This window comes from Spinacia oleracea, chromosome 4 (genome assembly GCF_020520425.1).
Source record: "Spinacia oleracea cultivar Varoflay chromosome 4, BTI_SOV_V1, whole genome shotgun sequence".
NCBI lineage: Eukaryota > Viridiplantae > Streptophyta > Magnoliopsida > Caryophyllales > Amaranthaceae > Spinacia > Spinacia oleracea.
In genome coordinates this window covers 62,440,785-62,512,873 of record NC_079490.1, presented here as the reverse complement: position 1 = coordinate 62,512,873, position 72,089 = coordinate 62,440,785, and the positions used below count along the sequence as shown (strand labels likewise).

The 72,089-nt window shown below is 37.9% G+C and overlaps 1 protein-coding gene and 1 long non-coding RNA gene across 2 annotated transcripts; both read left to right on the top strand.

Annotated features, from left to right (window-relative positions):
* Positions 1-38,584: 38,584 nt before the first annotated feature.
* LOC110793840 (uncharacterized) lies at positions 38,585-42,049 on the top strand. Its single transcript, XR_008933134.1, has 4 exons — positions 38,585-38,776; positions 40,732-40,833; positions 41,098-41,798; positions 41,881-42,049. It is a non-coding gene; the product is annotated as an uncharacterized lncRNA (long non-coding RNA).
* Positions 42,050-44,715: 2,666 nt separating this feature from the next.
* On the top strand, positions 44,716-45,504 carry LOC110793843 (uncharacterized). Its single transcript, XM_021998774.2, has one exon. It carries the CDS (start codon positions 44,716-44,718, stop codon positions 45,502-45,504), a length of 789 nt encoding a protein of 262 aa, XP_021854466.2.
* Positions 45,505-72,089: the final 26,585 nt, after the last annotated feature.

The window sequence follows — 72,089 nt, the reverse complement described above, 5'->3', positions numbered from 1 at the left end:
CCTCCAAAAGTGTCTTTTCTTAAGATTTGGGGATGTGAAGTATACGTCAAACGATTAATTTTAGACAAACTTCATCCAAAATCTGACAAATGTATCCTTGTGGGCTATCCAAAGGAAACAAAGGGGTATTACTTCTACAATACATCTGAGAACAAGGTGTTTGTTGCTCGAGATGGTATCTTTTTGGAAAAGGATCACATTTCCAAAATGACAAGTGGGAGATAAGTAGACCTCGAAGAAATTCGAGTCGAACAACAAACTCTAGAGAATGCTCAAGATGACATTCAAGATGAAACTCAGAGATATTTAGAAGTATCTGGTGAGAATCATGGTCAATCTAGAGATGTAACCCCGCGTAGATCGCAGAGATATAGATCTCAACCGGAAAGGTACTTAGGTATTTTGACGAACGAGAGCTATGATGTTCTATTACTTGAAAGTGATGAACCTGCTACTTACAAACAAGCTATGACGAGCCCTAGCTCCAAGCAATGGCATGAAGCCATGCAATATGAATTAGACTCCATGTCTGAAAACCAAGTATGGGATTTGGTCGATTTGCCAGATGGCTACCAAGCCATTGGAAGCAAATGGGTTTTCAAACTGAAAAAGGACAAGGATGGGAAACTTGAAGTTTTCAAAGCTAGATTGGTTGCAAAAGGTTACAGGCAAGTCCACGGTGTGGATTACGATGAAACCTTTTCACCAGTTGTAATGCTAAAGTCTATTCGGATAATGTTAGCAATCGCTGCATATTACGATTACGAAATATGGCAGATGGATGTCAAAACCGCTTTCTTAAACGGCGTTTTAACAGAAACTGTGTTTATGACACAGCCTGAAGGTTTTGAGGATCCAAAGAATGCTAAAAAGGTATGGAAGCTAAAGAAATCAATCTACGGATTGAAGCAGGCATCCAGGAGCTAGAATATATGTTTTGATGAAGCAGTCAATGACTTTGGTTTCATCAAGAACGCAGACGAATCTTGTGTATACAAGAAGGTCAGTGGGAGAAAAATTGCTTTCCTAGTATTATATGTCGACGACATATTACTTATTGGAAATGACATTCCTATGTTAAACTCTGTCAAGATTTGGCTTGGGAAATGTTTTTCGATGAAGGATCTAGGAGAAGCACAGTACATATTGGGCATCAAGATTTACAGAGATAGATCTAAAAGGATGATTGGACTTAGTCAAAGAACTTATATCTATAAGGTGTTTGATAGGTTCAAGATGGAAGACTCCAAGCGAGGCTACCTACCCATGTTTCATGGAATAACTCTAAGCAAGACTCAGTGCCCAAAAACATTTGATGAGCGTAGACGAATGAATGGGATTTTGTATGCATCATTGATTGGTTCAATAATGTATGCTATGATATGTACACGCCCGGATGTTGCGTACGCACTCAGTGCTACTAGCAGATACCAGTCAGACCCAGGAGAGGCACATTGGACTGCTGCCAAGAATATTCTGAAGTACCTGAAAAGGCACAAAGATGACTTCCTGGTCTATGGTGGAGATGATGAATTAATTGTTAAAGGCTATACGGACGCAAGTTTCCAAACCGACAAAGATGATTTCAGATCACAGTCTGGGTTTGTCTTCTGCCTCAACGGAGGCGCAGTAAGCTGGAAAAGTGCTAAGCAAAGCACAATTGCGGATTCTACAACGGAAGCGGAGTACATTGCTGCACATGAAGCAGCAAAGGAAGCTATATGGCTAAGGAAGTTCATAGGTGAACTTGGTGTAGTCCCCTCCATTAAAGGACCAATAGCCCTGTATTGTGATAATAACGGAGCTATTGCACAGGCAAAGGAGCCTAGACACCACCAAAGGGTCAAGCATGTACTTCGTAGATTTCACCTTCTACGAGAGTTCGTTGAAAGAAAAGAAGTCGAGATAAGCAAGATTGGAACTGATGACAACATATCAGATCCATTGACTAAACCTCTGCCGCAGGAGAAGCACAACTCGCACACTGCAGCTATGGTAATCAAGCATATTGGAGAATGGCTTTGATGTCCTTATTTAATGTTTTAAAGATTTAGAGTTTAATTCTTTGTAAAACATTATTGGTTAATCATTCACAATAAATGAATAGAATTCATTTTTCCATTTAATTTTTGGTTTATTAAATGATGAGTCCCTTCAATTTGACGAAATATTCAAGATAGACTGTCAGGACCAGTCCTATGACTAAGAAATGTCTATCAAGTGAACTTGAATGTCAAAAGTTGAAAATGGTCCCTGGTCGGAGTTTTCTATAAAATTGGACGCATAGAAAACGTTAGACAACTAGAATACAAGATGACTAGTAGTTCTATTTCTTGAACTATGTGGGCATGGAAATCTCATAATCATTTGCATAGATACTTACTTTGGGAAGACTAGTATCGGACAGACCTATGAAACTTTACTGTAAGAGATGAAAATCTGTCATAAGTAAATTTCATTAAAATTATTAGACACTAAATCCTCAATACCTAAGTGATTTGAGATTACTTGTTTGAGAACTGGTTGCTTTGACGTTGACCAACCGTCGCACCGTAAAAGGAGGCTATAAAGGCAACGCTCAGGTAATCACCTATCAAACGAAGTCTAATCTCAAGATCGCAAGATTGGGATTGTCCTCCCATAAATCGGGATGAGATGCTTAAAAGTTGTACAAGGCCACTCGGAGAGCTAGAAACTGTAAAATGCATGGCCGTGCTCGGATGAATCATAGGCTATGATTATCTATTTATTTGATCAGTTGAACTCTGAAACCGAGAAACACCTCTGGACATAATAAGGATGACAACTCTTACCTTATGTTCAAGAGCAAGCATCGAGCGACAAAGGAATTAGGTAATGCACACTTGTCCCTAAGGACAAGTGGGAGACTGAAGGAAATAGTGCCCTTGGTCCAAGTATGCATATAATATTAAGTCTAATAAATGCGGTTCAGTATTAATTAACAAGTTAATAATTCAGTGAAATCAAGTGAGCTGAATGCCTAGCTAGAGGCCGCTTCAGTTCAAGTGGAATTAATTATATTAATCCACAACTTACTCTTGACTGAACCCGTAGGGTCACACAAATAGTACGTAAACGGATCAAGTATTTAATGGCATTAAATACTCCATCTATGGATATTCGGAATTGACGGATCTTGGTTTCAGTGGGAGCTAAGATCGTAACAAGCAAGAAATGAATACTCCGGAAACGAAGATATTACCGGAAACGGAAATATGGATCGTATCGGAAATATAAATATTATCCAAGTCGTAAATGTTGCCGGAAACGGAAACATGGTACGTATCGGAAAATATTAATGGAAATGGAAATATTGCCGGAATCGGAAATATTGCCGGAAACGGAAATATTGTCAGAATCGGAAATATTATCGGAATCAGAAAATATTAAATATTTGTTCGAAACGGAAATTAATTCCGGAATCGGAAATATTAAATATTGTTCGTATCGGAAATGAATTCCGGAATCGGGAATTTAATCGGAAGCGTATCGTACGAATTAACATCGGACGAGGCTCGCTAGACGAAGGCCCAGCACGAAGCCAGGCCATCGCCCAGCAAGCCACACGCATCACCATCACACGCCAAGCCTCGACCAGGCCCAGCGCAAGGCCAGGCCAAGCCAAGGCCTTGGGCGCGCGCGCGGACACAGGCAGCGAGCATGGGCCGAGCGCTGTGCGCTCAGCGTGGGCCGCAAGGCCTGTGCGAGTGTGCGGTGCTCGTGCGATGCTCGTGTGCGTGCTATACGAATCCTATAGCTATCAGGATTCGATATATGATTAAATCCTAATCCTAATAGATTAAGTTTATTATTTAGAGTTCAAGTTGGATTCTAATTAATAAATCCAAATCCTAGTAGGATTATAATTCCTTTTCCATACCTCTATAAATAGGAGCCTAGGGTCATAATTTATAGACACAATTGAAGTATTCTAAAGGTAAGATTTTGAAGAAAAATCAGCCATACACTTGCACCTAAAATAGCCGAAATTCCTAAGCAACCTTAAGGGCGATTCTAGTTGGTCAAGCTTAAGGCGGATCCGGACGTGCTGTGGACTATCTACGGAGGGACGACACTTGGAGCCCTAAAGACTTGTTCTTTTTCGGTTCGGGCGCAGCTAGGGAGGGCACGCAACAAAGTGTATGCATCTGAATTATGCTAAATGATTATGTGTGAATAATATGTTTTCCTGGCTTTATGGTTTTTCCGCATGATTTATGTTTTGTCATATGTATCATAACCTAACAGGGCGCTGATGCTCGACTCGGCCCAGGAGATGGGCGCTGGCCAGCAAGCATGCGGCCCATGATGTTGGGCGTTGCTTTGCCCGGCCTACCTTGCTCGCTGCTCGCGCGCGCGGGCTTGCCTGGCGCTGGGCCTTGCGTCTCGCAAGCTCGTCCGTCGATCGTTTCGTACATCGCGCTTCCGATTCGTTTTCGATTCCGGAATTCATTTCCGATTCGAACAATATTTAATATTTCCGATTCCGGAATTTATTTCTGATTCCGAACAAATAATTAATATTTCCGATTCCGGAATTTATTTCCGATTCCGACAATATTTCCGATTCCGGCAATATTTCTATTTCTGATAATATTTTCCGACACGTACCATGTTTCCGTTTCTGGCAACATCTACGACTTGGATAATATTTATATTTCCCTCATGATCCATATTTCCGTTTCCGGCAATATCATCATTTCCGGAGTATTCATATTTTTCCTTTTGACGATTTCAGCTCCCACTGGAACCGAGATCCATTGTTTCCGAATGTTCTTAAATAGAGTATTTAATTCACTTAAATACTTGATCTGTTCACGTACTATTTGTGTGACCCCAACAACCTAGATTAATTTCTAACCCACAGGCCACAACTCTACGAGACCCTAGCATTTTTAATGAAAGAACTACAGAATGGGCAAAAACAGGTTTTAGGGGGGAGGGAAGAAGGTCAGAGTAAAGGAAATTTGAAATTTCATAATGATGGGAAATCATAGCAATAAGTTGTGCTGCTTTTCATGGCCTTGAGTCTCTTACGGGAGATGATCCCTAGAGCTGAGGTTGATAGGGTGCATTCTATGAAGGGATCCATGAATAGATACAGAATTGTAGACCACTTCGTGTAGCCTGTTATCTTCCAACTCACGGTAAACCTAGATATCATTAATGCAATAAGATTCATCAAACTCGAGACTACCGTGGTACATGGTATTAAACCAACAAAAATAAGAAACTATTATTTAGCTTGATCAACACCAATATAGAAGTACTAACTGCACTCTGCCATTATATGCTACTATAGTTTGGAATTCTATGTTTAACAACCATAATATTATTTTCTGAAACTGAACAAGTTACTTAAGATGCATAATGTGTTTATATATTTGACGATTTCAGCAAATTTCACATATACAAGTCATCGCATTTATAGTGAATTATATTTCCATTCTAAACTCTTACAGATATCAGTCAGGACTTGCCAAGAACGACTGAACTAAAGTTGCTTCCTTCAGTTACCAATCAACTAGCAATTCTGTCAACATGTTACGTAATTCTAGCATTATAAAAGAAAGGAAAAATCAAACTTACATGTACAGAGCATGTATGCCCAGTCATATTAGTAACTGTGACTCTCCAAGAACCATTGGCTTGCCCAAAGATGACATCCAAAGCTTCACTTGCCACTCATTCAAAAGTAAATAAAGAAATCGTAAAAGTAAATAGAACTCATTCAAAAGTAAAGAATCATCAAATAGGAGATGCTTTCGTCGATCCAATGCCAATTTATCTTAAAGTAGACTAAATCTCTATAAAGTATACTAAGTTTCTCTAAAATTAAATTCAATTTTTCTAAAAGAACTTGTAAAAAGTAAATAGAATTGTTTCAACAGTACAGAATAATCAAATAAGAGAATGAATATCATAAACGAAATACAAAAGTTGCCTATGCAGGATTCAAACCTACATCATTGTGCAAATGCACAAAGCTCTACCAATTAAGCTAATAGTCATTACAAGTAAATAAATAAAAACAAATAAAGACAACTAGGAATACGCATGTTCAAGACCAGAAGAATTTTAGAGACAAAGGGAACTATACAACATCAATCCAACAAACACATAGTGTTTTCATCTAAGGTCGTAAAGCTAACTACTGAGTAGTTAGCTCTCTGACTTCAAAAACCTTGCACAAGGCAAGCACAAATCTAAGGCCTTCAAGCTCGGGATGCTTTAGCCTGTCCCTTCCTTCAAGCTCAGTAACGCTTGTTGACAACCACTAACCCTGCAGCAACAACACACACGTACACACAACACATCTAACAACAGCTAAACAAGAGCAGAACAACGGCCCAACAATCAATCACTTCAACATACCATCCTCGATTGACCTGGAACAATGGAGGTTCGTATCTGTAACACCCTAATAATTCCTTGTTTTTATAAAACATTTTCCAACTTAAAACAAAGGAATTACCAAGATATTACCGCCACCGTGATAACGGCTAAGGCTATTTACCAGAATTGCGCAGCGGAAATAACTAACTTTCAAAACATATTAAATAGTTAATGGTCATTAAAACAACTTGGAACCATCAAGGCCCAAACCAAAGTATTGAATAATTTAAAATCCATTAACTATAGTTAAAATAAATTGAGTAATAGTCATGACTAGAAATAAAATAGAGTTTATAAAATACGGAAGAAAATTAAACTCTCAAACACGATTCCCATGATAACTTCTCCCGCAAGTTATCTCTACAAACCTTCTTTATTAAAATCTAATCCCCAACAACGCAATTGCAATGAAGGATCATCATAGGGTCATTAAGGCGAAGGCAATGACCAAAAGACATGAAGCACGAAGTCAGCGAAAGCTGAGTACGAACAAGCTAGAATAACATTCTATCCTAAACATGCTTCACTCAACGAATTAATAATCCACATGCAAAAGCCATTAAATAAACAAGTAAACATGGAGACAAGACTCGACACTTGACACGACTCTTGACTCACAGTTCTGCACTACTTCAGCTAGTTGCCTAACCACATCGGCAATCCCTTGGGTAGTCATGTCCCTTCTCCTGAATAAAACAAAAGACTAACTTTAACAACTGGGTTTGGACACTGCCTTGCTAAAGCATTGCACTAACAAGTCACACAATTAGCACAAACATGCACGAAAATTTTGGAACCTTAAGGCAAGATTGGCGCCTGCTATTGGGCCAACTCCCGCTTTAATCTGTATCATAACGTTTAAGTCGTGAAGACTTGAACCACCTTGCAAGTACGATTTCATTGAAGAAATACATGAAATTCTTTTGCGATAATCACTCAAAGATAACGTAAAACTTAGAATTAGAGGTAAAAGAAAGAACTCTAAACTTTTATTACTTCAATGAGAAAATAATACATCCTTTGGATCGTACTTTATTCGAGAAACCACAAAATGAACTACTAAAACCATAAATAGTAGCTTGCTACTTTATTACTTCACTAAAAATTAAGCACTAGCTATTACATTAGAAAAGTCTTTAAATGCTAGAGTCATCTTGACGATCATTTCTCTCCTTGTAGTGCTCTGGGGTAAAGTCTTGATCATTAGGATCATCAAAGTCATCCAAGTCTTCCTCCGGATCAGATTCATACTCGATATCCTCATTATTCTATTCTAGATCACTGTTCACTTCATCATTAGCCGCAGGCTCAATTTCTGTGTTGCTAGAGATCTCAATAGTAGGTTCAGGAATGATAGGATTAGGGTTTTCAATCTTGTAATACCCCGAATTTTTAAAACTCGATTAATTATGCTTAATTATTTTTATTTAATTTAAAAACGTTTTAAATCCTAATTTTGAACTTTATTTTAATTAACGAAGTTTTATTTCGCTTGAATTTTTAATATTGATACACGAATTACTATTTTTTTTAGATTTTATAATTTAATTTCATATTTACGAGCTTAACGACCTTTTAAATCTTTATATTTTCGGATTTTTAATAATTTCGAAACGTTCTTATTTTATTCGAAAATTTAAATTTATTTTTCGTTAACAATGTTTTTATAAAGAATTATTTCAAAAACTTTATTTTTAATTAAACATTTCTATTCCAATTAGTTCTCTAAGATAGCACCAATTTTCTGAATTGTTGCCTAAGTAATTAAAATTACGAAAATGCCCTTTTGACCCATTGAAAGCAAGTCAACCCTTCTTTTCTTCTTTTCTTCTCTGCCGTGCAAACTTGAGCACCTGTCAGCATTGGTTTTTGCCATATATTGCATCTATTGATCTTAGCTTTGCTGAATCACCCCCTAGAAACCAGTAGATTACAATAGGCATTGCCTACTTTTCCTACTCCCTTACATCTGTCATTTGTATCCTTGCAACTTAGCACTTTCTTCACGTCAATTTCCACCATTCACCTCTAGAAATAGATGTTGAATATTATCATTGAATTTCAGAATTTATCAGCTATCAACTTCTTATTTACCATTGAATTTCGATTAAACATGTAGAGTTTCTTACCATTTCAATTCTCTTTAAATAACCCACAAACCCCAGCCATTTGAACCAATCTCTTCGTCTATTTTCCGGCATAATGCCGCCTGCAAACCACCGTCTGCCACCACCATTATCACCACCACTGCCGCCACCTCAACCATCCCAACACCACTCGACACTACTCTCAAACTCCCCTCTTTTCTCTTTTTGTTCGCACTCTCACCCCCTCCCCCGCCTTTACTCACCTCCGCGCCTAGCCATCAGCACCACCATGCTTCCGTAATGTTCCACCCATCCCACGCTCCTTCTACCTCTTTGACGACCGCCATGAACGCCGCCCAATACCCCTGCATTCTTCCCCCTTCTCCTCGGCTTTCTCCCTCCCTTCTGTCGCTATCCAAAGCGCCCAACCACCAGCATCGCTGGGGTTGGTGCGCTGCCTCTGCCGCACCACTTGGCCGCACCCCATCCTCCGGTGGCGAACCGCCGCCCAGCCGCCGCCTGCTTTCCTTCTTCCTCTCTCCTCCTTTGTACCCTGCTCTCCTTTTCTCTGTTTCTCGTTCATAATTCCCAGGAACAAAATCCCCACTTGTTACTTTGCTGCTTTTAATTCCTTAGCCTACTAAAAGCAAGCCCAATTCTATTTGTAAGTAAGCCCAATTCTATTTGTGAGTTGCACCTTTCATTCAAATTCAGATTTTTGCAATTGTTATTTTAGGATAATAATCGTGTTTTATAAAAGTAAATAAATAAATAGTTTTTAAGTATATTAATATTTTCTCCTATCATATTACGAATATTAACAACTATTGTGGTGTTCCCTTGAGGGGGAACTGCTGTTTGTTGACTCTGTTGTGAGGGTGTTCTCTCTTTGGTAATATAATTCACTATTATTTGCCAAAAAAAAAAATATTATCAACTATTTATCACTTTTGGAAAAAAAATGTATTATTGAGTTTGTTTTTAAATAAGTTACTAATTTGATTTAAAATAGAATTTAATAATATTTCAAGCAAATCGATTTAAGAAAATTATAAAAGATTATTTAGAAAATATGGATTTTTAAAGTATTTATCGTTTTAATATTAATTCAACAATTTAATCTTTTGAAAGAAATCGGACTCGGAGCTCAGGAAGAACGAACCAACGAAAAGGCTTAGCAAATCGCGGAATTGAGGTAACGGTTATTGCTAGTATCCGCAATCCCTTCGAAATGTATTTATGTACGAATGATGTTATGAACGATTAATGTTTTATAATGATGTTTTATGATTTGCGGGATTACAAGCATGTTTTGATTGAATTGATTTACGATAATGCAGCTTTATGCAAAGTATTGATTTAATGAATTATTATTCCCGAAAGAATGATTTTATGAAATAACGAGATTTAATGGGTTTATTGAGCTATCCTGAATGAATGAGATTTTCCTGTTAATGTTCCATTAAAAGAAATGTAAACATGATAAATGAAAGTGTAAGAACTGGTCAAGTTCCCCTGATATGGAGCCCAGGCTCCCCCTGATAAGAAGCACTGGCTTCCCCTGATATGGAACCAAGGTTCCCCCTGATAAGAAGCACTGGCTTCACCTGATATGGAACCAAGGTTCCCCCTGATCAGAAGCACTGGCTTCCCCTGTTATGGAGCATTGGCTCCCCCTGTTATGAAGCACTGGCTTCCCCTGTTCGTAGGAGACGTCCTACCATGTTTCCTGTAAAGTCCTGACGACCAGAATAATACTGTTAAAAGGAAAAAAATTAATGAAATGATATTCCTGAAATGATGTTCCTGAAACGATATTCCTGAAATGATATTACTGAAATGATGTTTCCAAAATGATGATGCTTCTGAAATGATGATTTATTAAATGTTGTACTATATTCTATTCTCCCTGTTTATTAAATAAAATGAATATAAATGATGTTACGATGCTAGGGTAACTGGTTACTGAGTCTTCGGCTCACCGTTTTGTTTTCTGTTTTAGGTACTGCTGGGGACCACGTAAACGAGTAGTGGCGAGGATTTCACTTTTACAATGTTCACCTAAGTTAATGTTAAGTTGTAACAAGTTTAAGTAAAGATTCTTGATTAAGTTACGTACTTTTATTAAGGAACTAAAAAGGATTATTATGTTAATTTTGGAGTTTAATAGTTTATGATTGATGGTTGCCTTGTAATTCCCAAGAGGGAGTTACGGCAGTAATGTCCCGACCGAATTAGGATGGTTCCGCTGCTAAGTATTCCTTAATAAGTGAATTAGAGGTCGGGGCGTTACAAATCTCAAGAACATCATCATCACTATCCTCATCCATCTGGGTTTCCGTATCACTACTAAACTCTGTGTTGTGGATACTTGCCACCATCTTACCATCCTCAAAACTATCTTCCGCCATCTCTAGAATAGTGGTCATAATCTCCATGTCATACCTCCACCTACCATCTAGAGTACCATACTTGTAGTAATTAGGAAGGCCACTGGCAGAATGCATATCCTTAAATCGTTCCTTCAGACCTATGTATGTGTTCCTATGGGGAAAACAATGAATAACCATTTCGGCCATGACATCCTATTTCAGGCAGATTCTGCACTGCCGCAAAATAGTTGCAAGAAAACTCAATCTTCTGCACGTACGTAGGTGTGCGGGGTTTCACAATCTAGCTTCTCTAGGTGTCATAGGTTTGCGTACATTGGAAGAAACATCTTAAATCATGAAAATCAACAACTAAAAAGTCTTACTAAAGTGTTCCAAAACAAAGTAAGTTCGTGGAGCCATACAATCTCAATGCACACATACATGCTTAATCATGAATCGTGATGCAATTAATCACATAAAGCTACATAAAACATGATCAAACTTCAATTAAAAGATCACATAATCAATACATAATCACATAACACTTGATTAAAATGCATACTTAGATTAAATGCATACTTAGTCTAAATATGTCTTTCTTAATCTACCCTTTCCTCACTTAGAGTAAATAATAATTTTCGAAATTAATTTAAGTAAATAACTCAAAATATAAGCGAAATTATTAAAAATTAAAACCGAAAATTAAAATCGAAAATTAAAATAATTAATCGAATAATTTAATTAATTATTCGATTATTTTCCGAAAATAAATAAATAATTCGGAAAATAATTTATTTATTTTTTACATTCGGAAAATCCGAAATAAATTTTTTTTTTCGAAAAATTCGGAAAATTCCGAAATATAAACAAATCCGAAAAGAAAAAATTTTGGAATTTCGAAAATTTAATTCGACTTGATTCGAATTTGATAATTCCGAAAAAAATAAAATAAAGTCGATAAATTTTCAAATAACTTAAAATAATTAGTATTTGACTTTTCGAAATATTGAGTACTCAAAATAGCATATTGGCTTTAGGAAAACAATTTTCAAAAATCCTAAAGTTCCGCAAATACCACTTTGTAGTATATATTACTACAAAGCAGCCTTAGTCTCCGATTACCACTTTATAGTATTACTTACTACAAAGAAGGAATGAAACTAAGCTCTGGTACCACTTTGTAACACCCTAATAATTCCTTGCTTTTTATAAAACATTTTACAACTTAAAACAAAGGAATTACCAAGATATTACCGCCACCGTGATAACGGTAAGGCTATTTACCAGAATTACGCAGCGGAAATAACTAACTTTCAAAACATATTAAATAGTTAATGGTCATTAAAACAACTTGGAACCATCAAGGCCCAAACCAAAGTATTGAATAATTTAAAATCCATTAACTATAGTTCAAATTAATTAAGTAATAGTCATGACTAGAAATTAAATAGAGTTTATAAAATACGGAAGAAAATTAAACTCTCAAACACGATTCCCATGATAACTTCTCCCGTAAGTTATCTCTACAAACCTGCTTTATTAAAATCTACTCCACAACAACGCAAATGCAATGATGGATCATCATAGGGTCATTAAGGCGAAGGCCATGACCAAAAGACATGAAGCACGAAGTCAGCGAAAGCTGAGTACGAACAAGCTAGAATAACATTCTATCCTAACATGCTTCACTCAACGAATTAATAATCCACATGAAAAAGCCATTAAATAAACAAGTAAACATGGAGAAAAAAATCGACACTTGACACGACTCTTGACTCACAGTTTATTAAAGAAGTAGCTTCGAACAGATAAAATAAAGTATCCTCAAAAGGAAAGAGAAGGGTGATGGGAGCCAACCATACACCAAATAATTATAAGTCGGACTCCTACCGATAGTCGGGCCATACCGACGGAATTCCAATGTACAACGGCACAAAAAGAAAGAATGAAACAACGTCTTGTATCATTCAAGGAGTACAAGTTTTCCGGCACCCCCCCCCCCCCCCCCCAATTGTTCATACTCAAGGTATATACGTTCCAAGAGTTTTGGAGCTCATTCGGGTTACACTTTACGTTAATTAGTATGTTATGATCAAGACACAACCCAAAGACATAACTCACAAAAAATTCAACAAGTACACCATCATATATTACAACCATGACACTTTATTTTAATCCTTTAGGACTTGTGATCAAACATAAGACTCAAGTGAAATTACTCCCATTGTTCCTTCTCAAAAACACTGTTTGAGACAACCCGACATTGCCCATTAACAAGCGGGGTGTGCCCTTAGCACGAATTGTCCTTAGTTCAATTCACATAAACTCTCTAAACCTATTCTACCCTTGTGGTAGAATAAACAATGCACTCCGGCAATATTCAATAGGCTCAACATATGCTAGACATCCCGTACTATAGCATAGTCATAATAACTTGCATGCGCAACACTCATACATGCAAACCAACTTGAACAACGTGCTTGACATAATTCAACGATTATAAAAGTCCATAACATGATAGTTCAACAGAATCTATAAAACATAATTCAATTCATAACATGCTCGTTCACATAGATTCCATAATAATTCTCACATGCTTGTTCACACATCAAACATGAATTCCCAACACATAAGTTCACATGATTCGCATTCAATACACTTCATAAAATCCGCAAGGGATGGATGGTCACCCTAGTCTTGTACGTACCTGGAATACCCAAGTACGGGGGCCACTATGCGAATCACGACTCACTAGAAATCAACTCCTATAAACACAAAGGAGAAACTTAATTATTAATCATGTTTACTAAATTTCCAACAACTACTTAAGAAACTAAAACCCTTGGTTTATTTAGAAATTAATCGTTATTCGTTAAATTAATAGTCTCAAATAGTCAACTCAAGTCCTAGCATAAAACATTGACTTTTAAGCTTTAAAAATCATTAAAATCAACCCTTTAAAGTTCAATAACAAATCTGAAAATTTAAGTTGATTCCCATAATTTAAATCGTCATTAACTTATGTGAATCAATCACTTGAACAATCAGAATTAAAATCCTCCTAATAGATCATTAATAAAATCATATTTTGACCTTAAAAATTGACACTTTAATTAACCTTGAAATCTGAAAATTATAATTCTTTTGAATCAAAACCAATCTCATCAATTCGAATACTAAATATTAAAACACGGTGTTCATAACCGTTCCAATCAATTTAAACAACCCAAATAATTAAATAATCATGATTAAATAATTAAAGCAATTTAAAACTGAAAGTTGAAAAGTTTGAAAGTATACAATTTGATTATCACCAATCAACAACACACACACACAACAATTGATGTGTTATGTGTGTGGGAGCGACGGAGGCAACAACAACACAACACGGCACACGGCACACGAGCAGCGCGCACACAACAGCTGCAGTGCTGCGTGTGTGGGCGAGTGGGCAAGGGCGAGGCCTGGGCGCTGGGCGCTGGGCGAGGGCACGCGAGGTGCACTGGGCGAGAGAGAGAGGGCACGCGAGGTGCGCGCACAGCATCAGCAACGAGCAGCGACGAGTGCTCGGCTGCGGGCTGCGAGGGCGAGGGAGATGCAGCGGGTGTGGTGCGCGTGAGGCGCAGCTGGGCACACGAGCAGGCACTCAAGCACGAGGCTCGTGCCTTGTGGCTGAAGGAAAAGGGCGGACGAAAATGAGAGAGAGAGGAGAGAGAAAATTCAGAAAATAAAGTTTGGGGATCTCATGAAGGGGAGGGGTATTTATAGGTTCTCATCCCTTCATGGGCTAGGTTTTAGGGTTTAAGGTTGGGCTTGCTTACGGGGCTTGTTTAATATTAATCCCTTGCAAGCCTTGTTGGGTTTGATCATGGAATTTAACTGGGCTTTGATTAAATTAAATTCGTTTTCAAAATACGACCCAACAAATCCCGATTGAATAAATTCGTTGAATTTATTTAATAAAATACAGTTTTTGTAATTAATTAATAATTAAATTAATTAAAATAAAAACACATTTAAATCTCATTAAATGAAATTAAATTCATAAAAAATTCCTATAAATATATAATAAAATATATTTATAAATTCAGAAAAATACGAGGTATTACAATATCAACTGACCAATTAAATCCCCTGAAACCACATTCATAATGCTAAAAAAATAAGGCACACAAACAACAAGACAACTCTGGTAAATTTGACCAGAATGGACAAAGAAAAGACAGTAGGAAGCCTCAAAAACATCAAGCCAACATCACCAAAAAACATCCCAACTTACTAGCATGATCAGACCTGCTACACTAGTCATCCATTCACGACATCTAGTCTGAAGCCCGAAAGTTGTCAGACCTGAGGTTAAGACTAAAGAGTAGTGAAATGATGCTACTTTTATGTCAGATTGCAAATGAACACTCTGCATAAAAAAAATTAAACTAATCCTAGCTCCTAAATTGGGAGCTTCATTTAAACATCATTTTACCATAAACAAACTCCTCGACAAAATTTTAGTATCTATTAATCTGAAATGAACAATAAAATCGCAATCGCAATTTGAAAGGCCCCAATTCCAGAAATTAAAATTGCAGAAAATGTAACGAAATCACAAATTTAAAAGCCCTAATATTAGCAATCAAGACTGGAAAACTTGAAGCAAAGTTGCAATTTAAAAAATCCCTCGGTTGAGCAATTAAAATCGAAATTTTTTGAATTAAATAAGTTTAGAACCCTAATTTCAACTACCGATCAAAAAGACTTGAATCAAAATTTAATAAAACAAAACGAAATGATAAAGTAACTTAAATACGTACCTGGCAAAGAATTAAAGAAGATGATGCGAAGAGATTTGTATGAGGAACGTTAATCGCCGAGGTTGAAGAGGTGAATCGCAAAGTAGAGAGGATATGGAGGAGAACAGAGAAAATGGAAGGAAGAGGGAGAAAGAATATCTGAAATCGGGTAAAAAGAAGGGAGGTCATTCAATGCATTTGAAGTTACCATAATACCCTTATTTTTTGATTTGGTCGGGCGAGATAAGGATCATTGGATTGAATTGATCGAGGGATCATATTAGTTCTCAGTTCTCATCTTAAGAGGTGGTTCTCACCAGATCCTGATTCCACACACACACACACACACACAAACAAACACACGCACGTGCACGCACACACACACACACACACACGTGCACACATACACACACACACACACACACACACAGATATATATATATATATATATATATATATATATATATATGTGTAAGAAAAATTAGTTTTACTAATAGATAATTAATGATAGTAAAGGACAAATTGTGTAGTTACAAACGTGAAAATTAAAGTGACCGGTGCAACTATTTCTAAACACAGAAAGTATTTGATTATTATTGAGTTATTTTTTTTGAAGGAAAAACTAAGCTAATGCATTAATTTAGGGACAAAGTGTACGAGAAAAGAAGTGAAAACCAATGAGAAAAGTAGGAGAAATTAATTAGTTTTTTTGTCCTTTTTTGTTGAGGGAAGAAATTAATTAGTCCGATCTAAACTAAGGCCCTGTTCGGCAAAACTAGTGGTAGCGGGTAGTGTTTAGCGGTTGAGTAGCGAATATCTGTTAAAGTAGCGGGTAGCGGTCAATAGTTTCGTGGTAACGGTTAGTTGTCAAAGTAGCGGGTAACAAGTACGAGTGTTTGGTAAAAGTAGCGGTTAAGATTGTAAAATACAATTAATAAAAGAGTGGAGTATTGTTTAAAGCTTTATAATAATTTTATCAAACGCTACCCGCTACCTTCAAACACTACTATTTTTAAAGTTTGACAAAAGCTACCTAATCACAAACTCTATCGCTAACCGCTACCTCACCCGCTACCGCACAAACACTAATACTCTCTCTGTATTTAATTAAACGATACACTTTGACCGGCAGTTTTAGGAGAGTTAGTTGAATTTAGTAAAATAAGATGTAAGTAAGATAGTTGGTGAATTATTTATTGTAGGAACAAGATGATGTGAGTAATATATATATATGTAGGGGAATACAGTTAAACATAATAACATGTGCGGAAACAATCCCCAAAGCCAGGAAGCATGTATAAAGCACAGATTAAGCATACTTACGTTTGAAGCGTGTTTTCCTCAATAATCTGTCAACGAACACGAACTTAGAACTCCACTTGTCGTTCCTCTACTTGGTTCACTGACACGATAAGATCCGTCTTGATAATCGTAGCTTAAACAATCAATCAAGAGTTTGTGCTTTTGGGAAGAACACATCCATGGAGGCTGAGAGAGAATTAGGGTTTCTCTCTCCTCCTTAGGGTTTGATGTGTGACTGAATTGTGTTATAGAAAACATGGGTTAGAAGGTTATTAGAATAACCTTGCTAACCGGCCAAGCCACAAGGGCCACGACCGGCCAGCAAGCCCACGCAACACACACGAGCACGCATCGTGCTGGGCCGTGGGCCGCGTGCAGCTGCTGTTGTTTTGTTGCCTTGGCCCGCGCGCACACATGCGCAGTTGCTCGGCCATGGGCCAGCGCTGCCGTGTTTGCTTTGCTTGCGTGCCGAGCGCCCATGGGCCTTGAGTGCCTCGCGCACTCGGCTCGTGGGCCGCTCTTCGTATTCGCGACTTAATATCGTTCCGGATATTATTTATCGTTTCGTATACGACGAATCACCGTCGTACGATACGATTCTTTCATTTCTCCTAGCTTAAGAATATTCGCGATACGATATACGATTCCGACGCAAGGTCATATCGTATAATACGTTTTCCAATACTAATTCCCGAAAAGATATTAAATGAATTTCCGATTCATTTAATCCGGTGATCTGTTACGTGTCATTGGTGTGACCTTGTAGGTTCAGTCAAGAGTAAGCTGTGAGCTTAATATTCATTAGAACTCACTGATCGGAAGCATTGCTCCAGCTAGCTATTCCGATCACTTGATCTCACTGAATTAATTGTTCGCAATTAATCTGAACCTTGGTATTAGACTTAATGCACCTTGGGTGAAGGACATATTTCCTTCAGTCTCCCACTTGTCATTCAGACAAGTGTGCATTCACATTCCTTTGTCACTTAGTGTTACTTACTGAACATAAGGTAAGATCCAAGCCAGCCTTATTAGGTCCAGAAGTGTTTGTCGGATTACAGAGCTCAACTGTTAAACTTTTACAGAAGGTTAAGCCTTAACCATTCTGAGCACGGCCATGCATTTTACAGTATCTAACTCTCCGAGAGGCCTTGTTACACAACAACAACATATCCTATCAAAGATAGGAGGACAATCCATTCTTGCAATCTATGAACACTCACTTTGATTCATAGTACGCCCAATAACTGCTTTTATAGCCTCTTTTTACGGTGCGGCGTTTAGCAAGCATCAAAGAGAACTAATTCTCAAACGAGCAGACATAATCGTTCATGTTCTGAGGAACGGTTCTAATCACCATTAATGAGAACTACTTATGACATGACTTTAATCTCTTAAAGTGTTCTCATGGTCAATCCGATACAAGATCCAATAAGTATCTATGCAAAAGATTCTGACATCCAGTCACTCTAGTTCAAGAAACAGAACTAAAAAATCTACTTGTAATCTAATCTTTATTAGTCATTGGTCGTCCACCTTTCAATGACCTGGATTAGGGATCCTTTTGTGACTTCAATATTCAAGTTCACTTATGGGTGTTTCTTTGTCGAAGAATCCATCTTGACATCCCATTTGAATGTTTTGAATCACATGGACTTATCATTTAATAATAAACCAAAATTAAATGAATATGATAATTTCATAAATGATAAATGTTTAAACCAAATGCTTACCAATTTGTGGGCCTCTAACCCAAAATCAAGCATTTAATGTTTTACAGATATAGGCGTTTCACCCAATACTTAAAACATTCATGGAACTCAAACTTGATTCCATATCTGCATATGAATGTTGTGTATCATTCAATGCAGAGGTTTAGTTTATCATACTTTGCTATCCTTAGCATCTTTTCTATCGAAAGCCTTTCGATGTAAGATGAAAAGATCTTTGAATATGTTTCTAGAATGATCTAGTCTTTCGTTGCTGTTTAGAATGATAACCATATCTAAAATAGAAAATCATCCAGGTAGCAGACTTGTGATCAACTTGAGTTCATTGAAGAACTCCCACTAAAAACAATTCCCTTTTATTGCTTCTTAGGCAACAATGAATTCATTTCAATTATGTAGAATTTCAAATTATGCTTCCCTTTTGGAATGCTCCAACCAGTTCACATAGATGTGGGAGATACATCTTTCAACTGAGAACTTGGAAACTAATCATTGATTCAGTTTCCCATGCATCACATATGGTTTAGAACCTATGTAACCACCTTTTAATCACGACGCCTAATTCCCCGTGTTTGTTTGTGGTTTGCCTAACAACAAGATTCAACTTTTGCTTAGGCAAATGCATGTAGCATCAAAAATTTAGTTATCTTCACTTCCTCTTATCAAGTGCTCATCCTACATATCCAAATGTATTGGATGTTCTTGATACTGTTCCAATGATCTTTGATCCAGATCAATAGAGATTGGTATAAACTTGTCACGATCCAATGTTCACGAGTTATCTTGGTGATCTATATATCACATTATACATGATTGATTGTAATGCAAAAACCATTCGCATTTTAAAATCCATCCATGTAACTTTTAGCTTCATTCTGTTTCAAGAGACACTGAATCTTGCTAAAATCTTGGCATTGCCATGTGATATAAGGCGAAGGCACCTCTTCAAGGTTCTTCATGCTTAACTCTAGTGATAACAGCCTAGCTTTATACTTAGTTAAAGCATTCATAACTTAGACTTACTTATATGGGTTGAGAATCTCTTTTGAGTCTCTTCATTGGGTTTGATTTAGTAATTACTTTTACAAAATCCAAACAACTCTTTAGATCCTATATCCAATAGATCTTTAACCCAGTATGTTCTAAGTTTCGCCATGGTTCTAATATTGACAAATACTTTCAAATCTAACCATTTGAATGTCATTTTCAATAGAGAGATATGTATCTCATATATAGAACCAATAAACTTGACCTAGCTCCCACTAAACTCCTCATCTATAAGATGATCCATATTTTCATAAAGCTATGATTGCTCAATAGCCTTTTAGACAAATATGGTCCAATTCCCACTTGCATGCTTTAATCTACGAATAGATTTCTTAAGCTTGCTCTTTTATCTAGCATCCAAAACTTTTACATTGTGTGATGTACACAATTCCTTTCTACAAGTCCAATTGAGTAAGGTGTTTTGTTTTCCAATTGCCATATTGCCATACGCAATGATTGCTAGATTTATCCAAAATAGTTCAAGCATTCCGACTTGGTGAAAAAGATTTCAACATTTTCAACGCCGTGAAGTTGTTTACAATTTTTAACCACTTAATCTATCTTTTCTTTTGTATGTGTATACACTATCATCTTTGTATGTTTTGGAAACATGTTTGCAACCAATGGGAGTAAACCCTTTATGCAAATCAACGTTGTATGTTTAGAAAACATGTTTGCAACCAATAGGAGTGAACCCTTTATGCAAATCAACCAAATCATAGATTTGATTCTTTAAGATGAAGGTACTTTAGATGAAATGGCCTCAAACCATTTTGTATGGCCTCGAACCATACTTATGTTTTTGATGGCCTCAAACCATACTTGGGAATTTTTAATTCGTCGTAGCTAACCTGTAAGTCGTATGTTCTTGAAGCACTTTCCAAAGTCTTCATAGTTTTCATTCCTCAAGATATCTATGTATCTATCTTGGTTGAATTCTATTCCTTATACGATTTACCTAGGTATTGAACATCAAACGTTAGTGTCTATAAAGACATTACTCAAGTCCTTTGAGTATTAGGATTCTCTTGAAGCATTTCTAAAGTCTTCCTGAAGCTCTTCCAAAGACTTCTAAGTACGGAGCTTTTCCAAAGACTCCTAAGTATCCTACATTTGTTTGTTGCTTGACTCGAAGTTCATTCGAGGTCATTTTTCTCCCACTTGCCTTTTTGGAAATATGATGGTTTCTTAAAGGACATTATCTTAAGTAACAACCATATATTCTCAGATTTTTGGTAGAATCAATACCTTTTGTTTCTATGAGGCACTCATAAAGAAACATATATCTATTCTTGAGTTTGTTTGATGTAAACACTAACTCCCACTGGCATGGGTTTGACAACCCTAGATATATATGTACTGAAAAGATGTATTGAACCAAAGTTCAATCCTTATGACATCTTATCCTTAGCTTTGACAACTTTGTTTAGTTTGATAGTCACTTGAGAGTATCATTTAGAAACTATATAGGAAAATAGTCGTGATTATCGTTAATCGAAATAGATTCCGATTTCTCCATTTGTACATACCATATTCTTATGGAGCTTCAATTGTCATATTGCCATATAAACAATCTAGATAATCTTTCTTGGCTCATGCAAACATCACCTTGACCCAGCCTAGATGTTCCAAAATTCTTGCCAAGTTGATTTTATACCCTTTTGTGAATCGCATTGAAGCATTTCACATATTTCACGTTGAGAAAATATAGCCAGATTTTCTCAAATTCTTGTGAAATAGGTAAGTCATAAAATCCATCTTTGGCCCATGAACTTTATTGTCTAGAAACTTTTAACAATAGTCCATTTCTATGTCATGTTCAACAAGCAAGACCCACGTGTCTTAAACTAACCAACTTTCAGAATTGCATGCCATGGAATCTTAGAATGTTGTCTTGTTGATATGGTCGTTTGAAATTGCCGAAGATATGTGGAACACAAATCAAAGTGTTTGATTTGAACCTTCTGAAGTTTGAGTGTGAAGAGATTCGTTTGTTTATTAATCAATCATATGACTCAACCCTTAAATGACCAATTCATTCAAATGAACACTCAACGAATGTTTTGTTTACTTTGAATGTGAGTCTTTCCGTTGTCCAAATAGAAATTGATTATGATGATTAATGGAACATAATACCATTAAGTTCCAGCCTTTAGAAGGACTTTAAAACAAACATGATGAACCTACAATTAATGTAACACAACTTTGCTTCATTTCCCACTTGTAGGTCAATAACCAGACTTAGCTCCCGGAATTTGAGTTCTTGACAAGAGTTAGAACCTCAAGCGGTAATTTAATACCGTGGGAGTTTATTTGCTAAGTCGTTTCTCTTTAACATAAACTTCAAGGTAGAAATTGTTAGGTTATGATACATATGATATTACATAAATCATGCGGAAACAACCATTAACCCAGGATTACATATTATTTACACATAATCATATAGCATAATTTAGATGCATACTCTTTGTTGCGTGCCCTCCCTAGCTGCGCCCGAACCGAACCAGAACAAGTCTTTAGGACTCCAAGTGTCGTCCCTCCGTAGATAGTCCACAGCACGTCCGGATCCGCCTTAAGATTGACCAACTAGAATCGCCCTTAAGGTACTAGAATTTTCGGCACTTTTGAGCAAGATGTGTGGCTGAATTTTTCTCTCAAAAACTCACTTTTAATACTTTTTAAACTCGTTATAAATTGTGAACCCAGGCCACATATTTATAGGGGTATGGAAAGGGAATTGGAATCCTATTCAGATACAAATTAATTAAACCTAGAATCCTACAAGAACTCTAATTTAATTAATTTATCAAATAGAATTAGGAATTTAATCATTAACCGAACTCTGCACGTTTTAGGAAACGTGCACGAACACAAACACTTACGCACACACACACGGCAGCCACGATGGGCCGCCCATGCGTGCGCACGAGCAGAAGCCCACGCAGCGAGGCCTGCGCGAGCTGCAAGCCCACGCAGCTCCCGCGCGCGCTGCGCGCGCTGTGCGCGCTGCCACGGCCTGCTGGGCCTGGCCTTGCGCTGGGCCTGGCGTGGCTGTTTGTGCGGCGCGCTTGGCTTGCTGGGCGATGGCCTGGCTTCGTGTTGGGCCTCGTCCGGCAGGCCTCGTCCGATGGTTATTCGTACGATACGCTTCCGATTAAATTTCCGATTCCGGAATTCATTTCCGATACGAACAATATTTAACATTTCCGATTCCGGAATTAATTTCCGTTTCGAACAAATATTTAATATTTCCGTTTCCGGAATTATTTTCCGATTCCGGTAATATTTCCGATTCTGACAATATTTCCGTTTCCGGCAATATTTCCGATTCTGGTAATATTTCCATTTCCGATAATATTTTCCGATACGTACCATGTTTCCGTTTCCGGCAACATCTACGACTTGGATAATATTTATATTTCCGATACGATCCATATTTCCGTTTCCGGTAATATCATCGTTTCCGGAGTATTCATTTCTTGCCTGTGACGATCTCAGCTCCCACTGAAACCAAGATCCGTCGGTTCCGAATATCCATAGATAGAGTATTTAATGCCATTAAATACTTGATCCGTTTACGTACTATTTGTGTGACCCTACGGGTTCAGTCAAGAGTAAGCTGTGGATTAATATCATTAATTCCACTTGAACTGAAGCGGCCTCTAGCTAGGCATTCAGCTCACTTGATCTCACTGAATTATTAACTTGTTAATTAATACTGAACCGCATTTATTAGACTTAACATAGAATGCATACTTGGACCAAGGGCATTATTTCCTTCAGTCTCCCACTTGTCCTTAGGGACAAGTGTGCATTTCCTAATTCCTTTGTCGCTCGATGCTTGCTCTTGAACATAAGGTAAGAGTTGTCATCCTTATTATGTCCAGAGGTGTTCCTCGGTTTCAGAGTTCAACTGATCAAATAAACAGATAATCATAGCCTATGATTCATCCGAGCACGGCCATGCATTTCACAGTTTCTAGCTCTCCGAGTGGCCTTGTACAACTTTTAAGCATCTCATCCCGATTTATGGGAGGACAATCCCAATCTTGCGATCTTGAGATTAGACTTCGTTTGATAGGTGATTACCTGAGCGTTGCCTTTATAGCCTCCTTTTACGGTGCGACGGTTGGTCAACGTCAAAGCAACCAGTTCTCAAACAAGTAATCTCAAATCTCTCAGGTATTGAGGATTTAGTGTCTAATAATTTAATGAAATTTACTTATGACAGACTTTCATCTCTTACAGTAAAGTTTCATAGGTCTTGTCCGATACTAGTCTTCCCAAAGTAAGTATCTATGCAAATGATTATGACATTGCCATGTCCACATAGTTCAAGAAACAGAACTACTAGTCATCTTGCATTCTAATCGTCTAACGTTTTCTATGCGTCCAATTTTATAGAAAACTCCGATTAGGGACCATTTTCAACCTTTGACATTCAAGTTCACTTGATAGACATTTCTTAGTCACAGGACTGGTCCTGACAGTCTATCTTGAATATATCGTCAAATTGAAGGGACTCATCATTTAATAAACCACAAATTAAATGGAAAAATGAATTCCTTTCATTTATTGTGAATGATTAACCAATAATGTTTTACAAAGATTTAAACTCTAAAACTTTAAAACATTAAACAGAGACATCAAAGCCATTCTCCAATATGCTTGATTCCCATAGCTGCAGTGTGCGAGTTGTGCTTCGCTTGCGGCAGAGGTTTAGTTAATGGATCTGATATGTTGTCATCAGTTCCAATTTTGCTTATCTCGACTTCTTTTCTTTCAACGAACTCTCGTAGAAGGTGAAATCTACGAAGTACATGCTTGACTCTCTGGTGGTGTCTAGGCTCTTTTGCCTGTGCAATAGCTCCGTTATTATCACAATACAGGGCTATTGGTCCTTTAATGGAGGGGACTACACCAAGTTCACCTATGAACTTCCTTAGCCATATAGCTTCCTTTGCTGCTTCATGTGCAGCAATGTACTCCGCTTCAGTTGTAGAATCCGCAATGGTGCTTTGCTTAGCACTTTTCCAGCTTACTGCTCCTCCGTTGAGGCAGAAGACAAACCCAGACTGTGATCTGAAATCATCTTTGTCGGTTTGGAAACTTGCGTCCGTATAGCCTTTAACAATTAATTCATCATCTCCACCATAGACCAGGAAGTCATCATTGTGCCTTTTCAGGTACTTCAGAATATTCTTGGCAGCAGTCCAATGCGCCTCTCCTGGGTCTGACTGGTATCTGCTCGTAGCACTGAGTGCGTACGCAACATCCGGGCGTGTACATATCATAGCATACATTATTGAACCAATCAATGATGCATATGGAATCCCATTCATTCGTCTACGCTCATCAAGTGTTTTTGGGCACTGAGTCTTGCTTAGAGTCATTCCATGAGACATGGGTAGGTAGCCTCGCTTGGAGTCCGCCATCTTGAACCTATCAAGCACCTTATTGATATAAGTGCTTTGACTAAGTCCAATCATCCTTTTAGATCTATCTCTGTAAATCTTGATGCCCAATATGTACTGTGCTTCTCCTAGATCCTTCATCGAAAAACATTTCCCAAGCCAAATCTTGACAGAGTTCAACATAGGAATGTCATTTCCGATAAGTAATATGTCGTCGACATATAATACTAGGAAAGCAATTTTGCTCCCACTGACCTTCTTGTATACACAAGATTCGTCTGCGTTCTTGATGAAACCAAAGTCACTGACTGCTTCATCAAAACGTATATTCCAGCTCCTGGATGCCTGCTTCAATCCGTAGATTGACTTCTTTAGCTTGCATACCTTTTTAGCATTCTTTGGATCCTCAAAACCTTCAGGCTGTGTCATAAACACAGTTTCTGTTAAAACGCCGTTTAAGAAAGCAGTTTTGACATCCATCTGCCATATTTCGTAATCGTAATATGCAGCGATTGCTAACATTATTCGAATAGACTTTAGCATTGCAACTGGTGAAAAGGTTTCATCGTAATCCACACCGTGGACTTGCCTGTAACCTTTTGCAACCAATCTAGCTTTGAAAACTTCAAGTTTCCCATCCTTGTCCTTTTTCAGTTTGAAAACCCATTTGCTTCCAATGGCTTGGTAGCCATCTGGCAAATCGACCAAATCCCATACTTGGTTTTCAGACATGGAGTCTAATTCAGATTGCATGGCTTCTTGCCATTGCTTGGAGCTAGGGCTCGTCATAGCTTGTTTGTAAGTCGCAGGTTCATCACTTTCAAGTAATAGAACGTCATAGCTCTCGTTCGTCAAAATACCTAAGTACCTTTCCGGTTGAGATCTATATCTTTGCGATCTACGCGGGGTAACATTTCTAGATTGACCATGATTCTCACCAGATTCTTCTAAAGATCTCTGAGTTTCATCCTGAATGTCATCTTGAGCATTCTCTAGAGTTTGTTGTTCGACTCGAATTTCTTCGAGGTCTACTTTTCTCCCACTTGTCATTTTGGAAATGTGATCCTTCTCCAAAAAGACACCATCTCGAGCAACAAACACTTTGTTCTCAGATGTATTGTAGAAGTAATACCCCTTTGTTTCCTTTGGATAGCCCACAAGGATACATTTGTCAGATTTTGGATGAAGTTTGTCTGAAATTAATTGTTTGACGTATACTTCACATCCCCAAATCTTAAGAAAAGACACATTTGGAGGCTTTCCAAACCATAATTCGTATGGAGTCTTTCGACAGCTTTAGACGGAGCTCTATTTATAGTGAGTGCAGCTGTATTTAGTGCATGTCCCCAAAATTCTAATGGAAGTTCGGCCTGACCCATCATTGACCTGACCATGTCTAGCAAGGTTCTGTTCCTCCGTTCCGACACACCGTTCCATTGTGGTGTTCCAGGAGGAGTCAATTCTGATAGAATTCCACATTCTTTCAGATGGTCATCAAATTCATAGCTCAGATATTCACCGCCTCTATCAGACCGCAGTGCCTTAATCTTCTTGCCTAATTGATTCTCTACTTCACTCTGAAATTCCTTGAATTTGTCAAAGGATTCAGACTTATGCTTCATTAGGTAGACATAACCATACCTACTGAAGTCATCAGTGAAAGTGATAAAGTAGCTGAAACCACCTCTAGCATTTGTACTCATTGGTCCACATACATCTGTATGGATTAAACCCAATAGTTCATTTGCTCTTTCTCCAACTTTAGAGAAAGGTTGCTTTGTCATTTTGCCAAGTAAACATGATTCGCATTTACCATAATCCTCTAAGTCAAATGGTTCTAGAATTCCTTCCTTTTGAAGTCTTTCTAAGCGTTTCAAGTTTATATGGCCTAATCGACAATGCCACAGATAGGTGAGATCTGAATCATTCTTTTTGGCCTTTTTGGTATTTATGTTATATACTTGTTTGTCGTGATCTAATAAATAAAGTCCATTGACTAATCTAGCAGATCCATAAAACATCTCTTTAAAATAAAACGAACAACTATTGTCTTTTATTAAAAAGGAAAATCCCTTAGCATCTAAGCAAGAAACTGAAATGATGTTTTTAGTAAGACTTGGAACATGGAAACATTCTTCCAGTTCCAAAACTAGCCCGGAGGGCAACGACAAATAGTAAGTTCCTACAGCTAATGCAGCAATCCGTGCTCCATTTCCCACTCGTAGGTCGACTTCACCCTTGCTTAACTTTCTACTTCTTCTTAGTCCCTGTGGATTGGAACATAAGTGTGAGCCACAACCTGTATCTAATACCCAAGAAGTTGAATTAGCAAGTATACAGTCTATAACGAAAATACCTGAAGATGGAACGACTGTTCCGTTCTTCTGATCTTCCTTTAGCTTTGGACATTCTCTTTTGTAATGGCCTATTCCATCACAATAAAGACAGCTTGATGTGGACTTGTCCTGCTTTGATTTAGCATTGCCCTTGGACTTTCCACCTTTCTTGAATGGTCTCTTTCTAGCCTTGAGTAAATCTTTGGCTTCACAGTCCAGTACTATTTCAGCCTTTCTGACAAGGTGAATAAATTCTGCAACTGTTTCTTCTCTTGGTTCACTTAGGTATAGTTGCTTGAAGCGACCAAACCCACTGTGTAGTGAATTGAGCAAGACAGAGACTGCCATCCTTTCGCTTATTGGTGTTCCTAGTAGACTTAGGCGATCAAAATATGAACACATAAGATCCACATGGAACCTCAGTGGGACGCCTACCCTCTGTTTAGTGCGAAGGAGCTGAACATGTGTTTCTTGGACCTCCATCCTATAACACCTGTTGGGAGAACTAACCTTTAGACCAGACATTGATTCAATCAACTCATGGACGTTCAGGTCCCTGTCCTCCGTACTTCCACGACAGATATCCCTCAGATTCTTGATGAGCGTAAAAGGTTCATAGGCTACAAACCTTTTAGCCCAATCATCAGGGATATTGTTCAGCATGAGACTCATAACCTTTTTGAGATCCGCATCCCAGGCGTAAAATCTCTCAGGGGTCATGTCTCTGGCATAGTAGCTTGGCATGGGATGTGACAGTACATACTCAAGTCCATTGAGTTTGACTATTTCAACTAGCTTAGCTTCCCATTCAAGAAATTTTGTCAGGTTTAGCTTGACCATAAGCTCAGAACCTATGATGATGTTTTGATTGTTGTTTGCCATATTAAAACTACAATTGAAAAGAATAAACAAATAAATAACCATTCACAGTTTCTCTTAATAAACTTAAATTCTAGCATACATGCATAATTCAATGTTTATTAAGCATTTTATTCAAGTTATGTGTTCCGGCAGGTGTGAATAAAATGATTCCAAGATCCTAAAATCATTGAAGAACTAAGCACAGTTTGTCGACTTAATCCTAGAACATCTTAGGTAAGCAAAAGCCTTTTGCTAATAGTCTAGAAACTATTCTTGGTTGATAGGTACGTCTAAGAACTTATTAGGTAAACCTATCGATTTTGCCACGACATAAAAGGACTCCTTACTTATATCGTTGAGTTTCACCAAAACTAACATGTACTCACAATTATTTGTGTACCTTGCCCCTTTAGGACCAATAAGTAACACCTCGCTGAGCGAAAACTATTACTAGATTGATGTAAAGGATATCCAAGCAAGTGTATATTTTGGCATGGCACCTTTTAACTCAATTTTTAAGTTTGGAACTTAAGGCTCTTACTATGTTGGTTAGATTTTAAGTGAACTAAAATCCTTAATCATGCAACATAATCAAGCTTTTGATCTCATGCATTTTAAGACATATTTAAAAGCAATAAATAACTTAAAACATGCATAAGATATTTGTGATCTAGTATGGCCCGACTTCATCTTGAAGCTTTAACTTCAAAGTCCGTCTTGAAAATCTCCGTGGGAGGCACCATTTTCTTCAAATAAGATAAGCTATAACTAATTACAACTATTTGATGGTACGCAGACCATATTTGAATTGAAAAATAACTTTGGTACTTCAGACCAATTACATTCAAATTAATGGTACGCAGACCATATTTTCTATCCTATTTGGGCCATACTAGTCACTTCATAACCTGCAAAACAGTACATATACAATATATACCATTCACCCATTCATTATCATGAATGGCCCACATAGCTGGTTAGTAAAACACATTATGCATCACGTAAACATTTGCAGCAATTAATCAAGGCCACCAATAATCTACCAATTATTCAGTCCTTATTAATTCTAATCAAGTTGTTTTAACCTTAAGGATTTGTAGACCTAATCAAGAGTTTATGACTAAAATACGCTCCCACTTAAACCAATAAATTCATATGCTTTACTAATTTTAAACATAAAAATGTATTTCTAGTCTAACCGGAAACATACAAATTTAATTAAAATTTAAAGCTCATATAAATTTATAATTGAATCCAAAAAGTTTAATTTAATTTCAGTCGTATTTAAATTAATTCATGATTTTAATTTTAGTAAAATAATTAGAATAAATAACATTTATTATAATTACAATATTCAAAATTAGAATCCAAGAAAATAATTTAAATTATAAATTTTAAAATTAATTAAAATTACGTGAACTGAAATTTTCAAATTAAACATTCAAAACGATCTAATCGTAACGCAAACACCCTACGCATTGCACGCCCATGGGCCGCCCGCACACAGCCATCGCTGGCCATGTGCGCGCAGCCCATGCGCTCGTCGCATAGCTGCTGCATTTCCATCGCAAGCCATCGCACGCTGCGCGCGCGCCAGCGCTCGTCGCACGCGAGCCATCGCTCGCAGTGCGCGCGAGCCATCGCTCGCAGTGCGCGCGAGCCATCGCTCGCTGTGCGCGCGACATCGCTCGCTGGGCGCGCGACATCGCTCGTTGGGCGCGCGACATCGCTCGCTGTGCGTGCGAGCCATCGCTCGCTGGGCGCGCGACATCGCTCGCTGGGCGCGCGACATTGCTCGCTGTGCGCGCGAGCAACGCTGGGCGCAGCGCTCGTGGCACGCGAGCTTGCGCTCGCTGCGCGCGAAGCTGCGCGCTCTTGCGCGAGGCAGTGCGCGTTGTGGCGCAGCTCGCTTGCTGCCCACACGCGACTGCCTTGGCTCGCCCTTCGCCCATGCCCATTCGTCCATTGCTCGTGGTCCACGACACAAGGCAGGGCTGCTGCCTTGTGCACGTGCACCATGCCTTGCTCATTGCATTCGTGCCGCACGGGCGACGAGCTCCCTTGCTCGTCGTCGCATGCCCGCACTATACAACACCCCTTAAGGGTAACACGAAGCGTCCATTGCTTTGTGCGTGCAAGTTATATGAACGAATCGCATAAAAAAAATTTAAAATTTATAAAATTAATGACAAATTAATAAATATTATTAATTTCATAATTTTAGGGCGAAAAATCGAAAATTTATTATTCAATTGATTTCCGATTTACATGGATTCAAGTCTAGGTCATAAAAATTTAAAATTTATCATAAATTTACAATTTTTATGGTGGTTTTTAATCATAGGTTTCTAATTAAATTATAATTAATTATGAAAATCAAATTAATTCTAAATTATTCTAATTTTCAACAAATTAATCATAATTACAAATTAGATTGCATAATTAACAAGGCTAGGCATTCAAACTTGTTAAACATATACAGTAGGTCAATCAAAAATTCAAGATTTATCAACAAGAATCGCAAATATTTAATTTAACATTTTAAATTTACGAAATTTTGCATTCGAAAAACTAAAACCTTCGAAAAGTCATAGTTAGGCTTCGAATTTGAGAATTCTGGGTTCGGCAGAAAAATTCTATTTTTGTCAAAATTTTAGAATGCCTTTTACATGCGGAATGACACAAAAATCACTTGATTTGGATGAGTAACGAAGAAACTGCCGAAATACTGCGTACGTATAATTAAATAAACGCAATTTGCAATTAATTAACAATTACGAAAATTAATCACCCCTTTTAATTCTTGCAAATTTGTAATATTTAACCATGTTCATGCAATTTAGATTATGAAAATAATAAGGGGCTCGTGATACCACTGTTAGGTTATGATACATATGATATTACATAAATCATGCGGAAACAACCATTAACCCAGGATTACATATTATTTACACATAATCATATAGCATAATTTAGATGCATACTCTTTGTTGCGTGCCCTCCCTAGCTGCGCCCGAACCGAACCAGAACAAGTCTTTAGGACTCCAAGTGTCGTCCCTCCGTAGATAGTCCACAACACGTCCGGATCCGCCTTAAGATTGACCAACTAGAATCGCCCTTAAGGTACTAGAATTTTCGGCACTTTTGAGCAAGATGTGTGGCTGAATTTTTCTCTCAAAAACTCACTTTTAATACTTTTTAAACTCGTTATAAATTGTGAACCCAGGCCACATATTTATAGGGGTATGGAAAGGGAATTGGAATCCTATTCAGATACAAATTAATTAAACCTAGAATCCTACAAGAACTCTAATTTAATTAATTTATCAAATAGAATTAGGAATTTAATCATTAACCGAACTCTGCACGTTTTAGGAAACGTGCACGAACACAAACACTTACGCACACACACACGGCAGCCACGATGGGCCGCCCATGCGTGCGCACGAGCAGCAGCCCACGCAGCGAGGCCTGCGCGAGCTGCAAGCCCACGCAGCTCCCGCGCGCGCTGCGCGCGCTGTGCGCGCTGCCACGGCCTGCTGGGCCTGGCCTTGCGCTGGGCCTGGCGTGGCTGTTTGTGCGGCGCGCTTGGCTTGCTGGGCGATGGCCTGGCTTCGTGCTGGGCCTCGTCCGGCAGGCCTCGTCCGATGGTTATTCGTACGATACGCTTCCGATTAAATTTCCGATTCCGGAATTCATTTCCGATACGAACAATATTTAACATTTCCGATTCCGGAATTAATTTCCGTTTCGAACAAATATTTAATATTTCCGTTTCCGGAATTATTTTCCGATTCCGGTAATATTTCCGATTCTGACAATATTTCCGTTTCCGGCAATATTTCCGATTCTGGTAATATTTCCATTTCCGATAATATTTTCCGATACGTACCATGTTTCCGTTTCCGCCAACATCTACGACTTGGATAATATTTATATTTCCGATACGATCCATATTTCCGTTTCCGGTAATATCATCGTTTCCGGAGTATTCATTTCTTGCATGTGACGATCTCAGCTCCCATTGAAACCAAGATCCGTCGGTTCCGAATATCCATAGATAGAGTATTTAATGCCATTAAATACTTGATCCGTTTACGTACTATTTGTGTGACCCTACGGGTTCAGTCAAGAGTAAGCTGTGGATTAATATCATTAATTCCACTTGAACTGAAGCGGCCTCTAGCTAGGCATTCAGCTCACTTGATCTCACTGAATTATTAACTTGTTAATTAATACTGAACCGCATTTATTAGACTTAACATAGAATGCATACTTGGACCAAGGGCATTATTTCCTTCAGAAATTGAATATTGAATTCATTTCTTTTGCTCCCCTTTCCTATCCTTTCTAGCACGTTTTCTTATAGTCCTAAGATTTTACTCTTTGCTTGATCTTCTTACTTTGTTATGCGTACAAAGTCCCTTTCTTTTATTCACTTTGAATGACAACATCCAATGAGTCTAATTCATTATCAAATCAAAAGAAAATTGGTTGTTAACCATTGGTTATACATGAGTCTTTAACTCAATACTTCATTGTTCCAAAACTACCCAGTATTCTGAATATATGAGGTCCAATTGGTTTACCATTCAAATTTTAGTTTGAAAACAACCATGAAGATCACTATAAGAAAATAGCATTCAAGATACTCAGTCACTCTCCTTTTCTTTGAGAATCGCTCTCAAAAATAGTTACCAATCGATCGAGGAAATATCGCAGTTCTATTGTCCGAACGCAATAAAGTTGAAGATTTACTATTCTACAAAATGAACTAGCAAAGAAAACATTTATCATACTTTAATAACTTGAAATAAAAGCATTCACGCAATATCAAAGCTATTAAACATTTCATTCATGCAAAAAAATAAACATGGTCCAAAATGAATGAAACGATTCCAAGACCCCAAAAGTCCTAAATCCTTAAGCAGCTTTGGCATGTCTTAAGTAGTTTAAGATTCTAGGTAAGCAAAACCTATTGCTAGTAATCTCCAAATTACTCTTGGTTAATAAATTAATACCATAATTTATCCCATTGCCACAACATAATGCCATTGTTGTTTGAGTTGAAACCACAATCAACGTGCTCCTTTGGGACGCCTTACCACCTAAGTCAACTAAAATACCACCTCGCTTTGGCGTAAACCTACTACCTTAGATCCTTAGATTTTTGTAAGTGTTTGATTTGGAAGGCAACTTTTGAACTCAATATTACTTTGGACCTAGTTGTTTCTATGTTGGTTCGATTATTTAGTGAACTTAATCTAATCGAGTCATATGAAACAACCTATTCATGCAAAGTATACATACATACATTCAAGCATAATATATATCAAAATGCATAAATAAATGGTGAACTAGTATGGCCCAAAACATCTTGTCTTGAAGCATCCAATCTTCATCACCATCTTGTTAGCTTGGCATCGTCTTGAATCTTCGTTCAATTCCTAACTTAAAGTTCTAAACTTAGAAATACTTGAAAATAATAAATTACATCAAAATTTCCATGGTACACAAACCATATTAAAAACTTTACATTCAAAGATAGAACGGTTCGCAGACCGTATTTAACTATCCTAAATGGCCATACTAGTCACTTGGAGTACCTGCATTACATGAAATATATATTTTATGCATTCACCCATTCGTATGCTAAAACGAATGGCCCATATAATTATGCAAGTATTTACGTGAATTAATTAAAATTCACGTTCACATAAACGTGTCCTAAAAGATTAATCAATTTCCAAATTATTAATCCTTAGACTTTATTCTAATTAAAATTGAATTTAATTAAAATAATGCGACCTACGAAAATAATTAAAAAATTAATTATTTCATTTTAATTTCATTTAGTGGCTCCCACTCAAACCAATAATTATTCCGGATAATTAATTATAAAATATTAAATTAAAACTCGCGGCCCGGCCCAAGTAAATAAAATATTAAATTACATATCCCGTTAGCCCAAATTAATGCAAACATGCGAAGCCCAACGAAATAAAAAAATTTCAATGAAAAAGTCCAAGTGTATGGTTTGGCTAGGCTTACGCCCAGCCCATTGCGCCCTTGTGTGGCCTACAAGGCACACGAGCAAGCTCGCTTACCCCGCAGCCTATGCACGCGCGTGCCCACAGCTCGTCGCTGCCTTACGCGCTTCGTCGTGCTCATCGCAGCGCTGCACGTCACAGGCCTTGTGCCTTGCTTCGTCGCAGCACTCGCAAGCCAAGGCACTGCCTTGCTTTCCCCTTCCTCGCCAGCGCGCGCGCGGCACGCAGCTCGCTTGCTGCTGCCCGCGTCGCTGCGGCTCAGCACATGCATGGCAGCCCGCATGGCTCGTCGAGCCACACATCCACCACACCCTTGTGTTCGTGCCTTTGGTTCGTGCCTACGGACCAACTTAATTAAAAAAAAATTAATTTCACGAACTTTGCATTAATGTTATTTTTCATAAAAAGTTACGATTTTTATTTTCGAAAAACAACGATTTTTACGATTTAATAAAATTTAACGACAATCTAATTTCGTAAAATATTAAATCAAGGCTAACATTATTCAAATTTTAAGAACGAACGAATCAACTAAAATTTGAACTTTTAAATAATAAAATCCAAAACTTTAAATCGTTCTTTAACATTTAAATTTCTGATTTTAATAATTAGGTTTAAGTGCGATTAAAAATAACGAAATCATTCAAAATTTTAATCCAATAATTTTTAAAATTAGCCATTGGCCCATGAAATTATATTCCTCTTCCCAATTAACCGAATTATTAGACCTAAATTATTTAAAAATCAATTAAGGATCTAAATTTTACGAATTGGGGAAAATCAAAATTAGGGTTTATACTTATCGGAAAAATCTGAAATTTTTACCATAGATCTAGAATATACCCAGTGACATCGTGTCAGCATTTCAAGCAATTCCGAGTAGTTTAGGTCGACCTTTTAATTGAATTACTTTCCGACACTTTTAATTTTTATTAAAAAATTAACAAAAACGCCCACAAAACGACACTTCGAGGCCTGTTTTTGCTATTTCGTTCCCATGATTTGATCTTAGAAAATCGTTTTCAATCAGATTAGGTTTGAAAAATCGAAAAAGCGAATCTTTTTGAAATCAGGCCTTATTACGCAATTCATCCAAAAATTCATAATAAATCCGAAAAATTCACAAAAAAATCCAAATTTTCAACAGATGCAAAAACAAATAAATCATGCTAAAAAATCCTTTGAATACATAAGGCTCTGATACCACTGTAGGGCAATACAGTTAAACATAATAACATGTGCGGAAACAATCCCCAAAGCCAGGAAGCATGTATAAAGCACAGATTAAGCATACTTACGTTTGAAGCGTGTTTTCCTCAATAATCTGTCAATGAACACGAACTTAGAACTCCACTTGTCGTTCCTCTACTTGGTTCACCGACACGATCAGATCCATCTTGATAATCGTAGCTTAGACAATCAATCAAGAGTTTGTGCTTTTGGGAAGAACACATTCATGGAGGCTGAGAGAGAATTAGGGTTTCTCTCTCCTCCTTAGCGTTTGATGTGTGACTGAATTGTGTTATGGAAAACATGTGTTAGAAGGTTATTAGAATAACATTGCTAACCGGCCAAGCCACAAGGGCCACGACCGTCCAGCAAGCCCACGCAACACACATGAGCACGCAGCGTGTTGGGCCGTGGGCCGCGCGCAGTTGCTGCTGTGTTGTTGCCTTGGCCCGCGCGCACACATGCGCAGTTGCTCGGCCATGGGCCAGCGCTGCCGTGTTTGCTTTCTTACGTGCCGAGCGCCCATGGGCCTTGAGTGCCTCGCGCACTCGGCTCGTGGGCCGCTCTTCGTATTCGCGACTTAATATCGTTCCGGATATTATTTATCGTTTCGTATACGACGAATCACCGTCGTACGATACGATTTATTCGTTTCGCCTAGCTTACGAATATTCGCGATACGATATACGATTCCGACGCAAGGTCATATCGTATAATACGTTTTCCAATACTAATTCCCGAAAAGCTATTAAATGAATTTCCGATTCATTTAATCCGGTGATCTATTACGTGGCATTGGTGTGACCTTGTAGGTTCAGTCAAGAGTAAGCTGTGAGCTTAATATTCATTTGAACTCACTGATCGGAAGCATTGCTCCAGCTAGCTATTCCGATCACTTGATCTCACTGAATTAGTTGTTCGCAATTAATCTGAACCTTGGTATTAGACTTAATGCACCTTGGGTGAAGGACATATTTCCATCAATATATATATATATATATATATATATATATATATATATATGGTGAGGTTCCTGTGAGAACCGTCTTAAGATGAGAACTACTCTTACGGTGAGAACCCTCTTTTGTGCATATTTTTTAAACTATATATGCATATCATGTGAACTATATGTGCGTATTTTTTAAACTATATATGCATATTTTTTTAGCTAAATTTGCACCTTTTTTGAGTCAAATAATATGCACATATAGTTTAAAAAATAACCATATTCAGTTCAAAAAATATGCACATATAGTTTAAAAAATATGCATATTCGGAATTATTCCGACGACCTACAAGCGTGTGTACAAATCAATTACTCCGGCTACCCACACGAGTAAAACAATCGAACAGCTGAAAAGAAAATTAGAAACCCCCATCATCTTCGTTCTTTCACTCTCCTTCCTCTCTCATTTCTCGCATCAGACTCTCCTCCTTCTCTCATCTCTCACAACAGATGTTATGAGGCCTTTGTTCCCATCCTCTATTCTCAAACATAAATATTGAATGAAATAAAAAATATAACCTGTAAAAATGTGGAAATGTTGAACCTGCTTGGATATGAATTCAGCTTGACCAAGCTTCACTCCCACTATTGATTTAATTATCAATCATTAACCGACACCAAGAATGAGCGATTTCCTTCAATATTGTGTAAAGAACGTCAAATTCCCAAAATGCGCCACTTTTTAACTTAATTCCCACCATACCGTCCACGTCAGCATTAAAACCGGTCTTTTTTTTTTCAACCAAGCGACACTAAACCGCTATCTCAGGTAGCGGTTGACTTAAGTAAACCGCTATCTGAGATAGCGGTTTATAATCACGTACTATTTATAAATGGTAAAAAAAAAAAAATTAACCACATCAGCTAGGGGTGGAACCCACGACCTTTTGTTTAGGAAACAAACGCTCTATCCACTGAGCTACAAACACTAATGTTGATAAGTTAAATTTGGAAATGTTTATAATTAATATTAATAAATGGTTAAAAAGAAATAAACACATCAGGTAGGATTCGAAACCATGACCTCCTACGTAGAAACAACCCACTCTATCCACTGAGCTACAGACACAATTGATGTCACAAGAGGTTACTTCTAAATTATATTTCTATTTAAACAGTAATTCATATTAAAAATAATTTACAATTAAGTAAACCGCCATCTGAGATAGCGGTTTTGTTTTAATGCAAACCGCTATCTGGGATAGCGGTTTATAACATTGAACCGCCATCTGCTTTAAAACGAAACCGCTATCTCATATGGCGGTTCAATGCTGAACCGGAAAAAAAAATTACTTCTCTTTCTCCCTTGCTTACGTGGACGGTATGGTGGAAAATAACTTAAAAAGTAACGTATTTAGGGAATTATTGGATCTTTATGCAATATTGAAGGAAATCGCTCCACCAAGAATTAAGAATGCCATGAAAGTTTGAAATTAAAACATTAATGGGTATTTCAATTCTATCTTCTCCCTATTTCTCTTATTTATTTTCAAATTTAAATGTGATTTTTTGCTGGTTCATTTTGATATTGTGTCCAAGAAATTAAATGGAGATGTAGTGCCCTGCTACTACTGCTGAGGTTGGTAATGGGCCTTCATCTGGTAAAAAGCCTAGAGCTAGGCCGCCGGCAACGACGGCAAGAAGCGTGGTCGGCCGAATCAACAGAAACAGTTATTAACGGTCAATATATAAATAATGAACGGTCAAGATTAGAGTTCTCACCGTAAGAGTGGTCAAGATTAGAGTTCTCACCGTAAGAGTGGTTCTCACCATAAGGCGGTTCTCATGTGAACCTATATATATATATATATATATATATATATATCACTCAAATGAGAAGAGAGCTTAAAATGAGAAGAATGAGAAGTAATTTCATTCGTTCAATACGATTAGATCCAACGGCTGTGGAAGCAAGTGAAATTCGGCAAATTCCTCGCAAAATCTAATTTTGTACTCCAAAATCCAAAAGTCCAAAACCCATCTTCTCTTTCCTCGTGGGCTCTTCATCCATGGAGGCTCGCTCTCACCTCCTCATTGTCTCTCCTCTATCTCTTGTGCTTAACTACCACCGCTCTGCCACCATTTTCGGAATCCACCATCTTCGCGCTACCACCATCTCCGGTCCTCTCCTCCATTTGTGAGTATACTTTTTTTTTGTTGATTTTTAATTTACATTTCATTTTGATGTTCATCCAATGACTCCAATTGTTATTTGTATCTCTAATTGATTTCCCAAAATTATAGACTTTGATCTTAACTCAGGTCGAATTGCAATTTCAGTCAAATTTTGTATACTTGATTTTAATTGGGTGATACAATATTTCAACTAATTCATGTTGATGTTATTAGAAGGGGAAAAGTTTGGTAGATTTAATTTGTTCTTGTAGTACAAATGAGCAAGACATATTTGCTCATTTAGTGAATTTGCTCATTTAATAATTTTTTTTGCTCATTTCAATTTTTTTGTGCTCATTTAATTATTTTTTTGGGTTAGCTTCTCAGTTCTAGGTTGATTTTGTTATTTTGGGTTGACTTCTAAGTTTTAGATTTTGGGTTTATTTTGATTTTGTTGTTTGGTTAAATTGATTAAAATGTTTGCTAATTTTGGATTGTTGACAGGATGAGCAAATACTTTTATAATGCTTTCAAGTCCTGTTTCTGCTCATTGTGCTTTAGCTGCAATTATTATAGAAAGATATGACTGTTAAGTTGTGAAGTTGTGAAGTGTTTCTTGCAATTGTGAAGTGTTTCTTGCAAAATCCAATAGAAATTGTGAAAAATTCAAATTGTATTAATGATAAAAGCTAGTTATATTACATCCTATAACTATGTGCCATGCCATGTGTAGTTTTTGGCTGTGAGACTCATTTGGTTTTACGTGTTCGTGTTAGGGATCTCACATGTTATCTCACTCACAAGTAAAGCAAAAAATGAAAATTTGAAGTAAAAGTAAACGAATATGGTCATGTTATTATTCCATTGACTGTTGATTATTCACTACTTAGTATATCAACTCCATAACCTTGTTAGCTAATAACATAAAGGTGTATTGACAAAAAACTGCCCCTTAAAAGTAATCTGGGAAAGGAGACAATAGACATTAGTAAAGACCACATTGAACACGACTCTCACCTGCCTAGCTCAGTTCGCATACTCTTGCTTCAAAACTACTTAGTATATCAACTCTATAACCTTGTTAGCTAATAACATAAACTGATCATTTCCCAGAAACGGAACAGCAACAAGAACAAGATAAATCACTTCTTGTTTTATCTAAACAATTGCATAGAATAGTGATGATCATTGGCATGAACATGTTTGTGATTGTGAAGTGTTAGGGACACTTGTCTGTCAATTTGGAAGCCCTGACGCTATAACAAATCCTTAATGGATGAAGAAATCCTTCTATTTTCCAGAGTATTAGAATAACATTATTCTAGCTTAAGAAAATGAGTAGTCTCTAACCCTAAGTCCTAACCCAATTGAACCTGAATTTTTTATTCAATGTAGTTTAGATTGAAATAAAGTTGTGTTTTAGTCCAAATTTCCAAACGGGGATTGGGTTTAGATTTCATTTAAGGTAACTAATGACTGGTTTACATATAACTATATGAGTGAAGTAAATAGACTGAGCAGTAAAATCAGTTATCTCAACTTTAGTACTGCAATGTTATTCAGGAGTACCTGGATATTGTTTTTCTGACCCTTTTCATACATCAAGGACTTCATGGATATGGAAACTGAAATCTCTGTCTTAAATTGTGACAAAACCATCAACTGCTCTAGTTAGGCATACTATTGCAAATACAGTTTTCAAGTTGCCATTTCAGTTCTTGAAAAGTACAATATCTCTGTCACAACTAGCTTTAACAACATGTTCTACACTGTCAGCATCATCAAAATCAACTTAATTTAAAGTCACCATTGTACCCTCTTTTCCAGTTTCATAATCTTGCAATAGGTGAGCTACCTGGCTCTGGGATTTTGTTTACCTCACTAATTTGCATTGTTCTCCTTACTTTGGTCTATTGAACTTGCTGAAGTTATAGTGGTCTGATACATTGCGTATTTTATTTCCCATGATCTTTTCAGATCAGAGAAGGCAGACTGCAAGGGGTTGGTCAATGCCTAATCCACGAGTTTAGGATGGTTAGCCATGTTCTGCAAGGAGAAGTCAGCAAAGATTTCTTCGAGGTTCGAAAAAACTAAATTAGTTGTTTTTCCTGTCATATATGTGATACCTCTTTATTCTTTCCAGCATTCAAGCTTTAATGTTTTATTTTAAGTTGTGAAGTGGAGACTATCACATCGTTTTGAAAATATCTAGTTCCCCAACAAGTTAGACAAGTAATAGGTGTCAAAATGAGCAAATTGTAGTTACACTTGGGCAAGCAACGACACTATCAATGTTTTTCCTTTAGTCATCAGCCTGACTCCTTGTTTCTATCTTTTCCATAGGGAGAAGATGCATCGATTGAAGCTGCTGTTAATGCTATATCTTATTTCTTAAGAGAACCTGTTAGTCTAAGTAATTGCTCTGAGGTAATGTAAATAGAATGTTCTAGCTTGGAGACCAAGCCTGTATTTATTTCTTAAGATAGTAAAACTGTGATTTACTTTTAAGGGAGTTAGTAGGTTCATATAATTAAGTTACCTTTCCCTGTATTATAAACCTCAAAGGAGAACTTTGAAGAGAGTATCAAAGACAGCAAAGAGTCTTTGCATAAAATGAATATAATGAACAGATTTTGTTCTTTCTTGGTGTGGGTGTTGGTTTGCTTGTCGCTCTTGCTCACATTTTGTTCCAGTAAATCCAAAGCATCTGTCTTGCTCACAACGCGTTTTCCTGGGAAGCTAAACTTCAACAGCTTAACAACGCAATATGAGCTCAGCTCAACTTTGAATATTGACTATATATACAAGAGCAGGGAAGCTCGACTGCAACAGCTTAACAACGCAAGTGATGGCTATTTTTATGAAGCTGCAATTCTGACTAAATCTCTTTTTGGGTACATATATTGACCAGAAAAAGGGCAGGATGAATCTCCCTTGTACAGTGTGACCAAGCAAGCACACAGACAAGCAGGGCATATATTCAAGTTGAAGAACTTTAGTCTGAACAACTGATGATTTCTGTGATCTCAAGATAGATAACACAGGTAAGCTGACACAAATCTTCAAAATTTCTTCAGAATTCAATTTTACAGTAATTTCATGTCTGCATTCTTCTCCATTGTACAGTGCTTTTACGTCTGCATTCTTCTCTTCAAGCAATGTGCATTGCTTTGGGGATTATCTACTACTGTGTTAGGAATGCAACCATCACAGTATTAGCTCAAGTATTTCGAATTATTTTGGTTTACTTTTTTTTTTTGGGTTTTTGATTTACTTTTATTGAGTCTATTTAAAAAACACTAGCCTACTAGCTCAATAGGTAGAGCATTGTGCAAATGCACAAAAGATGTGGGTTCGAATCCCACGTAGGTTAATCTTTACTTTTTGCTCATTTTGTATAGTTTACACAAATGAGCAAATATTTTTGCTCATTTTTAAAGTTTTAATGATCGGATTTGTTAATATTGAAAACTTTTGCTCATCGTGTCTAAATGAGCAAATGAACCAACGTCAAAGAAACAGATTTATTTTGCTCATTTTCAGAGACGAGTAAATATATTTTGCTCTTTTTTTTGGTAGAATAGAGAAAATCTATTACCAAAAGGAAGTAATACACGTAATATCCAAAACAAATAAACAAATACCTCAGTTAAAGGAGCACATCCCGCTTCCGTACCTGACACAAACAACAACAAAACAGGACCAACAAGCTAAACAAAACACAAGCAGAACCAGCAGCCAGAAGAAAGCATCAAGACCACATGTAGCGACAAAACCCCAGCAACAGAAGTCCACAGATATAACAGAATCACACATATGCACCGGCAACAACATTGCAGCAGAAACAACAGTGCAACAAAACACCAGTGCAGCAGAAGCAACAACATCACCAGAACACACCTGCAAGAACAACCTGCAATAAACAAGCAGTAGCAGCAGCACCAAAAGAAAAAACCAGGCCAAAGGCCACAAACAACCAAGCCAAGGCAGCAGCTCACCAGCCATGCCACATGCTAGAACAAGAACCAAGGCTCATTTAGACTCAATATTAAAATCCGAACTTTAGTATTTGTTCATTTAGACACAATGAGCAAAATTTTAAAATCGAAACTACAATACTTGCTCATTTAAACACAATGAGCAAACTTTTAAAGTTCGGATTTTAATATTTGCTCATTTAGACACAATGGGCAATATTTGAAAATCCAAACTTTAATATTGGCTCATTTAGACTCAATGAGGAAAATTTTCAAATCGAAACTATAATATTTGCTAATTTATAAGAATGAGAAGCGATCTTAACCATCCAAACGAACTAAAAAATTTGCTCATTTTTTATAGTTTACAAAAATGAGCAAATATTTTTGCTCATTTTTTTTATTTTACACAAATGAGCAAATAATTTTAAAATTCTAATTGCAATAGAATTGATTCAAAAGTAAAGAATAATCAAGTAGGAGAACTAATATCATAAACAAAATACAAAGAGTTGCCTATGTAGGATTTGAACCTACATCATTGTGCAATCGCACAAAGCTCTACCAATTGAGCTAATAGGCATAACTTGCATGTTGGTACCAACACAATTCGAAACCATATTTCTGAATCACTTTACAGCTCATTATATTAACAATCCTATTTTTCTCACTTTACACAATTTTGCATAAACAAACACAAACCAAATCAGATAGAAGTGGACAGAAAAGGTTAACTAAAAGAGCATATGTCATCACAACCGGGAACAATAGGAACTCTGCTTGTTGGTGGTGGAACGGCCTCATCCCAACCATCCGCAGCAGCTGCAAAACATCTTGATTGATGCATATAAATGATCTCAGGAATCAACAGTAGGCAGCCACTTTTTGGAGTCATCCCTGTCTAATATCCTTGGACTCTTATGTGTCATCCTTCTTAAACTTAATAAGAAGCTTCCTCAAACCTCGGAAACTTCAATTTCAAAACTGCAGCCTGCTCTTTGTAGCTCACATTCTGTTCATCATAGAGAATTAGCTTACAATTAGTCAAATATTTATCAAACTCTCACTAGTATGCAAGGTTTATGTCCATCTTCTTTCCTCACTACATGAATTACTTAATCTCAATAGAAACTAGATAGCCTGCAAGCTTTTAAACATCACAAACCAGTAACCAAGCAAAGGAAGGTTGTTGTTTAGTTACCTATAAAAGGATATTGTATGTCTGCTACTCCGAATCTCATCCTAACAACCCTTCCTGATCTGCCAATGCAAAACCATATTCATATTCCAGTATATGATTGAGTGACCAAGATTCCCAGATTTGTTTATGCCTAGACTTTTGTATTATAATGTATGAAATCACCTGCGATATTATTAATAGAATCTAACAAAAACCCAGAATAATCATCTAAATATTAATACAAAAAACTCAGAAATAAAAACAAAAAGACAGAGAGAGATGAATACGTTTATGAAATTTGCTCATTTATGGAAAACATTGGCAAATTATCAGATGTATGAAGCTTTCTCAATTTCCAATTGCTTAAGAAAATACACAAATCAGATTATATTTTTGTTGAGATTCCTTCAAAGTAGTGGTTTGTTAATTAGTCAAATAAATGTTGTTAGTGGAAGATTATGCTTCCTTATTTTTAGCTATTAGGCTTTGCACTTTGTTAATTAGTTGCTGTACCCAAGCCAGGTTAGTGGGAAGTTGCCCCACGTCGCTAGGCAGTAGTTGCAACATATTAGGAGTTTTTTCATTGTAGGTTAGTCTATTTAAATAGGTTTGTTTCTTTTCATGTGTGAATGAGAATGCAGTAATATTATTTTTCCATCATTTCGTTTATACTCTGCTTTCTCATCTCCAACAAATTGGTATCAAGAGCCAGATTTATTTCTTATTCTATCAATGTCATCAAACAATTTTCATACTTCCATTCCAAATTTCAAAGGAGAGAACAATCACTCATGGGCAATAAAAATGAAATCATATTTACAAGCTATGAGCCTATGGGATGTTGTTGAGAGTGATAACTCCCCTTCACCTCTTTCCCACAATCCAACACTAGCCCAATTAAAAAAATACGATGAAGAAATCGCGAGAAAGCCAAGGGCACTTTCGATCCTACATGGGGCCGTGTCGGAAGAAATTTTCACAACTATTATGGGTTGTGGATCTCCAAAAGTAGCATGGGAGAAAATTAAAGAGGAGTTTGAAGGAAATCACCAAACAAAATTAATGCAAATTTTGAACCTTAAGAGGGAGTTTGAGATGATGGGAATGAAAAGTAGTGAAGGTGTTAAGGAGTATGGGAGTCGGTTGATGTCCGTCGTCAACCAAATCAAGCTACTTGGTGGAGAATTTACTAGCCAAAGAGTGGTGGACAAAATTCTTGTCACTCTTCCGGAAAAGTACGAAGGTAAAATTTCTTCACTTGAAGATACTAAAGATTTGTCCACACTAACATTTTCAGAATTGATCAATTCACTCCATGCGGTGGATCAAAGGAGGATTATGAGAAATGAAGATGGTGAAAACAAGGGTGAAAAAGCTTTTCTAGCAAAGTCCCATAATCAAAAGTGGAAAGGAAAACCTCTCCAATGTAACCATTGTCAGAAGGGTGGTCATGAGGAGAAAAATTGTTGGCACAAGGGAAAGCCGAAATGCTTCAAATGTCAAAAATTTGGGCATTTGGCAAGGAATTGCAGGCTTCAAAATGTCGAGGAAGCATCTATGGCACAAGTGGTCGTAGAAGAAAATCTATTCTAGAAGATGGGTGATAATGTGCACCGAGGGAGAGAAGTGCTCCAAACACTAGAGGTTGGTGATAACGTGCATCAACAACATTGTTTCGGTGATGAGATGTGCATCACGCAGTTGAAGAGATGTGCTTCACAAACATTACACAACTTTGAAGGAAGGGAGTGTGTTGAGATTCCTTCAAAGTAGTGGTTTGTTAATTAGTCAAATAAATGTTGTTAGTGGAAGATTATGCTTCCTTATTTTTAGCTATTAGGCTTTGCACTTTGTTAATTAGTTGCTGTACCCAAGCCAGGTTAGTGGGAAGTTACCCCACGTCGCTAGGCAGTAGTTGCAACATATTAGGAGTTTTTTCATTGTAGGTTAGTCTATTTAAATAGGTTTGTTTCTTTTCATATGTGAATGAGAAAGCAGTAATATTATTTTTCCATCATTTCGTTTAACTCTGCTTTCTCATCTCCAACAATTTTTGGTCGTATGTGCAATATTTTGGGCTAAAAATGCGCTTCCTTTTTTGTAATTTCGCAACTTTACATAACCCGACAACAGGGGTTAAACCCCCACGAAATTCAACATGAGCAAATCAAAATTTACGAAATCTTGCATTCAAAATTTACTAATCAATTCAATTTTGCTATCAATTTGTAATTGGTTCAATAATTTCGAAATCCTAATTTGGAAATTAAAAACTAATTACAACAAAGCAGTAGAAAATACCTTCATGATGGGGAATCGTTGACATCTTTTTAAAAATTACGTTTAGCGAGAAGAAGAATTAGGAGGAACGATTGATTAATTACAACTTAGAGGTTTAATTTCTGCCATGGAAGAAGAGCTCAGCGAGCAAGGGTGAAGTACGCAGAAAGAAACGGGGAGAAAATCGTGTTTTTTTAATCACCTAGGTCAGTTTGTTTGATTGCACGCGCGAGGTCTGAGCCGTTGGATTTAGTTCGTTTGGATGGTTAAGATCGCTTCTCATTCTTCTCATTATAACGATCTTCTCATTAGAGGGGGATCCTCTATATATATATATATATATATATATAATCGGGATCTGGTGAGAACCACCCCTTAAGATGAGAACTGAGAACTAATCCTAGCCGTCGATCCATTCAATCCTACCGCTCACGTTTCACCCGCTCAACTCAATTATTAAGGGTATTTTCGTAACTTTTCCTACTGAATGACCTATGACTCTTCCTGAGAGTTTCTCTTTCTGCACTTTCTCTCTCATTTCCTTCCTGAAGTTCATCGCTCTTGCTCGTTGATTTTCGGTTCTTGTTCTCGCAAATTTTGTTCGTGTAAGTGAATTTGATTCTACTTATTTGTCATTTTCTTTAATTAGGTTTGAAATTGAACTTTTTGCCATTTGATTTTTCGTTCTAATTTTACTAGAATTAGGGATTTGCAATTTCGGGGATTCAATGTTCGTGGTTCTTGCAATTGCGTTCTCGTAGGTGAGTCTATTCTGATGCTAATTTTTTATTTACTTTAATTGGATTTTATGTGCGTTTTACTTGATTTTCATTCTTATTTGCTTGAATGAGGGTTCTGCAATAGATATCCTCGAATTGGACAAATTTACTCGAGCTGAGTTGATTTCATTGAATTTGTGTGTTTTTCCTTTCATGAAATATGCGGTATACAGGTGCTACGTTTGGTTATAATGGTGACTCTTTCTATTTCTAGATTTAAATTCTCGAAATAATATAAACTCCAGTAGTTTTACTCCTGGTTCTTTATTTTCCTGGTTTGATGCTATGCAGATTGTATTTTGAGTACTAACAATGTATGTCTGAAATTTGGGATCAAGAGGCTCTTGACCATTTTAGTATTAACAATGTCAGTTTTTGAGGAAAGGATATTATGAATGGAGATGAAAGCCTGCCTTATATGCCCCTAGATGACTACAATGATCCATATTGTCATACAATATCCGAGCTTGTAGAATAACCACCATCTGATGTCTCTACTGCAAAATAACCACCGCCCTTTCAGGTTATCACATGAGGGAATGGCAGATTGGCAGCCATGATGACAAGAGTTGACTTGCGTTGACTTCATTAAACTAGGTGTTTTTTGTTCCTGTTAGGCTTGCAGTTTATTTCTAGTGTGATGCTGTGATTTTCGCTTGACTTCTCAATTATATGGTCTGATTTGTTTTCGTTTGGTGCTGCTGGCCTGCTTAGTTATGTTGGGGATTACAGTATTGTTCATATTTCATCTTCTGCTGCTGTTAAAGGTTTGATAGGCTTCAGGGTTATTGTTCAGTAGATTAGTCTAGTAATAAGGTAAGTCTGCAACCTGTTTGCTACTATAATTTATGTTAGGTTATGATACATATGAATAGACATAAATCATGCGGAAAAATCATAAAGCCAGGAAACATATTATTTACACATAATCATTTAGCATAATTCAGATGCATACACTTTGTAGCGTGCCCTCCCTAGCTGCGCCCGAACCGAACAAGAACAAGTCTTTAGGACTCCAAGTGTCGTCCCTCCGTAGATAGTCCACAGCACGTCCGGATCCGCCTTAAGCTTGACCAACTAGAATCGCCCTTAAGGTTCTTAGATTTTCGGCTATTTGGGTGCAAGTGTTTGGCTGATTTTTTTGCTTAAAAATCTTACCTTGAATACTTCAATAATCGTCTGTTAAATATGTGACCCTAGGTGTTAGAATCCAACCTTCCTTGCATTGTACTTTTCTTAATTTCCTTTTTATTGATCTTATCTAAACTTTCTAGGACTTTTCTTTGAAGTTTCTAGGCTTTAGATAAGATTATTATGTTACTGTCATTCCAGTGTTCACTGGGTTCTTTTAGCTAATTCAAAATAAACCTCTATGAGGGGTATGACTCAATACCTCTCACCAGAAGTTGTCTTTGCTTAATCACTTGCGTTGTTGTGTGCCTTTATTGATATTGTGCTGTCGCTCGTTTTTAAGCTTACTTGCCTCAACAAAGTCCCTCAAACAGATACACTCGCGTCGTCGGTCCCACTTGTGACTGCTGTGCGCACACAAGTGCCCGATCGGCGCCCGCGTCCCTTCTTGTCGCCAAAAGACAAGAGCGCTCATTCTCAGAAACCCTGCTTGCTCGTGCTTCACGAGCCCCGTTGAACTCGTTCCGCACAAGGCTTGCGTCCCTACCGCCCTCTAGGTAGGAGCGCGCCGCACGGCCCGGTGGCCAAAACATTCGGACCGTGACAGTTGGTATCAGAGCCAAGGCTCAAATCTAGACCCGAGAGACCCGAGGGAGCACCTCAAGATGGAAGCAATACTAAAGAGACTAGCCTGGCTGGAGGGCAAGTCTGAATCATGGACCCAGACCGAAGAGATCGTCATCAAGCAGGATAAGCGGATAGACGATCTTGAGGCCGACGTCGAAGAACTGAAAACTGAAAGAGACTCATTGCGTGAGCATCTCAACTATCTACAAGGGATGGTGGATGACTCGCAGGACAAGTGCGCTACTCTGATGCGTGCTAACAGAGACACTGGTGGGGGCGGTACAAGCCGAATCAAGCCACCCAAGCCTCGTACCTTCTGTGGTGCGAGGGACTCCAAAGAGGTCGACAACTTCATCTTCGACATGGAGCAATACTTCAGGATATGCCAACTGAAGGACAATCTGATGGTGGACACTGCAACAATGTATTTGGCGGATGATGCTAAACTCTGGTGGCGGTGTAAGTACGCCGACATCCAAGCCAAGAAGGTGGTGATTGATACATGGGAAGAGTTCAAGGCAGAGCTCATATCCCAATTTTACCCTGAAAACACAGAATTCATTGCTCGGACGAAGCTAACAACCTTGCAACATAAGGGATCCATCCGAGAGTACGTGAAGGAGTACTCCGCGTGCATGCTCGACATTAAAGACATGACCGAGAAGGATCGGTTATTCAACTTCGTCAAGGGATTGAAGGAGTGGGCTCAGTGTGAGATCTGGCGCTCAAAAGTTGACACCTTATCAGGGGCCATTGCGGCAGCAGAAAGGTTGATGGATTACTCGTCCGATAGAACACCCGCTCAGAAGAAGGGGAACAACAACTCTACGGCGAGCACTCCTAAGAATTCTGGGAATGGCCCCCAAGCTAGTTCCAACAGTGTGGGGAACAAGTACCGAAGTGGGGGAGAAGAATCACGGAGGAGTGGCGGTCCCTCCTCTTCCAATAAAGGGGGAGCTCAGTCCGGATCTTCGTCGTGGAACAAAACCCTCACTTGCATATTGTGTCGTGGACCACACAAATGGTTTGAATGCAAGCACAAAGGAGAAATTGATAGTTTGCAGAAGAAGTTGTCCGCCATGACCACTTCAGAGTCGACTCCACAGGATGATAGAGAAGAGTCGGAGTATGATGAAGAGGAACCATCAAAGCTGGGCGCCGTCCACATGATGTATGCCATGGGAAAAGAATCTCAAGGAGAAAAACCCCATAGTACTGAATTGATGTATGTAGAAGTCCAGGTGAATGGGAAGAGAGCCCGAGCTATGGTAGATACAGGTGCCACTCACAACTTCGTTACTGAAAGCGAAGCAAAAAGACTCGGGTTAAAGTTGATGCGTGAAGGGGGGAAAATGAAAACTGTCAACTCGGCAGCGAGGCCCATTCACGGCATTGCAAAGAATGTTCCCACCCAGCTGGGAGACTGGAGTGGACATCTCAACTTCACAGTGGCGACTATGGACGACTTCAATCTGGTGTTGGGCATGGACTTCCTCCGTGCCAGCAAAGCCGTCCCGATGCCGCACCTGGGTTCCTTACTAGTGGCAGGGCAACAACCTTGCCTTCTCAAGACATGTGCCCCTGGCAAAGAGACGAAGAAACAAAAGGGGCCTCTTTTATCAGCTATGCAGTTGAAGAAAGGGCTCAAGAGGAATGAACCTACATTCCTCGCTACTCTGTCGATGAAAGACGATGAAACCCAAGGAGATACACCACCAGATCTCATGGACTTACTTAGAGAGTTTGCTGATATCCTTCCAGAGGAACTTCCGAAAGTTCTCCCGCCGAGGAGGGCCATTGATCACGAAATTGAGCTAGTGCACGGAGCCAAGCCTCCGGCACGAGGTCCGTATCGAATGGCTCCTCCAGAGCTTGCTGAACTGCGAAGACAGTTAGATGATTTGCTGAGAGGTGGATTTGTCCGCCCTTCTAAGGCACCCTATGGTGCTCCGGTCCTATTCCAGAAGAAACAAGACGGTAGTCTCCGCTTGTGCATCGATTATAGGGCGCTGAACAAGGTGACTGTGAGAAACCACTATCCAATTCCACTAGTGGCAGACTTGTTCGACCAGTTGGGGGATGCAGTCTACTTCACTAAGTTAGACTTGAGGTCGGGGTACCATCAAGTTCGGATCGCTCAAGGCGACGAACCAAAGACAACATGTGTTACGAGATACGGAGCGTTCGAATGGCTCGTCATGCCCTTCGGGCTAACCAATGCTCCAGCCACATTCTGCACACTCATGAATCAAGTCTTCCATGAATACCTCGACAAGTTTGTAGTGGTATACTTGGACGACATTGTGATCTACAGCAAGACACTTGAAGAACACATTGATCATCTGAGGAAGGTGTTCGAGAAACTAAGAGAACATCACTTGTTTGTGAAGCGGGAGAAGTGCGCGTTCGCGCAGGCAGAGATTGGCTTCCTTGGTCACTTTGTAGGAGCTGGCCGTATCAGAATGGATCCGAAGAAAATTCAAGCTATACGTGATTGGAAAGCCCCAAAGAACGCCTCTGAACTACGGTCGTTCTTGGGACTAGCTAATTACTATCGAAGATTCATAAAGGGTTACTCGGAGATAGCTAGTTCTCTCACAGACTTGTTGCGAAAAGACAACTCCTGGCAATGGGCGGAGACCCATCAAGTGGCATTTCGCAAGTTGAAAGAAGCAGTGATGAAGGAACCAGTATTGGCTCTCCCCGACATCAACAAACCCTTTGTGGTAGAAACAGACGCATCCGATTTTGCTCTCGGGGGAGTGCTCTTGCAAGAAGGGCATCCAGTTGCGTTCGAGAGTCGAAAGTTGAATGGGGCTGAGAGAAAGTATGCTGCACAAGAGAAGGAACTTCTTGCCATCGTTCATTGTTTGAGAGGATGGAGACATTACTTGTTGGGCTCGAAGTTCATCGTCCGCACGGACAACACAGCTGCAAGCCACTTCCTCACCCAGCCCAAACTGACAGGTAGACAGGCTCGATGGCAGGAGTTACTTGCAGAGTTCGATGTAGAATTTACATATCGAACTGGAGTGAGCAACAAAGTTGCAGATGCCCTAAGTCGGCGTGCCGACCTAGCTCCTTTGCGAAGACTTGCTCCGTTGTCCACAAGCAACGTGGCCACATCAGTCAAAGATCAAGTCAAGCAGCATCTTGCGGGGGATCCTATGACGGACACCATAAAGAAGATGATAGAAGAGGGGAAGGCCAGACGCTTTTGGATAGAAGATGATCTCATATACACCAAAGGCTACAAGCTGTTCATCCCGAAATCTGGAGGCCTTCGCCGAATGCTCTTGAAAGAATGTCACGATACCTTGCGGGCAGGTCACTCCGGTTGGCAGAGAACCCTCAGCTTGCTCTCCTTGGGCTATTACTGGCCTGGAATGAAAGAAGATGTGATGGGCTACACGAAGACTTGTCTCGTGTGCCAACAAGATAAGATTGATAAACAGAAACCTGGAGGCCTACTGGAGCCACTCCCCGTCCCCACTCGGCCATGGGAGAGTGTCTCGATGGACTTCATCAGTGGATTACCGAAAGTGGACCAGTTTTTCTCTGCAATGGTAGTAGTTGATCGGTTTTCCAAGTATGCCACATTTGTACCGATACATAAGACACATGGTGCTGAAGAAACTGCTGCTCTATTCTTCAAGCACATAGTGAAGTATTGGGGCTTGCCGAAGAACATTGTCAGTGACAGAGATCCTAGATTCACAAGTATCTTTTGGTCAGAATTGTTCCAAATGATGGGGTCGGCGCTGAATATGTCATCAAGTCACCATCCCCAGTCGGACGGGCAAACTGAGAGATTCAACGGACTACTGGAGGAATATCTGCGTCACTTTGTGAGTGCCAACCAGAAAGATTGGGTCAGGCTCCTTGATGTGGCACAACTCTGCTTCAATGCTCAGAAAAGCTCTGCGTCGAATACAAGCCCTTTTGAGCTGGTGACTGGCCAACAACCCCTTCTACCACACACGGTAGCGGGAACCGAAGATGGGAGAAGCTGTCAAGCTCGAGAGTTCACAAAAGAATGGGAACAGAATACTGAGATTGCTCGTGCCTATCTAGAACGTGCATCGAAGCGCATGAAGAAATGGTCCGATCAAAACAGAAGGCCAGTCGAGTTTGATGTGGGAGATATGGTAATGGTGAAGGTATTGCCGGAACAACTAAGGTTCCTTCGAGGCAGAGATCGCAGGCTCATCAGAAAATATGAAGGCCCCATCCGCATCACTAAACGGATTGGGAAGAGTGCTTACAAGGTTGACCCTCCTACATGGATGAAGATACATCCGGTGTTCCATGTTAGTAGGCTCAAACCCTACCACCCAGATGAAGAAGATTCTAACCGCAACATCAGCACCCGCGCCAACATCAGGCTCCGCCAGCGCGCAACCACCTCAACTGAAGACTGAAGCAGCTTCTCTATTTATTGCTTTCTTTAGTTTCTTTTGTAATCTTGTAAGTCGTCGAGGACGTCGACATCTTTAGTGGGGGAGGATGTTAGAATCCAACCTTCCTTGCATTGTACTTTTCTTAATTTCCCTTGTATTGATCTTATCTAAACTTTCTAGGACTTTTCTTTGAAGTTTCTAGGCTTTAGATAAGATTATTATGTTACTGTCATTCCAGTGTTCACTGGGTTCTTTTAGCTAATTCAAAATAAACCTCTATGAGGGGTATGACTCAATACCTCTCACCAGAAGTTGTCTTTGCTTAATCACTTGCGTTGTTGTGTGCCTTTATTGATATTGTGCTGTCGCTCGTTTTTAAGCTTACTTGCCTCAACAAAGTCCCTCAAACAGATACACTCGCGTCGTCGGTCCCACTTGTGACTGCTGTGCGCACACAAGTGCCCGATCGGCGCCCGCGTCCCTTCTTGTCGCCAAAAGACAAGAGCGCTCATTCTCAGAAACCCTGCTTGCTCGTGCTTCACGAGCCCCGTTGAACTCGTTCCGCACAAGGCTTGCGTCCCTACCGCCCTCTAGGTAGGAGCGCGCCGCACGGCCCGGTGCCCAAAACATTCGGACCGTGACAGTTGGTATCAGAGCCAAGGCTCAAATCTAGACCCGAGAGACCCGAGGGAGCACCTCAAGATGGAAGCAATACTAGAGAGACTAGCCTGGCTGGAGGGCAAGTCTGAATCATGGACCCAGACCGAAGAGATCGTCATCAAGCAGGATAAGCGGATAGACGATCTTGAGGCCGACGTCGAAGAACTGAAAACTGAAAGAGACTCATTGCGCGAGCATCTCAACTATCTACAAGGGATGGTGGATGACTCGCAGGACAAGTGCGCTACTCTGATGCGTGCTAACAGAGACACTGGTGGGGGCGGTACAAGCCGTGACACTAGGCCTATATTTATAGAGTTTATGGAAAGGAATTATAATCCTACTAGGATATGGATTTATTAATTAGAATCCTATTTGAACTCTAAATAATAAATTTAATCTATTAGGATTAGGATTTAATCATTGCACGAATTCCGATAGGATTAAAATTCGTTACGAACACGAGTGTCGCACGACCACGAGGGATGCACGCACCCGCGCAGGCCTTGCGGCCCACACGAGTGGGCGCTGCCTCGCAGCCCACGAGCACACGCTCCAGCGTGCGCGCCTACGGCCTTGCTGGGCCTGGCCTTGCGCTGGGCCTGGCGAGGCTGTGGCCTTCGTGTTGGTCGCTTGGCTTGTTGGGCGCGGGCCAGGCTTCGTGCTGGGCCTTCGTCTGGCAAGCCTCGTCCGATGCTTAATTCGTACGATGCGCTTCCGATTAAATTCCCGGTTCCGGAATTCATTTCCGATACGACCAATATTTAATATTTACGATTTCGGAATTAATTTCCGTTTCGAACAAATATTTAATATTTCCGTTTCCGAAATTATTTTCCGATTCTGACAATATTTCCGTTTCCGGCAATATTTCCGATTCCGGCAATATTTCCATTTCCATTAATATTTTCCGATACGTACCATGTTTCCGTTTCCGGCAACATCTACGACTTGGATAATATTCATATTTCTGATACGATCCATATTTCCGTTTCCGGCAATATCATCGTTTCCGGAGTATTCATTTCTTGCTTATGACGATCTCAGCTCCCACTGAAACCAAGATCCGTCGATTCCGAATATCCATAGATGGAGTATTTAATGCCATTAAATACTTGATCCGTTTACGTACTATTTGTGTGACCCTACGGGTTCAGTCAAGAGTAAGCTGTGGATTAATATCATTAATTCCACTTGAACTGAAGCGGCCTCTAGCTAGGCATTCAGCTCACTTGATCTCACTGAATTATTAACTTGTCAATTAATACTGAACCGCATTTATTAGACTTAATATTATATGCATACTTGGACCAAGGGCACTATTTCCTTCAATTTATTCTGTTGTTGCGTTGTTGGTCCTGCAATTCTGTTGGGCGTTTCAAGAAGGATATTGCTGATCAACACCCTAATGCTCAGGAGTAACACGACCAAGTACAGATAACACTATTGATTATATCTAGAAAATTTCATGTGATGCACCTATATCGATCTTGTTACTAATTTTAAGCTGGAACACGATTGCGGATATCATAATTCGTATGCCAAAGTGTTTTGCATTGACATAAGCCTGAATTACATTGATAGTTTGATAATTTGTTATTTATGGGAATATGACGATATGTTGATCAATTCATAGTGAAACGTAAGTAGTTTTGACAGGGTGGTGTCCGGAGTAGGGGACGGAGGAACTCGATCATAACATTACACAACCAGAGAACATGTTAGCAGTGAGTATGATGGAACGACTAGTGAGTATGGATTGTACGCATCTGATTCAAGTAGCGAAGGGGAAAGTCAGACTGTTCGAGAGTTGGATACTGAAGAAGTGGAGAGAGATAGGAAACACTTTGAGAAACGCGTTGTTTGACACTCCTCGAGCAGATTCCTGATAGTAAATCAACTGCAAGGGATGATTCAATGAAGTAACATGATGTGATTTTGAAGATATTTCTCAATTATTCCCATTTTATCATTTTCGAAAGAATGCTACATACGTTTAGGGTGTTGCTTATCGGAGAGACCATCGAGTTGCTAGATTAAGAGCAATTTTAACAAATACTGGCATTACCTAATTCCTTTGTCGCTCGATGCTTCCTCTTGAACATAAGGTAAGAGTTGTCATCCTTATTATGTCCAGAGGTGTTTCTCGGTTTCAGAGTTCAACTGATCAAATAAATGGATAATCATAGCCTATGATTCATCCGAGAACGGCCATGCATTTTACAGTTTCTAGCTCTCCGAGTGGCCTTGTACAACTTTTAAGCATCTCATCCCGATTTATGGGAGGACAATCCCAATCTTGCGATCTTGAGATTAGACTTCGTTTGATAGGTGATTACCTGAGCGTTGCCTTTATAGCCTCCTTTTACGGTGCGACGGTTGGTCAACGTGAAAGTAACCAGTTCTCAAACAAGTAATCTAAAATCACTCAGGTATTGAGGATTTAGTGTCTAATAATTTTAATGAAATTTACTTATGACAGATTTTCATCTGTTACAGTAAAGTTTCATAGGTCTATCCGATACTAGTCTTCCCAAAGTAAGTATCTATGCAAATGATTATGACATTGCCATGTCCACATAGTTCAAGAAACAGAACTACTAGTCATCTTGCATTCTAGTCGTCTAACGTTTTCTATGCGTCCAATTTTATAGAAAACTCCGACCAGGGACCATTTTCAACTTTTGACATTCAAGTTCACTTGATAGACATTTCTTAGTCACAGGACTGGTCCTGACAGTCTATCTTGAATATTTCGTCAAATTGAAGGGACTCATCATTTAATAAACCACAAATTAAATGGAAAAATGAATTCTATTCATTTATTGTGAACGATTAACCAATAATGTTTTACAAAGTATTAAACTCTGAAACTTTAAAACATCAAATAAGGACATCAAAGCCATCCTCCAATATGCTTGATTCCCATAGTTGCAGTGTGCGAGTTGTGCTTCGCCTACGGCAGAGGTTTAGTCAATGGATCTGATATGTTGTCATCAGTTCCAATCTTGCTTATCTCGACTTCTTTTCTTTCAACGAACTCTCGTAGAAGGTTAAATCTACGAAGTACATGCTTGACTCTTTGGTGGTGTCTAGGCTCCTTTGCCTGTGCAATAGCTCTGTTATTATCACAATACAGGGGTATTGGTCCTTTGATGGAGGGGACTACACCAGGTTCACCTATGAACTTCCTTAGCAATATAGCTTCCTTTGCTGCTTCATGTGCAGCAATGTACTCCGCTTCAGTTGTAGAATCCGCAATGGTGCTTTGCTTAGCACTTTTCCAGCTTACTGCACCTCCGTTGAGGCAGAAGACAAACCCAGACTGTGATCTGAAATCATCTTTGTCGGTTTGGAAACTTGCGTCCGTATAGCCTTTAACAATTAATTCATCATCTCCACCATAGACCAGGAAGTCATCTTTGTGCCTTTTCAGGTACTTCAGAATATTCTTGGCAGCAGTCCAATGTGCCTCTCCTGGGTCTGACTGGTATCTGCTCGTAGCACTGAGTGCGTACGCAATATCCGGGTGTGTACATATCATAGCATACATTATTGAACCAATCAATGATGCATACGGAATCCCATTCATTCGTCTATGCTCATCAAGTGTTTTTGGGCACTGAGTCTTGCTTAGAGTCATTCCATGAGACATGGGTAGGTAGCCTCGCTTGGAGTCTGCCATCTTGAACCTATCAAGTACTTTATTGATATAAGTGCTTTGACTAAGTCCAATCATCTTTTTAGATCTATCTCTGTAAATCTTGATGCCCAATATGTATTGTGCTTCTCCTAGATCCTTCATCGAAAAACATTTCCCAAGCCAAATCTTGACAGAGTTCAACATAGGAATGTCATTTCCGATAAGTAATATGTCGTCGACATATAATACTAGAAAAGCAATTTTGCTCCCACTGACCTTCTTGTATACACAAGATTCGTCTGCGTTCTTGATGAAACCAAAGTCACTGATTGCTTCATCAAAACGTATATTCCAGCTCCTGGATGCCTGCTTCAATCCGTAGATTGATTTCTTTAGCTTGCATACCTTTTTAGCATTCTTTGGATCCTCAAAACCCTCAGGCTGTGTCATAAACACAGTTTCTGTTAAAACGCCGTTTAAGAAAGCGGTTTTGACATCCATCTGCCATATTTCGTAATCGTAATATGCAGCGATTGCTAACATTATCCGAATAGACTTTAGCATTGCAACTGGTGAAAAGGTTTCATCGTAATCCACACCGTGGACTTGCCTATAACCTTTTGCAACCAATGTAGCTTTGAAAACTTCAAATTTTCCATCCTTGTCCTTTTTCAGTTTGAAAACCCATTTGCTTCCAATGGCTTGGTAGCCATCTGGCAAATCGACCAAATCCCATACTTGGTTTTCAGACATGGAGTCTAATTCAGATTGCATGGCTTTATGCCATTGCTTGGAGCTAGGGCCCGTCATAGCTTGTTTGTAAGTCGCAGGTTCATCACTTTCAAGTAATAGAACATCATAGCTCTCGTTCGTCAAAATACCTAAGTACCTTTCCGGTTGAGATCTATATCTTTGCGATCTACGCGGGGTTACATCTCTAGATTGACCATGATTCTCACCAGATACTTCCAAAGATCTCTGAGTTTCATCCTGAATGTCATCTTGAGCATTCTCTAGAGTTTGTTGTTCGACTCGAATTTCTTCGAGGTCTACTTTTCTCCCACTTGTCATTTTGGAAATGTGATCCTTTTCCAAAAAGATACCATCTCGAGCAACAAACACCTTGTTCTCAGATGTATTGTAGAAGTAATACCCCTTTGTTTCCTTTGGATAGCCCACAAGGATACATTTGTCAGATTTTGGATGAAGTTTGTCTGAAATTAATCGTTTGACGTATACTTCACATCCCCAAATCGTAAGAAAAGACACTTTTGGAGGCTTTCCAAACCATAACTCATATGGAGTCTTTTCAACAGCTTTAGACGGAGCTCTATTTATAGTGAGTGCAGCTGTATTTAGTGCATGTCCCCAAAATTCTATTGGAAGTTCGGCCTGACCCATCATTGATCTAACCATGTCTAGCAAGGTTTTGTTCCTCCGTTCCGACACACCGTTCCATTGTGGTGTTCCAGGAGGAGTCAATTCTGATAGAATTCCATATTCTTTCAGATGGTCATCAAATTCATAGCTATATATACTTTGCCTTGGGAGCGTTTACGTAGGAAGGTCCAGTTATAAAATCAAATATTAATTTATTTTAAAAAAATAGTAAATAGATAAATATGGTAAAAAGATAAAATTCACTTCATAATATTTTAAGATAAAAAATTAAATAGATAGAGTTTTGAGAAACATAAAATACTGATTTATCAATTTATATAAACTCAATTTTCTTTAAAAAAAAATACAAAACTTGATACCCTCGCCCCATGGATCTTGCTACTACGCAAACTTCATCCTTTCATGTATTTTCATTTTTAATTTTAATTAATTTATTTTATTCTTTTAATTTTATTATAATTTTTTTTATCATCATTAGATTACTCCTAACCAGTTTGTTTTGATTTTGTAGGTAGTCATACTCTGTATTTTTTTAATTGAATTTTTAAGTTGAATTTTTCAGGTATGATTTGCATGAATTTATTTTTAATGATCATATTAAGTAGAAGAACTATCAAAATAGGTTGATTGTTAAATCATCAATAAACATGACACATACAAAACATCTTGGTTTTGTGTTAATTTGAGACTTTCATTTGTTTTCTTTTTGAGTTTCATTAGATTTCTAAGAAGAGTTATTAAAAAATTATAGTATTTGCTATTGGATTTTCCGAGTAAAGAGATTTTCAATTAAGAATGTTACTCCGTACCTATTACATTATACATATACAAAATTTATGTATTAATTACATTAGTTGAATAATGATTTGATTTTTTTATTTAGAGGAAGAAAAAACATAGATTCAAAGAGTTTGGTTATATTTCTCGTGTTTTCAATGCATAAAATATTATCGTACAACCCGGGCAACAACCGGGCTTCACAACTAATCTCTATTACACAAGTGAAGAGGGGAGAGGCATTTCGGTAATCCCACTTTTGGTGTCCCCAATTAAAAAGACTAAAATACCTCCACCCTCGATTACTTTGCAATTTAATTAATTAATTAAAAAATAGAGAGTAAACCGGATTGATTGGAGTAATTGATTGATTGTCAATGTCCATATTTACTTGGCATAATATGAAAATAATATGGCAATTGATTGATTGGCGTAATTGATTGATTGGAAATTGATTGATTGGCGTAATTGATTGATTGAAAATTGATTGATTGGCGTAATTGATTGCAATTGATTCCCAAATTCCTCCCAAAAAATTTGCAAATTACCCCAAAATCAAACAGCATAAATATATAGTCAATGTACGCTGGTGGCGGAGAACGGTAGTGTAATGTCGGCGTTAGTTTCGGCGACGGAGAAGTAAACAGGCGCTTCGATGATGGAGATGTTGGTGCCAGAGATTACTACTCATGCACTCAGTTATGTGAAGTCCTTCGTCGTGGGAAGTTTTTCAACAAGCGGAGGAGAGAGAGTGAGAGAAACATGGGAGGATGGAGAATGAGATAGTGATCGAAACTTGAGACTTGAGTGTAAGGGGTTAGACTTGAGACCCCGTAACTTACTTTTCTTTTTTCAATATCATAATTAAAGCAATACCTAAGTTTTAGAGTACTCCTTCGGTAGCAGACACATAATGAATAAGTAATTCTTAAAGGATACTCCCTCCTTCCCAGGTTAGTTGTTACACTTTCCTTTTTCGTCCGTCCCATATTGGTTGTTACACTTCTAAATTAGGAATGACCCCACAATTATTATATTGTCTCTCTCTTCCCAATAATTTTTCCCCCACACCCTCTCTCATTTAATTAAAAAAATACACCAATAACTTCTATCACGGATGTTTCTATCATGGTCATCTTAAAAATGACCATTGTTTAGAATTAAAATTGGCCACACAAAATTCTTTTCTTTTATCTTTAAATTTAATGAAAATAATATATTTTAATCAATTTATTTCTTTTATCTTTAAATTTAATTACACAATTTCTTTTTATGAAAATACCTTTTGTAATTTCTGAATTTTCCAAAAATACCTTTTGTATTATCTGAAATTAATAAATAAAATAATTAGGATATTTAATTAACAATTAAGTTTATTAATTAACAATTAAGTTTATTTCTCTCTCCTCTTGCTTAAGCTGACCCAAGGTTTTGCCGGAGTTCCGATTGCCGGAAAATCGGCCTGCAGTGAATCAGTGATGGACCTCACAAAGCTCGTTCGTCGTTCATCGTTCGTCGTTCATCGTTCATGGGTATCGCCGGAGTTCTTTTATATTCTCATAGTTTCGTCCTTGTATCTTACCACGAAATTCTGGGTTTTGGGTTGTTAGATCTGAAATTCTGGGTTTTGGGTTGTTAGATCTGGAAATCAAAAGAGGGAGGTGTTAAAGAGCAATGAATTTCGGTGCTTGTTCCATAGAATTTGCAACAATTATCGGTAGCCATAGCCGTAGAAATGAGAAATGACAGACTTTGGTGGCCGCCGGAAACAATGGAGTGCCGGGGGAAGTTTGGCAATTCGTCGGAAGTGTTAAATATGTTGAATAATAATAATGTTTTTGTGTTAAATCTGGAATTTCGGTCGATTTAATGATGGTTACCATGCCTGGAATTTGCTTGGCAAAAGTTGCAGGTCTGCCGCTGCCATGGGAGAAGGAAGGAACCGATGTTTTTACTGAATATCCTAATGTTCTTTAACATCGTTTACGGCTAGTATCCAAACATTTTTGTGGTGATTACCATCCTTATGTCTTTATGAATTTACTAACATTTGCAAGGATATTATCCATAAACATTGTTGGTAGCTACCTCTCTTAAGGTATTACAGAAATTGCCAACATCAATAAAAGGTAGTACCCAAACACAATTCAAAATGATTATTTAGTGAAACGTGTCCGTAATTTCCCCCTCTTTTCTCCCAACAGTGAAACCCTTCTTCTCTGTTTCCCGCTTTCTCCCCTACACTTTCTTGCTTTCTCCCAGAATTGTACATTCAAACCCTAAATTCTATTCTTCTTAAACCTAAATTTGGTCTCTTCAACTCACTCCCAGAATTGTACATTAAAGGATAATCCTAAATTATATTCTTCTAAAACCTAAATTCGCTCTCTTTAATTTCAATTTAAGCCCCTTCTCAGGTGAAGTGGGCATTAAACCCTAAATGAATGGTACATATAATTTATAATTTGTAGAATTTATAATGACTATGGGTCCTTGTTTCTTTGTAAATGCAGGCGGAGGTATCCGGGTCACTTCCCAAATACAGGTTAGTAACGGCGAACTATGGTGTTGGTCATGTCCGAAGGGATACAAGATACAAATGGAAAAGGTTCCCTTAAAATTGTTTTAGATGTAAGTAGATTAAATTTAGAATTACAAAAGTCTTTCATTTGTTTCTGGGTTTGGATAATTGCTTATTTGTTTTCTCTTCTCCTATGTCATGGTTGCTTGAATAGCCAATGAGTGTTATAGAAAACCATGTGAATCAACTCAATTGGACGGTTGGAAACTTGGAGTATACATTGAAAGAAGTGAAGGACCTCATAATTAAGTCGATGAAAACAGGTGATGGTAATCGAGGATGTTCTCCGAGTTCCCCATTCTTTATCAACGACGATAGCCTAAAGGGTAATCGAGGATGTTCTCCTAATTCCCCATTCTCTATCAACGATAACAGCCTAAAGGGTAATCGAGGACATTCTCCGTTCTTAACTCCAGTCGGGAATTCTGTGAAAAGGAAACTGATTATTGACCAGGATGAAAACGGAGAAGTCTCGGATGATGATGAGGTCCAGCAATCAACATTAGAGATATTCGCTTCACGGCATCCAAGTTCCCTGATGGGATGGACACTTTAATGGAATTCCCAATTCTTAATGTGGTCAATAAAAAGAAAAAAGATCCTGTGACGAGTCCGGTGGAAAAGAAAACAACCGAGAAGGCTCCAACTAAGAAGAGTCCTGAAATACAGGCGGCATAACGTACGATGCTAATCAGCCAGAGAGAAAAAATACAAAAAGAAGAGGAACTCGTTGTGGTAACAAAGATAAACAACTGGTAACTTACTCACTTGTGCACTATGTTCACCTTTCGTAGTTATAACAGGGTATTGGCCATCACTGAATATTTATATGCCAACCTATTATGAGGTGGATATGACCAAACGTTCTCTATGAATTACATTGTTGGCATTTGATTAATGTAAAAGCGAATTGACTCTTGGTAGTTTGATATGTGCGGGAGAACAGGAAGAGGAGACTAATGTTGGTTCAGAGGGATCAGGAGAAAATTAAGTCATTATGGAATGTGAACCTCCAGAAAAACCAAAGAGGGGCAGACCACCCAAAAGTCCTACAGTTACGAAGAAAGGTCTACCTCTAGAAAAACCAAAGAGGGGAAGACCACCAAAAAGTCCTGGTGTTATTAACCCTAGAGAGGAGGTATATCCCTGTTTTATTTTCACAATAAACGTTGTGATTTTTTCTTGTAATTTTGATCACCACCTAATAGATAAGGAACACTTTTTGGCCATTGGATGTTCTTCTATTTGAGTTGTGCAGGATGGGCCACGACTTAGTGAAGTATTCTCATCACCCCATGTAGATTTGAGAGATCCAGATATGGTAATATCCGTGAACATACTTTGTCATCACCTAGAGAATGTGGATTTTATTTAACAGTCTCTTTTTATACGCTTTAATTGGGACAACAACAATGATGTGCAGGAAGCATCAACTCCCATTCAAACTCTGCAACAAATGAAGCAGGTGAACCAGGTTCTCACCAACATATCAGCGGAAGGCCCAAGTCCTATCTACCTAGACTGCTTGAGTTCCCTAACTCCATTGGAAAGAAAAATATGCCAACATATAGCTCGAGAGAACACCGGCTACCATGCATACTGGCCCCCAGGTTACCAAATGTACCTCACATTTGGAGAATCGCATGTTGTGTACCCAGACTCAAGAGTTACATGCCACGTACGTATTACTATTGGCGTTGAATAATCTAATAGTATCAAATTGTTTGTTAACACAATTTTTTAATTGCAGTTTATTGACATGTACTTGTATGATCTGGAACGTCGCGCAACGCATGAAGGGAATACGAAGTTGATTTTGCTGACTTTATTCCAGGTAGTAAAATCTGTAAACAATCTATTAAGTATACTATATTTGGGTCGTTTTATTTAGGCGTGAGTTCTATTGACCAACAAACCAAACTTAATTCAACATGCTTGGGAACGTACCGCTTCATATCTACCTGATGATTTGACCCAGATTAGCACGGTTTGTACAATTGTTCAATGTCGTTCCTTAAATTGCAACTAGTTATTGTAATAATTTTGTTTGTTTGGTGATTGTAAGTGTACATTCCTGCATATGATTTTCAAAATGAATCTTGTGAGCATTGGTTTTGTTGGTCGTCAAAATACATGATAAAGAGGTGTGGATTATGGATTCTATTGGTGTTTCGAATTCACGATTCACTCTCGCATTAGATCTGGTCAGTAAGAAATAAATTTTTCCTTGTTTACATTTTTCTGTAGTCGTTTAGAACAATTGATATTGTTTCTTTAGTGAGTACCAGGGATACTTTAGGAACTTACCAACCTACATGTTGGTCCATGATCAAATCAATACTCTAGTAAAATTGCTAAAAAATCAATTCTATATTGTAATAGATGAGGAAGGCGTCAGAAATATTCAAGAATTATAGGTTGAATGCACTTTTTCAAGATGTTGCACACTTTGCTTATCATAAACCTCAATGCAAGATCCAACCGAACGGGTATGAATTGTGATTTTCATATGTCACACTAGTCGTATCTTATTTAATATTCTCACACTAATCAGTTAGTTGATGATGATTGATAATTTAATGTTTGTTTGTTCAGACATTATTGTGGCATGTATGTAATCAAGTATATCGAAGATGGAAACTTTGATGATATACCTTACATATCCTATACCGTAACAACTCTTTTTACGATATTATTCCTTGGAAATTTAACTATATGAAAAACTGGAACTAAAAAAGTTCGAACTGTGTTTCCATTGATTGGTGTACATTTTAACCAAATTGCAGACGGCCAAGATGCGGGTGGAATGACTAAAATGTTTGGCCAAGGTAAGTTCAATGATCACACCATTGTCGAACGATTGTCTATCGTTCTTCTGAAGTTTTCAAGTAATTCCAGTTCCCGAGTAAGAAAAATTGGACGTACATGTATATTTTGGACAGCAACGTAGCATGTCATACTGTAACCGTTTTGGAATGATAGTTAAACCGAAACCTTTTGGATCCATGGTTAAATTAATGATACCTTTTGGAATGCAACGTCCTTGTATGATTTGGAAACAATGTAAACAAAGTAACTTACTAATCAATTTAATAGAAGCCAAGTACATGTTAATGTTTTATGGTGGTTACCACTGAAGGATTTGGTTATTACCAAGAACCTGCAATAATAAATATAGTTCTAATGTGGCAGAGTTAGTTGGCGAATTAATGCTTGCTTTGAACAACCCCACCCACCAAGTGCTATTAAATATGTCGGCCCTCTGCTTCATTCGCTTCCTCTGTTTCTCAAAATTCTTTATTTTCATAAACATAGATAAAACAAAGAGTATGGCAGGGGTGAACCCTAATTCTTTAGGATCGGGTTGTTCTTCAAACGTCAGGGGGTTATCGAATTCGCAGATCAAGTGTGAGCATAACATAAATGCAGTCGTCCGGGTTGCAAAGAAAGGGCCAAACTCTGGGTGCAAATTTCTTGGTTGTTCTAAATGGCCTGTAAGTTTATTCTAGTTAATTAGGTTGTTGTACCTTTTTTTTATAATTACATACGTTCTAGTATGACATTTTAATTTGTGTTTTTTTTACATTCACAGGGGGAAGACTGCGGTTTTTTCGAGTGGATTCCAAATAGCGGTGGTATGGAAGAGCATGAATATCAGATCTTGCAGATCTTGGAGAAGGACAAAATGATAGCTGGTTTGGAGTTGGAAAAGAATCTTTTGGAAGAAAAAGTAAAGAAGATGCAAATGAAGAAGGAGAATTTGGAGGAGGATGTTCAAGAAATGAAGAACGAGCTATGCCAAACACGAATTGAGCTGATGAACTGTGCAAGGAACGAGAAGAATTTTTCAATGGCACTTGTTTTTTCTTGGCTATTTTTTTCCATTCTTGTCTTTTATCTTAAGTAGATATATTAGAAACGAATTGCGTTGTTGTTGGTTAGGCTACCTTAGACAAAATTCAGTTCATCACATCACTAATTATCAATATGCATCCGCAAGACTATTAACATTATGTTATGTATTCCTGGCGATTATCACTTTTGGAACTGGTACATTATTTTTATTTTAGTCTTTCTTATATGAAATGTATAAGTATTTTCTTACCTCCCCTTTATCATTTCAAATGATAACTTCCCCATCCCGGTAAAGTCACTCATAAATCACAAATAATCAAAGCTTGATAAATGAACACGGAGTAAATGAAGAGGCAAATAAATTTCAACAATTGTGGTAAATATTGTCATTTTCTCCTATTAGTAAATTTGTACACAACCCAAATAATTTGAAATGTTACCTGGTTGGTTAGTGGGTTCTTTTGCCAAAGGTAGTTACCAGTATGTATCTAGGTAGTCAATAAAGGTAATTACCAGTATATATCTAGGTACGTACCAAGTTAACTTCTATAGACATTAAATATAGACTTAATCAACTCATTACTCAATTTCTTACAATAATTTTAAGTTGTCTTAGTCATTCTATTTTTCTTATCTCCATATCATACTACTTGTACATTTAAAATAACCATTAAAGATATGTTGTTCTTATTTAAGTAAGATTATAATACAGCTGAGTTTTCACTTGGAGCTTGATCCCAGTCGCCCTCTCAATAACGTGTAAATATTAGATTAATGTGTTTTCTCTGTCAATTGTAGTTGATATAGAAAGAGGTTTTAAATAACACGTGTCACTTGTATTTGTTCAATATCGAAATAGGTTTTAAATAACTCGTCTATTTCCTCATGAACATTTAGTCTCGCATTTATTGGGCATTATTATATGTGTTTTACCTATAGTCTACTTCCTCATCAACATTCACTCGCGCATTTATCGTGCATTGGATTTTATTACATGTGTGTTACCTATAGTCAATTTCCTCATCAACATTCACTCTCGCATTCATCGGGCATTAGTGTTTATTATATGTGTGTTACCTATAGTAACAACATTCTAACACGTAGCGATTAAAACAACAATATCCATTACAATTTCAATTATTGTCATTATTAGTACAAACAAAAAAACAACTACATATCTAGAGAAATTAAATGTGTAACACCACTAAGTAGTATAGTGATATAAGTTTCACTATTAGTTTCATAGATGAACCCGCCAACCCCTTATTAATGTTAAACCAAATGTAAATACCCCTATGTCTCTAAGAGTTATTAGTTAGAGTTAAAGTAACATCATAACTTACTACGTACACCTTACTCACTAGTAGCATTCTTTACGGACCCAATAAGTACAACACACATATTCATTTCAATAGTAATGGATCTTCCTCATCAACATTCACTCGCGCATTTATCGGGCATTGGATTTTAATACATGTGTGTTACCTATAGTCCATTTCCTCATCAACATTCACTCTCGCATTCATCGGGCATTGGTGTTTATCATATGTGTGTTACCTATAATAACAACATTCTAACACGTGGCGATTAAAACAACAATATCCATTACAATTTCAATTGTTGTCATTATTAGTAAAAACAAAAAACAACTACATATATAGGGAAATTAAATGTGTAACACCACTAAGTAGTATATTGATTTAAGTTTCACTATTAGTTTCATAGATGAACCCGCCGTCCCCTTATTATTGTTAAACCAAATGTAAATACCCCTATGTCTCTAAGAGTTATTAGTTAGAGTTAAAGTAACATCATAACTTACTACGTACACCTTACTCACTAGTAGCATTCTTTACGGACCCAATAAGTACAACACACATATTCATTGCAATAGAAATGGGACTTAAAAATGTTTACCCATGAGAAAGCCCTCACCCTAACCAATACCCATTATTTTGATGGGGAAAATACATATGGAGATCTATTTTATAGATAAAAATCCTTTAACTAAATCTCATACCCAACTACCACAAAATTTACCTTTCCACTTACAGATTTATTATGTGGGTAGCTACCGGGAGATATCGTGGTCCTTCCTGACAGATAATAACTTAAATTTAGAACCATGTTTTTCTCTACGGTAACTATTAACTCATTACTCGGTAACGACCAAATGAAAATACTTTAACTAAATCTCATACCCAACTACCACAAAATTTACCTTTCGACCCTGATACTTATTTTTTGGGATACTACCAAGAGTGATCTTGGTAATTACTTAAAGATAATAACTTAAATATAGAATCATGCCAATTGGTATACAAATATGGTGTTATCCATCCATGTGAATAGTTGGACCCACACATGTTCACCAATTTATAATACTAATAAAGAAAACTCATACTTTTTATTTTGAGAAAAATAATAATTGTTTTATTATTTTAACAAATAATACCTCCATTTCAAAATTACTAATCGATTTAGTCCGTTTCATAATGTTAAGATTTATTTTATTTGTGAACATGGAAATAAACAATCTTATCTTTCTTCCCCACAACACGTATATGTTTTTTCTCATGTTATCTTACTTTGTTCATTTTTTTTTCTACCACCAACCCGCACGTATGTACTACACATTTATCCAAATTTATAAATATTTTTTGTTATTCAGCTACTTAGTGACACTCTAGTTATCTTACGTTTCTATTGTTCTGGGTAGTATCTGTATTTCGCATAGGCCATTACTACACTACAGATACAACCAAGGATAAACATTGAGTTATTGATACTCTATGCCATCGTTCCAGTAGTGGTGGTCCTGATAAATACCAACGGGACTAGTTTTATCTGGTTACCTTTATTAAGAATAGTTACATTAGTGAACACTAAGCAAATACCAGTCAGATTACTAGCTGAAAATGTCATGCATTGAAAATTTTCAGTGCTCCTGACTTATTGGGAAACGAAACAATGCAAGGCTACAAGACCTAGGTACCTACATGCATTCAATCAATGACATATGATTCAAGTACCTACCAAGCGTGGAAACAGTGGGATACGACCACTCAATTCAATCAATGAACTTGTTGAAGACTTTAAATAAATTTTCAGTGATTTTTTTTAAAAGAAGTCAGGTATTGTTGGAAGACTAAGGTATGAAAATACATTGGTGATTACCATGCATGTATTCAAACCGTGGTAAATTACCCAGGTAACTATCCTGAAAGCAGAATCCAATGCATGTGAAGTTGATAACACCTTTATAAATAGAGGTCTGTTTTTTTATTTCCAATACCCTTCACTTCCCTTTCTTTCTCATTTCAAACAACCATCCATATTTTTCTTTCTTTTTCCCCTCTTATTTCGACGGAAATGTCTTCCAATGTTCCGTACGTTCATCCTTACACAATTGTCATGAAAAACTTGCCGATAGAGTTCATCGGAGGAAAGCCAACAAGCAGAAGTCTTTCTTGGCTGAAACATGAACTCATCGGCCTTAGGTTCAGGGTAACCAAGGTGAGGGGACAATGGGATGGGTCTAGTTTCTTAGGATATGCCTTCGTTGATTTTGGGGGGGCGCCAAGAACATTTTGAGTCTGCTGCACGGTTGGCTAGACAGTATGACTTGGCAAGGCATGGCAGAACACAATACCTGTCTAATATGGAATCCCCGACTGGGATTTATGCATGGCTGGCTACGAGCACAGATGCTCGTCTGTTTAGAGGTGCTCATTTGTGCTATCAGACTGCTGATATAGCAACAATAGCTGAAATCAACGCGGAAACGACAATGCATGAGAGCATTACGACATATGAAGCAGTTTCAGCCGGTTTTAACAAGATGTACAATCTTGTTTGAACGTCTAGTCCATGCTGTGATGGTGGTGAAGCTGGTGGTGCTTCCATGGATGATGATGCAGTCTCTGTTTCATGTACTAGTTTTATTTCCTATTTTATGTACCCCCGTTTTAATTATCTAGTGGCAGCCAAGTTGAGCTATATATGCCTCTATATTTTGTGTTTTTTTGTTGTTTTTTACGTTACCCTAGTAATATAAAATTATGTTTGTGTTTTATCTCTTAATTCGTAATCTGTTGAATCTATATGATTTACTTGTTTGTTCTCTTACACGTTTGATAAGTGTCCTAACTTCTACACGTATTTGGTAATTTCACTCAGCTACTAGACTATTATAGTTCAACTTATATGGTTGATGATGTTCATAAAGATACTCGGTAATGTCCTAGTAAGATACTTGGTAATGTCCTAGTGTGCGTTGTTATTTTAATCATCATTGTGCCTTGGTAGTGGCCACAAATATTCACAGATAGTACTATAATCAGGGTTTCTCACTCAAGTTTTGTAATATAGAACCATGTTTTGTACAAAAGTCAGTAATGACCAATTGGTATACAAATATGGTGTTATCCATCCAAGTGAATAGTTGGTAATTACCCACACATGTTCACCAATTTATAATACTAATACAGAAAACTCATACTTTTTATTTTGAGAAAAATAATAATTGTTTTATTATTTTAACAAATAATACCTCCAATTCAAAATTACTAACCGTTTTAGTCCGTTTCATAATGTTAAGATTTATTTTATTTGTGAACATGGAAATAAACCATCTTATCTTTCTTCCCTACAGCACGTATATGTTTTTTCTCACGTTATCTCACTTTGTTCATTTTTTTTTCTACCACCAACCCGCATGTAGTACACATTTACCTGATTACTTTTTATACCACCAACCCGCTTGTAGTACACATTTAACTAGTTTTATCTGGTTACTTTTATTAAGAATAGTTACATTACTGAACACTAAGCAAATACCAGTCAGATTCCTAGCTGAAAATGTCCTAGTAGTTATTATCTATACATCCCCTCGATGGGTAACAACAACAATTACCTATAAGCAGTTATTATCATTCAACAACTGTTATTATTATTCACAATGTATACCTCCTGGCCCTTACCACGCTGTGACATGGTACCCACTATTTCGTTATATGTATTAAGATGGATTAATAGAAATTCACTTCTTGATTGATTCAGACACTAATTTATATTGGTAGTTTCCAAACACACCTCATGGTAATTACCCTTTAGTATCCCCATACTATTAACTTTGGTTTGTATACCACCTGGCCATTACCACCCTGTGACATGGTACCCACTATTTCGTTATAATGCATTGTGTAAAACAACTAAATGGACAGACTTTTAACATGAAATTGTGCCTTGTTTACATTTGTGTATTGTCATATAGAACAACCGAAGTTGTTTATCCGGTAACCACCGGATACTGGAAGGGTAATTACCAACTTAACATCTATAGGACTTGGAACTAATGAATACGCATCTCTTAGTTTGGGTAAGTACCAAGGATAGTATGGGTAGTGGCCTGTGGTGCAAAATATTTTTGTTTTGCTAACATTTTGCATCGATTTAGAAAAGGTAATGACCAAAGAACTAAACAATTCAATACATCCCATCGATGTCTTTACCATTTGTTATATGTCTTTAGAAGGATTAATAATAGACCAAGATGACATACTATATGTTTGAGGATTAACAGGCATACAGAGGTTCTAGACAAAAACTAAATATATATGTTCTATTAAAAAATTCGTTCTTCCTCCTTGCTTCAGAAGCCAAGTTGTCTGCAAGTCTATCCCCTGCTCTTGGTACTCATGTCATCTCTGGTTCGATCAAGAAAGACAGTAGTTGCCTACAATTTTCCAATATTGAAGTTAGCATTCTCTTTTATTGGTTTATCTCTTGGATTTCAAGGATTGTATCAGCGATTCTCTTATTAAACCAGATAAATTTTGTATCAGTAAAACCTAAATACATGAAGATACAATGATGCGTACACTCACCAAGAACTAATCAGCAATGTTTTGCAATTCAGTCCACATTTCGTTTTTTCCCATAAATTTACAATTAGCATATGCAACAAAAATAAAGAAGAAGGGGGGTTGTGTTTACCTGGACAACTCCATGGATTGCTCTGGGATCCTTCGAAACTACTGAAA

Excerpts from the sequence above, each read along its gene's own strand:
- LOC110793843 (XM_021998774.2), top strand. The coding sequence starts at position 44,716 with ATGAAATCATATTTACAAGCTATGAGCCTATGGGATGTTGTTGAGAGT.